A 72,089-nucleotide genomic window follows, 5' to 3' on the forward strand; every position below is an offset into this window, starting at 1 on the left:
TCTTTAGGATTCGCGTCAATTAGGGTGTCGGTTCCCTAATTCTTAGATTACCAGACTTAATAAAAAGGGGCATATTCGATTTTGATAATTCAACCATAGAATGTAGTTTCACGTACTTGTGTCTATTTTGTAAATCATTTATAAAACCTGCATGTATTCTCATCCCAAAAATATTAGATTTTAAAAGTGGGACTATAACTCACTTTTACAGATTTTTACTTCGTCGAGAAGTAAGACTTGGCCACTGGTTGATTCATGAACCTATAACAATATATACATATATATCAAAGTATGTTCAACATATATTTACAACACTTTTAATATATTTTGATGTTTTAAGTTTATTAAGTCAGCTGTCCTCGTTAGTAACCTACAACTAGTTGTCCACAGTTAGATGTACAGAAATAAATCGATAAATATTATCTTGAATCAATCCACGACCCAGTGTATACGTATCTCAGTATTGATCACAACTCAAACTATATATATTTTGGAATCAACCTCAACCCTGTATAGCTAACTCCAACATTCACATATAGAGTGTCTATGGTTGTTCCGAAATATATATAGATGTGTCGACATGATAGGTCGAAACATTGTATACGTGTCTATGGTATCTCAAGATTACATAATATACAATACAATTTGATTAAGTTATGGTTAGAATAGATTTGTTACCAATTTTCACGTAGCTAAAATGAGAAAAATTATCCAATCTTGTTTTACCCATAACTTCTTCATTTTAAATCCGTTTTGAGTGAATCAAATTGCTATGGTTTCATATTGAACTCTATTTTATGAATCTAAACAGAAAAAGTATAGGTTTATAGTTGGAAAAATAAGTTACAAGTCGTTTTTGTAAAGGTAGTCATTTCAGTCGAAAGAACGACGTCTAGATGACCATTTTAGAAAACATACTTCCACTTTGAGTTTAACCATAATTTTTGTTTAACCATAATTTTTGGATATAGTTTCATGTTCATAATAAAAATCATTTTCTCAGAATAACAACTTTTAAATCAAAGTTTATCATAGTTTTTAATTAACTAACCCAAAACAGCCCGCGGTGTTACTACGACGGCGTAAATCCAGTTTTACGGTGTTTTTCGTGTTTCCAGGTTTTAAATCATTAAGTTAGAATATCATATAGATATAGAACATGTGTTTAGTTGATTTTAAAAGTCAAGTTATAAGGATTAACTTTTGTTTGCGAACAAGTTTAGAATTAACTAAACTATGTTCTAGTGATTACAAGTTTAAACCTTCGAATAAGATAGCTTTATATGTATGAATCGAATGATGTTATGAACATCATTACTACCTTAAGTTCCTTGGATAAACCTATTGGAAAAGAGAAAAATGGATCTAGCTTCAACGGATCCTTGGATGGCTCGAAGTTCTTGAAGCAGAATCATGACACGAAAACAAGTTCAAGTAAGATCATCACTTGAAATAAGATTGTTATAGTTATAGAAATTGAACCAAAGTTTGAATATGATTATTACCTTGTATTAGAATGATAACCTACTGTAAGAAACAAAGATTTCTTGAGGTTGGATGATCACCTTACAAGATTGGAAGTGAGCTAGCAAACTTGAAAGTATTCTTGATTTTATGTAACTAGAACTTATAGAATTTATTAAGAACACTTAGAACTTGAAGATAGAACTTGAGAGAGATTAATTAGATGAATAAAATTGAAGAATGAAAGTGTTTGTAGGTGTTTTTGGTCGTTGGTGTATGGATTAGATATAAAGGATATGTAATTTTGTTTTCATGTAAATAAGTCATGAATGATTACTCATATTTTTGTAATTTTATGAGATATTTCATGCTAGTTGCCAAATGATGGTTCCTGTAGTGACCCAAACTTTTCCATGTTTATATATATTAATTGAGATTGATATTTACATGATTAAATGTTTCCAACATGTTAAGCAATCAAACTTGTTAAGACTTGATTAATTGAAATAGGTTTCATATAGACAATTGACCACCCAAGTTGACCGGTGATTCACGAACGTTAAAACTTGTAAAAACTATATGATGACATATATATGGTTATATATATAGTTAACATGATATTATGATAAGTAAACATATCATTAAGTATATTAACAATGAACTACATATGTAAAAACAAGACTACTAACTTAATGGTTTTGAAACGAGACATATATGTAACGATTATCGTTGTAACGACATTTAATGTATATATATATCATATTAAGAGATATTCGTACATCATAATATCATGATAATATAATAATTTAAAATCTCTTTTGATACTATAAACATTGGGTTAACAACATTTAACAAGATCGTTAACCTAAAGGTTTCAAAACAACATTTACATGTAACGACTAACGATGACTTAACGACTCAGTTAAAATGTATATACATGTAGTGTTTTAATATGTATTCATACACTTTTGAAAGACTTCATGACACTTATCAAAATACTTCTACTTAACAAAAATGCTTACAATTACATCCTCGTTCAGTTTCATCAACAATTCTACTCGTATGCACCCGTATTCGTACTCGTACAATACACAGCTTTTAGATGTATGTACTATTGGTATATACACTCCAATGATCAGCTCTTAGCAGCCCATGTGAGTCACCTAACACATGTGGGAACCATCATTTGGCAACTAGCATGAAATATCTCATAAAATTACAAAAATATGAGTAATCATTCATGACTTATTTACATGAAAACAAAATTACATATCCTTTATATCTAATCCATACACCAACGACCAAAAACACCTACAAACACTTTCATTCTTCAATTTTCTTCATCTAATTGATCTCTCTCAAGTTCTATCTTCAAGTTCTAAGTGTTCTTCATAAATTCCAAAAGTTCTAGTTTCATAAAATCAAGAATACTTTCAAGTTTGCTAGCTCACTTCCAATCTTGTAAGGTGATCATCCAACCTCAAGAAATCTTTGTTTCTTACAGTAGGTTATCATTCTAATACAAGGTAATAATCATATTCAAACTTTGGTTCAATTTCTATAACTATAACAATCTTATTTCAAGTGATGATCTTACTTGAACTTGTTTTCGTGTCATGATTCTGCTTCAAGAACTTCGAGCCATCCAAGGATCCATTGAAGCTAGATCCATTTTTCTCTTTTCCAGTAGGTTTATCCAAGGAACTTAAGGTAGTAATGATGTTCATAACATCATTCGATTCATACATATAAAGCTATCTTATTCGAAGGTTTAAACTTGTAATCACTAGAACATAGTTTAGTTAATTCTAAACTTGTTCGCAAACAAAAGTTAATCCTTCTAACTTGACTTTTAAAATCAACTAAACACATGTTCTATATCTATATGATATGCTAACTTAATGATTTAAAACCTGGAAACACGAAAAACACCGTAAAACCGGATTTACGCCGCCGTAGTAACACCGCGGGCTGTTTTGGGTTAGTTAATTAAAAACTATGATAAACTTTGATTTAAAATTTGTTATTCTGAGAAAATGATTTTTATTATGAACATGAAACTATATCCAAAAATTATGGTTAAACTCAAAGTGGAAGTATGTTTTCTAAAATGGTCATCTAGACGTCGTTCTTTCGACTGAAATGACTACCTTTACAAAAATGACTTGTAACTTATTTTTCCGACTATAAACCTATACTTTTTCTGTTAGAGTTCAATATGAAACCATAGCAATTTGATTCACTCAAAACGGATTTAAAATGAAGAAGTTATGGGTAAAACAAGATTGGATAATTTTTCTCATTTTAGCTACATGAAAATTGGTAACAAATCTATTCCAACCATAACTTAATCAACTTGTATTGTATATTATGTAATCTTGAGATACCATAGACACGTATACAATGTTTCGACCTATCATGTCGACACATCTATATATATTTCGGAACAACCATAGACACTCTATATGTGAATGTTGGAGTTAGCTATACAGGGTTGAGGTTGATTCCAAAATATATATAGTTTGAGTTGTGATCAATACTGAGATACGTATACACTGGGTCATGGATTGATTCAAGATAATATTTATTGATTTATTTCTGTACATCTAACTGTGGACAACTAGTTGTAGGTTACTAACGAGGACAGCTGACTTAATAAACGTAAAACATCAAAATATATTAAAAGTGTTGTAAATATATTTTGAACATACTTTGATATATATGTATATATTGTTATAGGTTCGTGAATCAACCAGTGGCCAAGTCTTACTTCCCGACGAAGTAAAAAAATCTGTGAAAGTGAGTTATAGTCCCACTTTTAAAATCTAATATTTTTGGGATGAGAATACATGAAGGTTTTATAAATGATTTACAAAATAGACACAAGTAAGTGAAACTACATTCTATGGTTGAATTATCGAAATCGAATATGCCCCTTTTTATTAAGTCTGGTAATCTAAGAATTAGGGAACAGACACCCTAATTGACGCGAATCCTAAAGATAGATCTATTGGGCTTAACAAACCCCATCCAAAGTACCGGATGCTTTAGTACTTCGAAATTTATATCATATCCGAAGGGTGTCCCGGAATGATGGGGATATTCTTATATATGCATCTTGTTAATGTCGGTTACCAGGTGTTCACCATATGAATGATTTTTATCTCTATGTATGGGATGTGTATTGAAATATGAAATCTTGTGGTCTATTATTATGATTTGATATATATAGGTTAAACCTATAACTCACCAACATTTTTGTTGATGTTTTAAGGATGTTTATTCTCAGGTGATTATTAAGAGCTTCCGCTGTCGCATACTTAAATAAGGACGAGATTTGGAGTCCATGCTTGTATGATATTGTGTAAAAACTGCATTCAAGAAACTTATTTTGTTGTAACATATTTGTATTGTAAACCATTATGTAATGGTCGTGTGTAAACAGGATATTTTAGATTATCATTATTTGATAATCTACGTAAAGCTTTTTAAAACCTTTATCTATGAAATAAAGGTTATGGTTTGTTTTAAAAATGAATGCAGACTTTGAAAAACGTCTCATATAGAGGTCAAAACCTCGCCACGAAATCAATTAATATGGAACGTTTTTAATCAATAAGAACGGGACATTTCAGTTGGTATCCGAGCGTTGGTCTTAGAGAACCAGAATTTTGCATTAGTGTGTCTTATCGAGTTTGTTAGGATGCATTAGTGAGTCTGGACTTCGACCGTGTTTACTTGAAAAATGATTGCTTAACAAATTTTGTTGGAAACTATATATTTTTAACATGTGAATATTATGTGATATATTAATCTCTTAACGCGTTTGATATTATGTGATAGATGTCTACCTCTAGAACAAGTCCCATTGACTCACCTAATAATAATGAAGAGTCAAATATAAATTGGAATGATTCGTGGACTGATTCACAAGTTCCCGAAGAGGAACCGGAAGAAGAGTCGGAACCGGAAGAAGAATCGGAACCGGAAGAAGAATCGGAACCGGATGAAGAAATAGAACCGGTGGGGGAAATATTAAAATGGTTAAGTAAAAGAAAATCCTCAACCAACCGACCAAGGTTAATTATGGTCAATGATGTTTCCGCCAAGGAAGCAAAATATTGGGAGGATTACCAATTCTCCGATGAATCGGATTCCGACGAGAATTCCGATGATGTTATAGAAATTACCCCAACTGAATTTAAAAAGGCAAAAGAAAATAATAAGGGAAAGGGCATAAAAATAGAGAAATCTAATTCCAACCCCGATGAACTTTATATGTATCGTCAACCCCCGAAGTCCTTAAGTTGTAACAATGACCCGGGAACCTCCAAACCACCAGGTTTTTCTAAACCAATGTGGAAAATTACGGCTCGTATTAGGGGAACATCATATATCCCTAGAAACTTGGCAAAACGAACCAAAACCGAAGAAGAAGAAACAAGCGAGTCGGAATAAGATAGTTGTATTCGTGTGGTGTAATATATGTAATATAGTGTGCTTATGCTTTATGATATATGTAAAAATTGCTTGTATTAATAAGTATTTTTTTTTTTTATGAATCTAACTCTTGTCTATTTTACAGTATAAAAACACAAAATGGATAGACAACCCAATATTTTAAGAGACCTACCCGGAGACATGATTGATGAAATCTTGTCTAGAGTCGGTCAGAATTCTTCGGCACAACTACTTAAGGCGAGATCAGTTTGTAAGACATTCGAAGAACGTTCCAAGAATGCCTTGGTTTATAAAAGGCTTTCGTTCGAAAGATGGGGGATATCACATTGGGAAATCCATAAGTTACGATGTGTTTACTTTGACGCATATATTGCGGGGAACCCAAATGCTATTTTACGCAATGGGTTAAGAAATTATTTTGACTCAATATATCCGAATATTGGACTTCGTGATTTAGAAAAAGCGGCTAACATGCAACATAAAGAAGCATGTTATGCTTACGGATTAGTAATGTTCGCTTCTCACCAAAGTGAGAACAAGAACATCGGGCTACAACTATTAAACAAAACGTTCCCAAAAGTGACGGAGTCGGTAATTGGGGTAAGAAATGAGGTTTTTAGATTGTTACGGGACTGTTGGACATTACGTAACCCTCGTCCCTTTGACGACGTTACAACACGCTGTCTTATCAACGGCCATAACGGTTATGTTCCACAAGACCAAGGATGGGAAGTAGTCCTAGTAAAACCAGAATGCATGACTTGTTTCTGGACGTATGAATTATGTGTCTTTATTGCCTTTGCTGAACGACTTGTGTACTAGCTAGAATTATCTTCACAACTATCTTGTATCAAAGTTATTGTGTGCTATATTTCATGCTTTATGTAAAATAAGCGGTATTGTAAGTTTGTAAAATATTGTATAAAAGTTTGAACGCGAAATATTATTATAATCAGTTTTTCATATAGAATTGTAGTAGTTGAATTGTATATTAGCTACTAAGTATGAACTTAACGGGTAGGTACTACCCGAATTTAAACTTATAAAACGCTAATATGAAGAAAAAGCTTTTATAAATGAGTTCATATTATGCTACGAAATACTATTAACTACTCTTAATATTATGTATGATTAACTTGTTCCATTTAACTATTTTGAAGGAAATGGCACCGACTACTCGACACATCGTGAATATGAATGAAGAGGAATTCCGTACTTTTCTAGCTTCAAACATAGCCGCAGTACAGGCTGCGCTACATACCAACAATAACCTTGGATCTAGCAGTACAGGAAATCGTGTAGGATGCACCTACAAAGAATTCACTGCCTGCAAACCTTTGGAATTTGATGGAACCGAAGGACCGATCGGATTGAAACGGTGGACCGAGAAGGTCGAATCGGTGTTTGCCATAAGTAAGTGTACTGAAGAGGACAAAGTAAAGTACGCTACGCATACCTTCACAGGTTCTGCGTTAACATGGTGGAATACCTATCTAGAGCAAGTGGGACAAGACGATGCGTACGCACTACCGTGGTCAGCATTCAAGCACTTGATGAACGAGAAGTACCGTCCCAGAACCGAGGTAAATAAGCTCAAGACAGAACTTAGAGGGTTACGAACCCAAGGATTTGATATTACCACGTACGAAAGACGATTCACAGAATTGTGCCTATTGTGTCCGGGAGCATTCGAAGATGAGGAAGAGAAGATCGACGCGTTTGTGAAAGGATTACCGGAAAGAATCCAAGAAGATATAAGTTCACACGAGCCCGCCTCCATACAACAGGCATGTAGAATGGCTCACAAACTCGTGAACCAGATTGAAGAAAGAATTAAAGAACAGACTGCTGAAGAGGCCAATGTGAAGCAAGTCAAAAGAAAGTGGGAGGAAAACGGTGATAAGAATCACCAATACAACAACAACAGCAATTACAACAACAATCGCAACAATTATCCCAACAATCGCAACATCAATCGCAACTACAACAAACGGCCCAACAACAACAACAACAACAACAACAACAACAACAACAACAACAACAACAACAACAACAACAACAACAACAACAACAGCAACTACAACAATCATCCCAACAACAATAATAACCGCAACAACAACAACAATCAGAAGCAGCTATGCCAAAGGTGTGAAAAGAATCACTCGGGGTTCTGCACCAAATTTTGCAACAAGTGTAAAAGAAATGGTCATAGCGCGGCGAAGTGTGAGGTCTACGGACTAGGGGTTAATAGAACGAAAGGAACAAATGGTGTCGGAACGAGTAATGGTGGAGCAAGTAGTGTCGAAGCAAGTTATGCCAATGTAGTTTGTTATAAATGTGGAAAACTGGGCCACATTATTAGAAATTGCCCGAACCAGGAGAACAAGAATGGACAAGGCCGCGGAAGAGTTTTCAATATTAATGCGGCAGAGGCACAGGAAGACCCGGAGCTTGTTACGGGTACGTTTCTTATTGACAATAAATCTGCTTACGTTTTATTTGATTCGGGTGCGGATAGAAGCTATATGAGTAGAGATTTTTGTGCTAAATTAAGTTGTCCATTGACGCCTGTGGATAGTAAATTTTTACTCGAATTAGCAAATGGTAAATTAATTTCAGCAGATAATATATGTCGGAATCGAGAAATTAAACTGGTTAGCGAAACATTTAAGATTGATTTGATACCAGTAGAGTTAGGGAGTTTTGATGTGATAATCGGTATGGACTGGTTGAAAGAAGTGAAAGCAGAGATCGTTTGTTACAAAAATGCAATTCGCATTATACGAGAAAAAGGAAAACCCTTAATGGTGTACGGAGAAAAGGGCAACACGAAGCTACATCTTATTAGTAATTTGAAGGCACAAAAACTAATAAGAAAAGGTTGCTATGCTGTTCTAGCACACGTCGAGAAAGTACAAACTGAAGAAAAGAGCATCAATGATGTTCCCGTCGCAAAAGAATTTCCCGATGTATTTCCGAAAGAATTACCGGGATTACCCCCACATCGATCAGTTGAATTTCAAATAGATCTTGTACCAGGAGCTGCACCAATAGCTCGTGCTCCTTACAGACTCGCACCCAGCGAGATGAAAGAACTACAAAGCCAATTACAAGAACTTTTAGAGCATGGTTTCATTCGACCAAGCACGTCACCGTGGGGAGCTCCTGTTTTGTTTGTCAAGAAGAAAGATGGTACATTCAGGTTGTGTATCGACTACCGAGAGTTGAACAAACTTACCATCAAGAACCGCTACCCACTACAGAGAATCGATGACTTATTTGATCAACTACAAGGCTCGTCTGTTTATTCAAAGATTGACTTACGTTCCGGGTATCATCAAATGCGGGTGAAAGAAGATGATATTCCAAAGACTGCTTTCAGAACACGTTACGGTCATTACGAGTTTATGGTCATGCCGTTTGGTTTAACTAATGCACCAGCTGTGTTCATGGACCTTATGAACCGAGTGTGTGGACCATACCTTGACAAGTTTGTCATTGTTTTCATTGATGACATACTTATTTACTCAAAGAATGACCAAGAACACGGTGAACATTTGAGAAAGGTGTTAGAAGTATTGAGGAAGGAAGAATTGTACGCTAAGTTTTCAAAGTGTGCATTTTGGTTGGAAGAAGTTCAATTCCTCGGTCACATAGTGAACAAAGAAGGTATTAAGGTGGATCCGGCAAAAATAGAAACTGTTGAAAAGTGGGAAACCCCGAAAACTCCGAAACACATACGCCAGTTTTTAGGACTAGCTGGTTACTATAGAAGGTTCATCCAAGACTTTTCCAGAATAGCAAAACCCTTGACTGCATTAACGCATAAAGGGAAGAAATTTGAATGGAATGATGAACAAGAGAAAGCGTTTCAGTTATTGAAGAAAAAGTACGGCACCTATATTGTCATTGCCTGAAGGGAATGATGATTTTGTGATTTATTTTGATGCATCAAAGCAAGGTCTCGGTTGCGTATTAATGCAATGAACGAAGGTGATTGCTTATGCGTCTAGACAATTGAAGATTCACGAACAAAATTATACGACGCATGATTTGGAATTAGGCGCGGTTGTTTTTGCATTAAAGACTTGGAGGCACTACTTATATGGGGTCAAAAGTATTATATATACCGACCACAAAAGTCTTCAACACATATTTAATCAGAAACAACTGAATATGAGGCAGCGTAGGTGGATTGAATTATTGAATGATTACGACTTTGAGATTCGTTACCACCCGGGGAAGGCAAATGTGGTAGCCGATGCCTTGAGCAGGAAGGACAGAGAACCCATTCGAGTAAAATCTATGAATATAATGATTCATAATAACATTACTACTCAAATAAAGGAGGCGCAACAAGGAGTTTTAAAAGAGGGAAATTTAAAGGATGAAATACCCAAAGGATCGGAGAAGCATCTTAATATTCGGGAAGACGGAACCCGGTATAGGGCTGAAAGGATTTGGGTACCAAAATTTGGAGATATGAGAGAAATGGTACTTAGAGAAGCTCATAAAACCAGATACTCAATACATCCTGGAACGGGGAAGATGTACAAGGATCTCAAGAAACATTTTTGGTGGCCGGGTATGAAAGCCGATGTTGCTAAATACGTAGGAGAATGTTTGACGTGTTCTAAGGTCAAAGCTGAGCATCAGAAACCATCAGGTCTACTTCAACAACCCGAAATCCCAGAATGGAAATGGGAAAACATTACCATGGATTTCATCACTAAATTGCCAAGGACTGCAAGTGGTTTTGATACTATTTGGGTAATAGTTGATCGTCTCACCAAATCAGCACACTTCCTGCCAATAAGAGAAGATGACAAGATGGAGAAGTTAGCACGACTGTATTTGAAGGAAGTCGTCTCCAGACATGGAATACCAATCTCTATTATCTCTGATAGGGATGGCAGATTTATTTCAAGATTCTGGCAGACATTACAGCAAGCATTAGGAACTCGTCTAGACATGAGTACTGCCTATCATCCACAAACTGATGGGCAGAGCGAAAGGACGATACAAACGCTTGAAGACATGCTACGAGCATGTGTTATTGATTTTGGAAACAGTTGGGATCGACATCTACCGTTAGCAGAATTTTCCTACAACAACAGCTACCATTCAAGCATTGAGATGGCGCCGTTTGAAGCACTTTATGGTAGAAAGTGCAGGTCTCCGATTTGTTGGAGTGAAGTGGGGGATAGACAGATTACGGGTCCGGAGATTATACAAGAAACTACCGAGAAGATCATCCAAATTCAACAACGGTTGAAAACCGCACAAAGTCGACAAAAGAGCTACGCTTGAAATGTCCCGTTCTTATTGATTAAAAACGTTCCATATTAATTGATTTCGTTGCGAGGTTTTGACCTCTATATGAGACGTTTTTCAAAGACTGCATTCATTTTTAAACAAACCATAACCTTTATTTCATCAATAAAGGTTTAAAAAGCTTTACGTAGATTATCAAATAATGATAATCTAAAATATCCTGTTTACACACGACCATTACATAATGGTTTACAATACAAATATGTTACAACAAAATAAGTTTCTTGAATGCAGTTTTTACACAATATCATACAAGCATGGACTCCAAATCTTGTCCTTATTTAAGTATGCGACAGCGGAAGCTCTTAATAATCACCTGAGAATAAACATGCTTAAAACGTCAACAAAAATGTTGGTGAGTTATAGGTTTAACCTATATATATCAAATCATAATAATAGACCACAAGATTTCATATTTCAATACACATCCCATACATAGAGATAAAAATCATTCATATGGTGAACACCTGGTAACCGACATTAACAAGATGCATATATAAGAATATCCCCATCATTCCGGGACACCCTTCGGATATGATATAAATTTCGAAGTACTAAAGCATCCGGTACTTTGGATGGGGTTTGTTAGGCCCAATAGATCTATCTTTAGGATTCGCGTCAATTAGGGTGTCTGTTCCCTAATTCTTAGATTACCAGACTTAATAAAAAGGGGCATATTCGATTTCGATAATTCAACCATAGAATGGAGTTTCACGTACTTGTGTCTATTTTGTAAATCATTTATAAAACCTGCATGTATTCTCATCCCAAAAATATTAGATTTTAAAAGTGGGACTATAACTCACTTTCACAGATTTTTACTTCGTCGGGAAGTAAGACTTGGCCACTGGTTGATTCACGAACCTATAACAATATATACATATATATCAAAGTATGTTCAAAATATATTTACAACACTTTTAATATATTTTGATGTTTTAAGTTTATTAAGTCAGCTGTCCTCGTTAGTAACCTACAACTAGTTGTCCACAGTTAGATGTACAGTAATAAATCGATAAATATTATCTTGAATCAATCCACGACCCAGTGTATACGTATCTCAGTATTGATCACAACTCAAACTAAATATATTTTGGAATCAACCTCAACCCTGTATAGCTAACTCCAACATTCACATATAGAGTGTCTATGGTTGTTCCGAAATATATATAGATGTGTCGACATGATAGGTCGAAACATTGTATACGTGTCTATGGTATCTCAAGATTACATAATATACAATACAAGTTGATTAAGTTATTGTTGGAATAGATTTGTTACCAATTTTCACGTAGCTAAAATGAGAAAAATTATCCAATCTTGTTTTACCCATAACTTCTTCATTTTAAATCCGTTTTGAGTGAATCAAATTGCTATGGTTTCATATTGAACTCTATTTTATGAATCTAAACAGAAAAAGTATAGGTTTATAGTCGGAATAATAAGTTACAAGTCGTTTTTGTAAAGGTAGTCATTTCAGTCGAAAGAACGACGTCTAGATGACCATTTTAGAAAACATACTTCCACTTTGAGTTTAACCATAATTTTTGGATATAGTTTCATGTTCATAATAAAAATAATTTTCTCAGAATAACAACTTTTAAATCAAAGTTTATCATAGTTTTTAATTAACTAACCCAAAACAGCCCGCGGTGTTACTACGACGGCGTAAATCCGGTTTTACGGTGTTTTTCGTGTTTCCAGGTTTTAAATCATTAAGTTAGCATATCATATAGATATAGAACATGTGTTTAGTTGATTTTAAAAGTCAAGTTAGAAGGATTAACTTTTGTTTGCGAACAAGTTTAGAATTAACTAAACTATGTTCTAGTGATTACAAGTTTAAACCTTCGAATAAGATAGCTTTATATGTATGAATCGAATGATGTTATGAACATCATTACTACCTTAAGTTCCTTGGATAAACCTACTGGAAAAGAGAAAAATGGATCTAGCTTCAATGGATCCTTGGATGGCTCGAAGTTCTTGAAGCAGAATCATGACACGAAAACAAGTTCAAGTAAAATCATCACTTAAAATAAGATTGTTATAGTTATAGAAATTGAACCAAAGTTTGAATATGATTATTACCTTGTATTAGAATGATAACCTACTGTAAGAAACAAAGATTTCTTGAGGTTGGATGATCACCTTACAAGATTGGAAGTGAGCTAGCAAACTTGAAAGTATTCTTGATTTTATGAAACTAGAACTTTTGGAATTTATGAAGAACACTTAGAACTTGAAGATAGAACTTGAGAGAGATCAATTAGATGAAGAAAATTGAAGAATGAAAGTGTTTGTAGGTGTTTTTGGTCGTTGGTGTATGGATTAGATATAAAGGATATGTTATTTTGTTTTCATGTAAATAAGTCATGAATGATTACTCATATTTTTGTAATTTTATGAGATATTTCATGCTAGTTGCCAAATGATGGTTCCTACATGTGTTAGGTGACTCACATGGGCTGCTAAGAGCTGATCATTGGAGTGTATATACCAATAGTACATACATCTAAAAGCTGTGTATTGTACGAGTACGAATACGGGTGCATACGAGTAGAATTGTTGATGAAACTGAACGAGGATGTAATTGTAAGCATTTTTGTTAAGTAGAAGTATTTTGATAAGTGTATTGAAGTCTTTCAAAAGTGTATAAATACATATTAAAACACTACATGTATATACATTTTAACTGAGTCGTTAAGTCATCGTTAGTCGTTACATGTAAGTGTTGTTTTGAAACTTTTAGGTTAACGATCTTGTTAAATGTTGTTAAACCAATGTTTATAATATCAAATGAGATTTTAAATTATTATATTATCATGATATTATCATGTATGAATATCTCTTAATATGATATATATACATTAAATGTCTTTACAACGATAATCGTTACATATATGTCTCGTTTAAAAATCATTAAGTTAGTAGTCTTGTTTTTACATATGTAGTTCATTGTTAAAAACAAGACTACTAACTTAATGGTTTTGAAACGAGACATATATGTAACGATTATCATTGTAACGACATTTAATGTATATATATCATATTAAGAGATATTCGTACATCATAATATCATGATAATATAATAATTTAAAATCTCTTTTGATACTATAAACATTGGGTTAACAACATTTAACAAGATCGTTAACCTAAAGGTTTCAAAACAACATTTACATGTAACGACTAACGATGACTTAACGACTCAGTTAAAATGTATATACATGTAGTGTTTTAATATGTATTCATACACTTTTGAAAGACTTCAAGACACTTATCAAAATACTTCTACTTAACAAAAATGCTTACAATTACATCCTCGTTCAGTTTCATCAACAATTCTACTCGTATGCACCCGTATTCGTACTCGTACAATACACAGCTTTTAGATGTATGTACCATTGGTATATACACTCCAATGATCAGCTCTTAGCAGCCCATGTGAGTCACCTAACACATGTGGGAACCAACATTTGGCAACTAGCATGAAATATCTCATAAAATTACAAAAATATGAGTAATCATTCATGACTTATTTACATGAAAACAAAATTACATATCCTTTATATCTAATCCATACACCAACGACCAAAAACACCTACAAACACTTTCATTCTTCAATTTTCTTCATCTAATTGATCTCTCTCAAGTTCTATCTTCAAGTTCTAAGTGTTCTTCATAAATTCCAAAAGTTCTAGTTTCATAAAATCAAGAATACTTTCAAGTTTGCTAGCTCACTTCCAATCTTGTAAGGTGATCATCCAACCTCAAGAAATCTTTGTTTCTTACAGTAGGTTATCATTCTAATACAAGGTAATAATCATATTCAAACTTTGGTTCAATTTCTATAACTATAACAATCTTATTTCAAGTGATGATCTTACTTGAACTTGTTTTCGTGTCATGATTCTGCTTCAAGAACTTCGAGCCATCCACGGATCCATTGAAGCTAGATCCATTTTTCTATTTTCCAGTAGGTTTATCCAAGGAACTTAAGGTAGTAATGATGTTCATAACATCATTCAATTCATACATATAAAGCTATCTTATTCGAAGGTTTAAACTTGTAATCACTAGAACATAGTTTAGTTAATTCTAAACTTGTTCGCAAACAAAAGTTAATCCTTCTAACTTGACTTTTAAAATCAACTAAACACATGTTCTATATCTATATGATATGCTAACTTAATGATTTAAAACCTGGAAACACGAAAAACACCGTAAAACCGGATTTACGCCGCCGTAGTAACACCGCGGGCTGTTTTGGGTTAGTTAATTAAAAACTATGATAAACTTTGATTTAAAATTTGTTATTCTGAGAAAATGATTTTTATTATGAACATGAAACTATATCCAAAAATTATGGTTAAACTCAAAGTGGAAGTATGTTTTCTAAAATGGTCATCTAGACGTCGTTCTTTCGACTGAAATGACTACCTTTACAAAAACGACTTGTAACTTATTTTTCTGACTATAAACCTATACTTTTTCTGTTTAGATTCATAAAATAGAGTTCAATATGAAACCATAGCAATTTGATTCACTCAAAACGGATTTAAAATGAAGAAGTTATGGGTAAAACAAGATTGGATAATTTTTCTCATTTTAGCTACGTGAAAATTGGTAACAAATCTATTCCAACCATAACTTAATCAACTTGTATTGTATATTATGTAATCTTGAGATACCATAGACACGTATACAATGTTTCGACCTATCATGTCGACACATCTATATATATTTCGGAACAACCATAGACACTCTATATGTGAATGTTGGAGTTAGCTATACAGGGTTGAGGTTGATTCCAAAATATATATAGTTTGAGTTGTGATCAATACTGAGATACGTATACACTGGGTCGTGGATTGATTCAAGATAATATTTATCGATTTATTTCTGTACATCTAACTGTGGACAACTAGTTGTAGGTTACTAACGAGGACAGCTGACTTAATAAACGTAAAACATCAAAATATATTAAAAGTGTTGTAAATATATTTTGAACATACTTTGATATATATGTATATATTGTTATAGGTTCGTGAATCAACCAGTGGCCAAGTCTTACTTCCCGACGAAGTAAAAAAATCTGTGAAAGTGAGTTATAGTCCCACTTTTAAAATCTAATATTTTTGGGATGAGAATACATGCAGGTTTTATAAATGATTTACAAAATAGACACAAGTACGTGAAACTACATTCTATGGTTGAATTATCGAAATCGAATATGCCCCTTTTTATTAAGTCTGGTAATCTAAGAATTAGGGAACAGACACCCTAATTGACGCGAATCCTAAAGATAGATCTATTGGGCTTAACAAACCCCATCCAAAGTACCGGATGCTTTAGTACTTCGAAATTTATATCATATCCGAAGGGTGTCCCGGAATGATGGGGATATTCTTATATATGCATCTTGTTAATGTCGGTTACCAGGTGTTCACCATATGAATGATTTTTATCTCTATGTATGGGATGTGTATTGAAATATGAAATCTTGTGGTCTATTATTATGATTTGGTATATATAGGTTAAACCTATAACTCACTAACATTTTTGTTGATGTTTTAAGCATGTTTATTCTCAGGTGATTATTAAGAGCTTCCGCTGTCGCATACTTAAATAAGGACGAGATTTGGAGTCCATGCTTGTATGATATTGTGTAAAAACTGCATTCAAGAAACTTATTTTGTTGTAACATATTTGTATTGTAAACCATTATGTAATGGTCGTGTGTAAACAGGATATTTTAGATTATCATTATTTGATAATCTACGTAAAGCTTTTTAAAACCTTTATCTATGAAATAAAGGTTATGGTTTGTTTTAAAAATGAATGCAGTCTTTGAAAAACGTCTCATATAGAGGTCAAAACCTCGCAACGAAATCAATTAATATGGAACATTTTTAATCAATAAGAACGGGACATTTCAGTTCCCACATGTGTTAGGTGACTCACATGGGCTGCTAAGAGCTAATCATTGGAGTGTATATACCAATAGTACATACATCTAAAAGCTGTGTATTGTACGAGTACGAATACGGGTGCATACTAGTAGAATTGTTAATGTAACTGAACGAGGATGTAATTGTAAGCATTTTTGTTAAGTAGAAGTATTTTGATAAGTGTATTGAAGTCTTTCAAAAGTGTATAAATACATATTAAAACACTACATGTATATACATTTTAACTGAGTCGTTAAGTCATCGTTAGTCGTTACATGTAAGTGTTGTTTTGAAACCTTTAGGTTAACGATCTTGTTAAATGTTGTTAACCCAATGTTTATAATATCAAATGAGATTTTAAATTATTATATTATCATGATATTATCATGTATGAATATCTCTTAATATGATATATATACATTAAATGTCTTTACAACAATAATCGTTACATATATGACTCGTTTAAAAATCATTAAGTTAGTAGTCTTGTTTTTACATATGTAGTTCATTGTTAATATACTTAATGATATGTTTACTTATCATAGTATCATGTTAACTATATATATATCCATATATATGTCATCATATAGTTTTTACAAGTTTTAACGTTCGTGAATCACCGGTCAACTTGGGTGGTCAATTGTCTATATGAAACATATTTCAATTCATCAAGTCTTAACAAGTTTGATTGCTTAACATGTTGGAAACATTTAATCATGTAAATATCAATCTAAATTAATATATATAAACATGGAAAAGTTCGGGTCACTACAGTACCTACCCGTTAAATAAATTTCGTCCCGAAATTTTAAGCTGTTGAAGGTGTTGACGAATCTTCTGGAAATAGATGCGGGTATTTCTTCTTCATCTGATCTTCACGCTCCCAGGTGAACTCGGGTCCTCTACTAGCATTCCATCGAACCTTAACAATTGGTATCTTGTTTTGCTTAAGTCTTTTAACCTCACGATCCATTATTTCGACGGGTTCTTCGATGAATTGAAGTTTTTCGTTGATTTGGATTTCATCTAACGGAATAGTGAGATCTTCTTTAGCAAAACATTTCTTCAAATTCGAGACGTGGAAAGTGTTATGTACAGCCACGAGTTGTTGAGGTAACTCAAGTCGGTAAGCTACTGGTCCGACACGATCAATAATCTTGAATGGTCCAATATACCTTGGATTTAATTTCCCTCGTTTACCAAATCGAACAACGCCTTTCCAAGGTGAAACTTTAAGCATGACCATCTCTCCAATTTCAAATTCTATATCTTTTCTTTTAATGTCAGCGTAGCTCTTTTGTCGACTTTGGGCGGTTTTCAACCGTTGTTGAATTTGGATGATCTTCTCGGTAGTTTCTTGTATAATCTCTGGACCTGTAATCTGTCTATCCCCCACTTCACTCCAACAAATCGGAGACCTGCACTTTCTACCATAAAGTGCTTCAAACGGCGCCATCTCAATGCTTGAATGGTAGCTGTTGTTGTAGGAAAATTCTGCTAACGGTAGATGTCGATCTCAACTGTTTCCGAAATCAATAACACATGCTCGTAGCATGTCTTCAAGCGTTTGTATCGTCCTTTCGCTTTGCCCATCAGTTTGTGGATGATAGGCAGTACTCATGTCTAGACGAGTTCCCAATGCTTGCTGTAATGTCTGCCAGAATCTTGAAATAAATCTGCCATCCCTATCAGAGATAATAGAGATTGGTATTCCATGTCTGGAGATGACTTCCTTCAAATACAGTCGTGCTATCTTCTCCATCTTGTCATCTTCTCTTATTGGCAGGAAGTGTGCTGATTTGGTGAGACGATCAACTATTACCCAAATAGTATCAAAACCACTTGCAGTCCTTGGCAATTTAGTGATGAAATCCATGGAAATGTTTTCCCATTTCCATTCCGGAATTTTGGGTTGTTGAAGTAGACCTGATGGTTTCTGATGCTCAGCTTTGACCTTAGAACACGTCAAACATTCTCCTACATATTTAGCAACATCGGCTTTTATACCCTGCCACCAAAAATGTTTTTTGAGATCCTTGTACATCTTCCCCGTTCCAGGATGTATTGAGTATCTGGTTTTATGAGCTTCTCTAAGTACCATTTCTCTCATATCTCCAAATTTTGGTACCCAAATCCTTTCAGCCCTATACCGGGTTCCGTCTTCCCGAATATTAAGATGCTTCTCCGATCCTTTGGGTATTTCATCCTTTAAATTTCCCTCTTTTAAAACTCCTTGTTGCGCCTCCTTTATTTGAGTAGTAAGGTTATTATGAATCATTATATTCATAGATTTTTCTCGAATGGGTTCTCTGTCCTTCCTGCTCAAGTCGTCGGCTACCACATTTGCCTTCCCCGGGTGGTAACGAATCTCAAAGTCGTAATCATTCAACAATTCAATCCACCTACACTGCCTCATATTCAGTTGTTTCTGATTAAATATGTGTTGAAGACTTTTGTGGTCGGTATATATAATACTTTTGACCCCATATAAGTAGTGTCTCCAAGTCTTTAATGCAAAAACAACCGCGCCTAATTCCAAATCATGCGTCGTATAATTTTGCTCGTGAATCTTCAATTGTCTAGACGCATAAGCAATCACCTTCGTCCGTTGCATTAATACACAACCGAGACCTTGCTTTGATGCGTCACAATAAATCACAAAATCATCATTCCCTTCAGGCAATGACAATATAGGTGCCGTAGTTAGCTTTTTCTTCAATAATTGAAACGCCTTCTCTTGTTCATCCTTCCATTCAAATTTCTTCCCTTTATGCGTTAATGCAGTCAAGGGTTTTGCTATTTTGGAGAAATCTTGGATGAATCTTCTGTAGTAACCAGCCAATCCTAAAAACTGGCGTATGTGTTTCGGAGTTTTCGGAGTTTCCCACTTTTCAACAGTTTCTATCTTTGCCGGATCCACCTTAATACCTTCTTTGTTCACTATGTGACCGAGGAATTAAACTTCTTCCAACCAAAATGCACACTTTGAAAACTTAGCGTATACTTCTTCCTTCCTCAATACTTCTAACACCTTTCTCAAATGTTCACCGTGTTCTTGGTCATTCTTTGAGTAAATAAGTATGTCATCAATGAAAACAATGACAAACTTGTCAAGGTATGGTCCACACACTCGGTTCATAAGGTCCATGAACACAGCTGGTGCATTAGTTAAACCAAACGGCATGACCATAAACTCGTAATGACCGTAACATGTTCTGAAAGCAGTCTTTGGAATATCATCTTCTTTCACCCGCATTTGATGATACCCGGAACGTAAGTCAATCTTTAAATAAACAGACGAGCCTTGTAGTTGATCAAATAAGTCGTCGATTCTCTGTAGTGGGTAACGGTTCTTGATGGTAAGTTTGTTCAACTCTCGGTAGTCGATACACAACCTGAATGTACCATCTTTCTTCTTGACAAACAAAACAGGAGCTCCCCACGGTGATGTGCTTGGTCGAATGAAACCACGCTCTAAAAGTTCTTGTAATTGGCTTTGCATTTCTTTCATCTCGCTGGGTGCGAGTCTGTAAGGAGCACGAACTATTGGTGCAGCTCCTGGTACAAGATCTATTTGAAATTCAACGGATTGATGTGGGGGTAATCCCGGTAATTCTTTCAGAAATACATCGGGAAATTCTTTTGCAATGGGAACATCATTGATGCTCTTTTCTTCAGTTTGTACTTTCTCGACGTGTGCTATAGCAACATAGCAACCTTTTCTTATTAGTTTTTGTGCCTTCAAATTACTAATAAGATGTAGCTTCGTGTTGCCCTTTTCTCCGTACACCATTAAGGGTTTTCCTTTTTCACGTATAATGCGAATTGCATTTTTGTAACAAACGATCTCTGCTTTCACTTCTTTCAACCAGTCCATACCAATTATCACATCAAAACTCCCTAACTCTACTGGTATCAAATCAATCTTAAATGTTTCGCTAAGCAGTTTAATTTCTCGATTCCGACATATATTATCTGCTGAAATTAATTTACCATTTGCTAATTCGAGTAAAAATTTACTATCCAAAGGCATCAATGGACAACTTAATTTAGCACAAAAATCTCTACTCATATAGCTTCTATCCGCATCCGAATCAAATAAAACGTAAGCAGATTTATTGTCAATAAGAAACGTACCCGTAACAAGCTTCGGGTCTTCCTGTGCCTCTGCCGCATTAATATTGAAAACTCTTCCGCGGCCTTGTCCATTCGTGTTCTCCTGGTTCGGGCAATTTCTAATAATGTGACCCGGTTTTCCACATTTATAACAAACTACATTGGCATAACTTGCTCCGACACTACTTGCTCCGCCATTACCCGTTCCGACACCATTTGTTCCTTTCGTTCTATTAACCCCTGGTCCGTAAACCTCACACTTCGCCGCGCTATGACCATTTCTTTTACACTTGTTGCAAAATTTGGTGCAGAACCCCGAGTGATACTTTTCACACCTTTGGCATAGCTGCTTCTGATTGTTGTTGTTGTTGCGGTTATTATTGTTGTTGAGATGATTGTTGTAGATGCTGTTGTTATTGTTGTTGTTGTTGTTGTTATTGTTGGGCCGTTTGTTGTAGTTGCGATTGATGTTGCGATTGTTGGGATAATTATTGCGATTATTGTTGTAATTGCTGTTGTTGTTGTATTGGTGATTCTTATCACCGTTTTATTCCCACTTTCTTTTGACTTGCTTCACATTGGCCTCTTCAGCAGTCTGTTCTTTAATTCTTTCTTCAATCTGGTTCACTAGTTTGTGAGCCATTCGACATGCCTGTTGTATGGAGGCGGGCTCGTGTGAACTTATATCTTCTTGGATTCTTTCCGGTAATCCTTTCACAAACGCGTCGATCTTCTCTTCCTCATCTTCGAATGCTCCCAGACATAATAGGCACAATTCTGTGAATCGTCTTTCGTACGTGGTAATATCAAATCCTTGGGTTCGTAACCCTCTAAGTTCTGTCTTGAGTTTATTGACCTCGGTTCTGGGACGGTACTTCTCGTTCATCAAGTGCTTGAATGCTGACCACGGTAGTGCGTACGCATCGTCTTGTCCCACTTGCTCTAGATAGGTATTCCACCATGTTAACGCAGAACCTGTGAAGGTATACGTAGCGTACTTCACTTTGTCCTCTTCAGTAAACTTACTTATGGCAAACACCGATTCGACCTTCCCGGTACACCGTTTCAATCCGATCGGTCCTTCGGTTCCATCAAATTCCAAAGGTTTGCAGGCAGTGAATTCTTTGTAGGTGCATCCTACACGATTTCCTATACTGCTAGATCCAAGGTTATTGTTGGTATGTAGCGCAGCCTGTACTGCGGCTATTTTTGAAGCTAGAAAAGTACGGAATTCCTCTTCATTCATATTCACGGTGTGTCGAGTAGTCGGTGCCATTTCCTTCAAAATAGTCAAATGGAACAAGTTAATCATACAGAATATTAAGAGTAGTTAATAGTATTTCGTAGCATAATATGAACTCATTTATAAAAGCTTTTTCTTCATATTAGCATTTTATAAGTTTAAATTCGGGTAGTACCTACCCGTTAAGTTCATACTTAGTAGCTAATATACAATTCAACTACTACAATTCTATATGAAAAACTGATTATGATAATATTTCGCGTTCAAACTTTTACACAATATTTTACAAACTTACAATACCGCTTATTTTACATATAACATGAAATATAGCACACAATAAATTTGATACAAGATGGTTGTGAAGATAATTCTAGCTAGTACACAAGTCGTTCAGCAAAGGCAATAAAGACACGTAATTCATACGTCCAGAAACAAGTCATGCATTCTGGTTTTACTAGGATTATTTCCCATCCTTGGTCTTGTGGAACATAACCGTTATGGCCTTTGATAAGACAGCATGTTGCAACGTCGTCAAAGGGACGAGGGTTACGTAATGTCCAACAGTCCCGTAACAATCTAAAAACCTCATTTCTTACCCCAATTACCGACTCCGTCACTTGTGGGAACATTTTGTTTAATAGTTGTAGCCCGATGTTCTTGTTATCACTTTGGTAAGAAGCGAACATTACTAATCCGTAAGCATAACATGCTTCTTTATGTTGCATGTTAGCCGCTTTTTCTAAATCACGAAGTCCAATATTCGGATATATTGAGTCAAAATAATTTCTTAACCCATTGCGTAAAATAGCATTTGGGTTCCCCGTAATATATGCGTCAAAGTAAACACATCGTAACTTATGGATTTCCCAATGTGATATCCCCCATCTTTCGAACGGAAGCCTTTTATAAACCAAGGCATTCTTGGAACGTTCTTTGAATGTCTTACAAACTGATCTCGCCTTAAATAGTTGTGCCGAAGAATTCTGACCGACTCTAGACAAGATTTCATCAATCATGTCTCCGGGTAGGTCTCTTAAAATATTGGGTTGTCTATCCATTTTTTGTTTTTATACTGTAAAATAGACAAGAGTTAGATTCATAAAAAAATACTTATTAATACAAGCAATTTTTACATATATCATAAAGCATAAGCACACTATATTACATATATTACACCACACGAATACAACTATCTTATTCCGACTCGCTTGTTTTTTCTTCTTCGGTTTTGGTTCGTTTTGCCAAGTTTCTAGGGATATATGATGTTCCCCTAATACGAACCGTCGTTTTCCACATTGGTTTAGAAAAACCTGGTGGTTTAGAGGTTCCCGGGTCATTGTTACAACTTAAGGACTTCGGAGGTTGACGATACATATAAAGTTCATCGGGGTTGGAATTAGATTTCTCTATTTTTATGCCCTTTCCCTTATTATTTTCTTTTTCCTTTTTAAATTCAGTTGGGGTAATTTCTATAACATCATCGGAATTCTCGTCGGAATCCGATTCATCAGAGAATTGGTAATCCTCCCAATATTTTGCTTCCTTGGCGGAAACACCATTGACCATAATTAACCTTGGTCGGTTGGTTGAGAATTTTCTTTTACTTAACCGTTTTATTATTTCCCCCACTGGTTCTATTTCTTCATCCGGTTCCGATTCTTCTTCCGGTTCTGATTCTTCTTCCGGTTCCGACTCTTCTTCCGGTTCCTCTTCAGGAACTTGTGAATCAGTCCACGAATCATTCCAATTTACATTTGACTCTTCATTATTATTAGGTGAGTCAATGGGACTTGTTCTAGATGTAGACATCTATCACATAATATCAAACGCGTTAAGAGATTAATATATCACATAATATTCACATGTTAAAAATATATAGTTTCCAACAAAATTTGTTAAGAAATCATTTTTCAAGTAAACACGGTCGAAGTCCAGACTCACTAATGCATCCTAACAAACTGGATAAGACACACTAATGCAAAATTCTGGTTCTCTAAGACCAACGCTCTGATACCAATTGAAATGTCCCGTTCTTATTGATTAAAAACGTTCCATATTAATTGATTTCGTTGCGAGGTTTTGACCTCTATATGAGACGTTTTTCAAAGACTGCATTCATTTTAAAACAAACCATAACCTTTATTTCATCAATAAAGGTTTAAAAAGCTTTACGTAGATTATCAAATAATGATAATCTAAAATATCCTGTTTACACATGACCATTACATAATGGTTTACAATACAAATATGTTACAACAAAATAAGTTTCTAGAATGCAGTTTTTATACAATATCATACAAGCATGGACTCCAAATCTCGTCCTTATTTAAGTATGCGACAGCGGAAGCTCTTAATAATCACCTGAGAATAAACATGCTTAAAACGTCAACAAAAATATTGGTGAGTTATAGGTTTAACCTATATATATCAAATCATAATAATAGACCACAATATTTCATATTTCAATACACATCCCATACATAGAGATAAAAATCATTCATATGGTGAACACCTAGTAACCGACATTAACAAGATGCATATATAAGAATATCCCCATCATTCCGGGACACCCTTCGGATATGATATAAATTCCGAAGTACTAAAGCATCCGGTACTTTGGATGGGGTTTGTTAGGCCCAATAGATCTATCTTTAGGATTCGCGTCAATTAGGGTGTCGGTTCCCTAATTCTTAGATTACCAGACTTAATAAAAAGGGGCATATTCGATTTTGATAATTCAACCATAGAATGTAGTTTCACGTACTTGTGTCTATTTTGTAAATCATTTATAAAACCTGCATGTATTCTCATCCCAAAAATATTAGATTTTAAAAGTGGGACTATAACTCACTTTTACAGATTTTTACTTCGTCGGGAAGTAAGACTTGGCCACTGGTTGATTCACGAACCTATAACAATATATACATATATATCAAAGTATGTTCAACATATATTTACAACACTTTTAATATATTTTGATGTTTTAAGTTTATTAAGTCAGCTGTCCTCGTTAGTAACCTACAACTAGTTGTCCACAGTTAGATGTACAGAAATAAATCGATAAATATTATCTTAAATCAATCCACGACCCAGTGTATACGTATCTCAGTATTGATCACAACTCAAACTATATATATTTTGGAATCAACCTTAACCCTGTATAGCTAACTCCAACATTCACATATAGAGTGTCTATGGTTGTTCCGAAATATATATAGATGTGTCGACATGATAGGTCGAAACATTGTATACGTGTCTATGGTATCTCAAGATTACATAATATACAATACAAGTTGATTAAGTTATGGTTAGAATAGATTTGTTACCAATTTTCACGTAGCTAAAATGAGAAAAATTATCCAATCTTGTTTTACCCATAACTTCTTCATTTTAAAACCGTTTTGAGTGAATCAAATTGCTATGGTTTCATATTGAACTCTATTTTATGAATCTAAACAGAAAAAGTATAGGTTTATAGTTGGAAAAATAAGTTACAAGTCGTTTTTGTAAAGGTAGTCATTTCAGTCGAAAGAACGACGTCTAGATGACCATTTTAGAAAACATACTTCCACTTTGAGTTTAACCATAATTTTTGTTTAACCATTATTTTTGGATATAGTTTCATGTTCATAATAAAAATCATTTTCTCAGAATAACAACTTTTAAATCAAAGTTTATCATAGTTTTTAATTAACTAACCCAAAACAGCCCGCGGTGTTACTACGACGGCGTAAATCCAGTTTTACGGTGTTTTTCGTGTTTCCAGGTTTTAAATCATTAAGTTAGCATATCATATAGATATAGAACATGTGTTTAGTTGATTTTAAAAGTCAAGTTAGAAGGATTAACTTTTTTTTGCGAACAAGTTTAGAATTAACTAAACTATGTTCTAGTGATTACAAGTTTAAACCTTCGAATAAGATAGCTTTATATGTATGAATCGAATGATGTTATGAACATCATTACTACCTTAAGTTCCTTGGATAAACCTACTGGAAAAGAGAAAAATGGATCTAGCTTCAACGGATCCTTGGATGGCTCGAAGTTCTTGAAGCAGAATCATGACACGAAAACAAGTTCAAGTAAGATCATCACTTGAAATAAGATTGTTACAGTTATAGAAATTGAACCAAAGTTTGAATATGATTATTACCTTGTATTAGAATGATAACCTAATGTAAGAAACAAAGATTTCTTGAGGTTGGATGATCACCTTACAAGATTGGAAGTGAGCTAGCAAACTTGAAAGTATTCTTGATTTTATGAAACTAGAACTTGTAGAATTTATGAAGAACACTTAGAACTTGAAGATAGAACTTGAGAGAGATTAATTAGATGAAGAAAATTGAAGAATGAAAGTGTTTGTAGGTGTTTTTGGTCGTTGGTGTATGGATTATATATAAAGGATATGTAATTTTGTTTTCATGTAAATAAGTCATGAATGATTACTCATATTTTTGTAATTTTATGAGATATTTCATGCTAGTTGCCAAATGATGGTTCCCACATGTGTTAGGTGACTCACATGGGCTGCTAAGAGCTGATCATTGGAGTGTATATACCAATAGTACATACATCTAAAAGCTGTGTATTGTACGAGTACGAATACGGGTGCATACGAGTAGAATTGTTGATGTAACTGAACGAGGATGTAATTGTAAGCATTTTTGTTAAATAGAAGTATTTTGATAAGTGTATTGAAGTCTTTCAAAAGTGTATAAATACATATTAAAACACTACATGTATATACATTTTAACTGAGTCGTTAAGTCATCGTTAGTCGTTACATGTAAGTGTTGTTTTGAAACCTTTAGGTTAACGATCTTGTTAAATGTTGTTAACCCAATGTTTATAATATCAAATGAGATTTTAAATTATTATATTATCATGATATTATCATGTATGAATATCTCTTAATATGATATATATACATTAAATGTCTTTACAACGATAATCGTTACATATATGTCTCGTTTAAAAATCATTAAGTTAGTAGTCTTGTTTTTACATATGTAGTTCATTGTTAATATACTTAATGATATGTTTACTTATCATAGTATCATGTTAACTATATATATATCCATATATATGTCATCATATAGTTTTTACAAGTTTTAACGTTCGTGAATCACCGGTCAACTTGGGTGGTCAATTGTCTATATGAAACATATTTCAATTCATTAAGTCTTAACAAGTTTGATTGCTTAACATGTTGGAAACATTTAATCATGTAAATATCAATCTCAATTAATATATATAAACATGGAAAAGTTCGGGTCACTACATGTAGCCCGATGTTCTTTTTCTCACTTTGGTGAGAAGCGAACATTACTAACCCGTAAGCATAGCATGCTTTTTTATGTTGCATGTTAGCCGCTTTTTCTAAATCATGAAGTCCTATATTCGGATACATTGAGTCAAAATAATTTCTTAACCCGTTGCGTAAAATAGCATTTGGGTTCCCCGCAATATATGCGTCAAAGTAAACACATCGTAACTTATGGGTTTCCCAATGTGATATCCCCCATCTTTCAAACGAAAGTCTCTTATAAACCAAGACATTCTTGGAACGTTCTTCGAATATCTTACAAACTGATCTCGCCTTAAATAGTTGTGCCGAGGAATTCTGACCGACTCTAGACAAGATTTCATCAATCATGTCTCCGGGTAGGTCTCTTAAAATATTGGGTTGTCTTTCCATTTTGTGTTTTTAAACTGTAAAATAGACAAGAGTTAGATTCATAAAAAAATACTTATTAATACAAGCAATTTTTACATATATCATAAAGCATAAGCACACTATATTTGTGACGATCGCTCCAAATCCATATGGACGAACACGTCATTCATTGATTTCATTGCGAGGTATTTGACCTCTATGTGATACGTTTTGTAACATTGCATTCGTTTGAAAAGGTATTTCATAAATGAATATATAAATTCCAGGTTTTTTTACATCTGATAATTCCTACGTATAGACAATCACCATTTAAATGGTTTACAATAATACATCTGTTGATAATACAGTCAAAATAAAATACATGGTAATGGTTTGATGAATGCAAGTTTCTTGTATATAGCATGTATGACTCCAAGCACATAATTTGTATCACGTATGAGCAAACAGCGGAAGACTTCTAGAAACCTGAGAATAAACATGCTTCAAGTGTCAACACAAAGGTTGGTGAGTTCATAGTTTTAATATTACACATAATCCGTATATCAATGTGGATTACAAAAGTTCAGTTGTTTTATTCAAAACGTTTATCATTATGTTTTAAATAAAAGGTGGATCACAAGATTTCAGTTGTTTCATCCGAAACGTTTATCAATCGGTTCTACAAAGTTGAGAACCCTGGTAACTAAACTTTAACGTTTATAATAAGTACCCCTCGTTTAACATGCAACCAACATGTACAATACACGCAATCCAACGTGTACTAACTTCAAATAGCATACGTCTATTTTATAGTTCAGGCTAGAGTTTCTTTCTATACCTGGAACAGACGGGGATGTCAAGCCCTATGGATCCATATACTACTACTCGCGCCCACCAGTTCTTATAACTGGCAGTTACTAGTTACCAAAGCTAAGGGATTTTCGGTTCAAACTCGGTGTAGAATTTAGTATGTACTTGTATCCATTGCGTTTAAAATAAAGTGCATGTATTCTCAGCCCAAAAATATAGATTGCAAAAGCAATTAAAAAGGGAGCAATGAAACTCACGCATATAAATCTAGTATTTTCAGTATTTATAAACAGTCGCATGTATTCTCAGCCCAAAAATATATTGAGTAAAAGGGATCATATGAAACTCACGCATATAAATCTAGTATTTTTAGTATTTATAAACAGTCGCATGTATTCTCAGCCCAAAAATATATTGAGTAAAAGGGATCTTATGAAACTCACTGTTTAATATTGATATACAATATTGCAGGAAAGCACGTAGACGCATCGGAGATGATACACACGAGGTTTGATTCCCAAAAATACCCCCGAACATTACCCATAATTTCCTTGGCAATAACCCATATTTTCCTTAGCTCTAGCTCGCTCGGAAACTCGTTTTGAAAATTACTTGGACATCACTCCGTCGTAATATTTTTTGTACATTATTATTTTTGTATCGCAAAAATAATAACACTAATAATAAAAATAAAAATAATAAGATTAATAATAATCTTATTAATAATAATAATAATAATAATAATAATAATAATAATAATAATAATAATAATAAATAATAAATAATATTACGGAGTATATATATATTTGTGTATGTGTGTGATTTAAATCGAGCGAAAACACTGAAATTTATAGATGTGGCCTGAAATTTGGAGTCATGCGACTCGCATGGAAATCGCCTTCTGGCCATGCGACTCGCATGAGGACCAGGGACAGCTCACATTGTTTTGGCTCCTAGCTTGTCGACATAATATAAAATAAATATAAATATAATATATATAATTTAAATTAATTAATTATATATTATATTAAATTCACGTGCATAGTTGACTTGTAATTTTTGTTTCGATAAGTCGTACGTTGTCACTCGACTTATGTCCCGGTTCCGGTTTTTCGAACGCCCTTTCGTACGCTGAGAAAACTTGTACTTTACGTTTCGTGAATCGTACCTTTGTCAAAATATAGTCTTAAATCATCCATAAAATATACCACTGTAGCAAAGTTACTGTAGCAAAGTCAATTTCACTGTAGCAAATAGTGATTTTCAAAAACACTGTAGCATTTTGAGTAATGTGGCAATTTGAAAACACTGTAACAAATTAGTGTTTAACTGGTTCATCTTAAACGCTTTAGTTAACTTATCTAAATATCAATTGAATCAATAAACAAATGTTACTATCGTTTATTATATATATGTATATATCTTTTTAATATACATAAATCAGTTTTTAAATACACATTGGAAGTTATTTATAAATAAATTTTAATAATAAATATTTCAACTTATCATATACATTCAAATAGATATTTAAACCAATAAGTTTAATGTACGGTATCAAACAATTAATACATTGTTACCTTTTCATGTTATAGTATATATGTATCTATTTACATATAATTGTTCGCGAATCGTCGAAAACAACCGAAGGGTATTTAAATATATAAAAGTAATTCAAAAATTTTGAGATTCAGTTTTACAGACTTTGCTTATCGTGTCGAAAATGTTAATCATACAAAGATTAAGTTTAAATTTGGTCAGAAATTTCCGGGTCATCACAATATTACATATATTACACCATACGAATACAACTATCTTATTCCGACTCGCTCGTTTCTTCTTCTTCGGTTTTGGTTCGTTTTGCCAAGTTTCTAGGGATATATGATGTTCCCTTAAAATACTACGGTTTAGAAAAACCTGGTGGTTTAGAGGCTCCCGGGTCATTGTTACAACTTAAGGACTTCGGGGGTTGACGATACATATAAAGTTCATCGGGGTTGGAATTAGATTTCTCTATTTTTATGCCCTTTCCCTTATTATTTTCTTTTGCTTTTTTTAAATTCAGTTGGGGTAATTTCTATAACATCATCGGAATTCTCGTCGGAATCCGATTCATCGGAGAATTGGTAATCCTCCCAATATTTTGCTTCCTTGGCGGAAACACCATTGACCATAATTAACCTTGGTCGGTTGGCTGAGGATTTTCTTTTACTTAACCGTTTTATTATTTCCCCCACCGGTTCTATTTCCTCCTCCGGTTCCTCCTCTTCCGGTTCTGATTTTTCTTCCGGTTCTGATTCTTCTCCCGGTTCCTCTTCGGGAACTTGTGAATCAGTCCAATATATATTCGACTCTTCGTTATTATTAGGTGAGTCAATGGGATTTGTGCTAGAGGTAGACATCTATCACACAATATCAAACATGTTAAGAGATTAATATATCACATAATATATACATGTTAATAATATATAGTTTCCAACAAAAATGTTAAGCAATCATTTTTAAAGAAAACACGGTCGAAGTCCAGACTCACTAATGCATCCTAACAAACTCGATAAGACACACTAATGCAAATTTTCTGGTTCTCTAAGACCAACGCTCTAATACCAACTGAAATGTCCCGTTCTTATTGATTAAAAACGTTCCATATTAATTGATTTCGTTGCGAGGTTTTGACCTCTATATGAGACGTTTTTCAAAGACTGCATTCATTTTTAAAACAAACCATAACCATTATTTCATAAATAAAGGTTTAAAAAGCTTTACGTAGATTATCAAATAATGATAATCTAAAATATCCTGTTTACACACGACCATTACATAATGGTTTACAATACAAATATGTTACATCGAAATCAGTTTCTTGAATGCAATTTTTACACAATATCATACAAACATGGACTCCAAATCTTGTCCTTATTTTAGTATGCAACAGCGGAAGCTCTTAGTATTCACCTGAGAATAAACATGCTTTAAACGTCAACAAAAATGTTGGTAAGTTATAGGTTTAACCTATATACATCAAATCGTAACAATAGACCACAAGATTTCATATTTCAATACACATCCCATACATAGAGATAAAAATCATTCATATGATGAACACCTGGTAACCGACATTAACAAGATGCATATATAAGAATATCTCCATCATTCCGGGACACCCTTCGGATATGATATAAATTTCGAAGTACTAAAGCATCCGGTACTTTGGATGGGGTTTGTTAGGCCCAATAGATCTAACTTTAGGATTCGCGTCAATTAGGGTGTCTGTTCCCTAATTCTTAGATTACCAGACTTAATAAAATGGGGCATATTCGATTTCGATAATTCAACCATAGAATGTAGTTTCACGTACTTGTGTCTATTTTATAAATCATTTATAAAACCTGCATGTATTCTCATCCCAAAAATATTAAATTTTAAAAGTGGGACTATAACTCACTTTCACAGATTTTTACTTCGTCGGGAAGTAAGACTTGGCCACTGGTTGATTCACGAACCTATAACAATATATACATATATATCAAAGTATGTTCAAAATATATTTACAACACTTTTAATATATTTTAATGTTTTAAGTTTATTAAGTCAGCTGTCCTCGTTAGTAACCTACAACTAGTTGTCCACAGTTAGATGTACAGAAATAAATCGATAAATATTATCTTGAATCAATCCACGACCCAGTGTATACGTATCTCAGTATTGATCACAACTCAAACTATATATATTTTGGAATCAACCTCAACCCTGTATAGCTAACTCCAACATTCACATATAGAGTGTCTATGGTTGTTCCGAAATATATATAGATGTGTCGACATGATAGGTCGAAACATTGTATACGTGTCTATGGTATCTCAAGATTACATAATATACAATACAAGTTGATTAAGTTATGGTTAGAATAGATTTGTTACCAATTTTCGCGTAGCTAAAATGAGAAAAATTATCCAATCTTGTTTTACCCATAACTTCTTCATTTTAAATATGTTTTAAGTGAATCAAATTGCTATGGTTTCATATTGAACTCTATTTTATGAATCTAAACAGAAAAAGTATAGGTTTATAGTCAGAAAAATAAGTTACAAGTCATTTTTGTAAAGGTAGTCATTTCAGTCGAAAGAACGACGTCTAGATGACCATTTTAGAAAACATACTTCCACTTTGAGTTTAACCATAATTTTTGGATATAGTTTCATGTTCATAATAAAAATCATTTTCTCAGAATAACAACTTTTAAATCAAAGTTTATCATAGTTTTTAATTAACTAACCCAAAACAGCCCGCGGTGTTACTACGACGGCGTAAATCCGGTTTTACGGTGTTTTTCGTGTTTCCAGGTTTTAAATCATTAAGTTAGCATATCATATAGATATAGAACATGTGTTTAGTTGATTTTAAAAGTCAAGTTAGAAGGATTAACTTTTTTTTGCGAACAAGTTTAGAATTAACTAAACTATGTTCTAGTGATTACAAGTTTAAACCTTCGAATAAGATAGCTTTATATGTATGAATCGAATGATGTTATGAACATCATTACTACCTCAAGTTCCTTGGATAAACCTACTAGAAATAAGAAAAATAGATCTAGCTTCAAAGGATCCTTGAATGGCTTGAAAGTTCTTGAAGCAAAATCATGACACGAAAACAAGTTCAAGTAAGATTTCCACTCGAAATAAGATTGTTATAGTTATAGAAATTGAATTAAAGTTTGAATATGATTATTACCTTGTATTAGAAAGATAACCTACTGTAAGTAACAAAGGTTTCTTGATCTTGGATGATTACTTGGAATGGATTTAGAAAACTTGGAAGTAAACTTGCAATCTTGGAAGTATTCTTGATTTTATGAAACTAGAACTTTTGGAATTTATGAAGAACACTTAGAACTTGAAGATATAACTTGAGAGAGATCAATTAGATGAAGAAAATTGAAGAATGAAAGTGTTTGTAGGTGTTTTTGGTCGTTGGTGTATGGATTAGATATAAAGAATATGTAATTTTGTTTTCATGTAAATAAGTCATGAATGATTACTCATATTTTTGTAATTTTATGAGATATTCATGCTAGTTGCCAAATGATGGTTCCCACATGTGTTAGGTGACTCACATGGGCTGCTAAGAGCTGATCATTGGAGTGTATATACCAATAGTACATATATCTAAAAGCTGTGTATTGTACGAGTACGAATACGGGTGCATACGAGTAGAATTGTTGATGAAACTGAACGAGGATGTAATTGTAAGCATTTTTGTTAAGTAGAAGTATTTTGATAAGTGTCTTGAAGTTTTTCAAAATGTATGAATACATATTAAAACACTACATGTATATACATTTTAACTGAGTCTTTAAGTCATCGTTAGTCGTTACATGTAAATGTTGTTTTGAAACCTTTAGGTTAACGATCTTGTTGAATGTTATTAACCCATTGTTTATTATAACAAATGAGATGTTAAATTGTTATATTATCATGATATTATGATATATAATATATCTTAGTATGATGTATATACAGTTAAATGTCGTTACAACGATAATCGTTACATATATGTCTCGTTTCGAAATCATTAAGTTAGTAGTCTTATTTTTACATATGTATTTCATTGTTAATACACTTTATAATATATTTACTTATCATTTAACATAATTAACCAAGTGTATCAATATCTTAATATGATTTATATGTACCTAGTAAGACGTTGTTATAACGATAATCGTTATATATATCGTTTTCGAGTTTCTTAAATTAATAGTCTCATTTTTATGTATGTAACTCATTGTTAAAATACCTAATGAGATACATACTTATAATAAAATCATGTTAACTATATATATAACCATATATATGTCATCGTATAGTTTTTACAAGTTTTAACGTTCGTGAATCACCGGTCAACTTGGGTGGTCAATTGTCTATATGAAACCTATTTCAATTAATCAAGTCTTAACAAGTTTGATTGCTTAACATGTTGGAAACACTTAATCATGTAAATAACAATTTCATTTAATATATATATAAACATGGAAAAGTTCGGGTCACTACATATTGCTATCTGCATCGATATACACGGTTTGAAATTTCTGGGTGGTTGTTGGGTTTATATCTTTCCTTATACTTTGATGTCCCTGCTTCTGTTTTCTATAATCATTGTCATCCACAGTTAATACTTTCTCTTAATTGCTGCGATTTTTACCCCAATTTCTATTTCGGGGCTTTGTCTCTTCGTTTCTTCTTCCCGTCCTCGAGTCAAGCGAGCAATGATCTGAAATTCATAGGTGTGGAATTTGAAGTGAACATGGCTAATGCTCTTAGAAAGAAATAGTAATGGCACGATTTTGATTTGTCAAATTACCAGGTTATTCTGGAAAAGATAGAACTATCAAGATGATATGTTCCTAATATGTTTGGAGATTGGATAGAATGTAAGAGCCGTGTAGCATGGCACATGATGATGGTACTGTGAATCATCACATTCCATTAGAAACTCAACATGACTTACTGTAATATAATGACGTTGATCAAGTGTCATTATATTATACTAATCCATGCATCAGTTCCCAACACTACTTCAAAACATTCCTATTTTAAACTCGAAGGTTTCAGAATTTAGAAACTAACACAGTTTCTTTTATGTTGTAACGCAGATATTACGGAGAGATAAATTATTTCAGATAAGGATAATTGTGAAAATATCTCCAGAAATATGGAGGATATTTATAATAGAACATACGAGAATATCTTAGGATTTCTAATATCGATGGATGATGAAGAAGATTTATCTGTGAAGGTTTAGAATGAGAAATAAGATGTTTGCTAACGATTTCAGCAGGCACGGAATCATTTGGATTCTTTGAAGGCAAGTTCAGTCCTTGTGATTTATCCACAGCCTCTTTCATACTTTGCTCAATCAGTTTTCCAGTTCCCAACCTTCTCTTTTTCTGAGTTTTACCAACACACTGTACTTTATCGTCAAACTTTTGACTGTTAAAGTCATTTACAGTTTTTGCTGCTTCATCAGCTTTTCAAGAACTAGTCCGCAGTTCAGGGTGTTTTTCAGAAACTTCACATTCAAAGTATGAAATTCTTAGGGATAGACGTTATAGGTATAACGGGAGAAGTTCTGCGAGATTTTCAAAATACTGATTGCGGGTTCCGCCAAAGAGATAACGAGCTGCTGGTATATCTGCTAATGATGTCGTGGAATATAAAAGGTTCTCCGGTAACGATGGCGAAAAGACAACGTATATATATCGAAGTTATAATAAGACTGGTCTTACTGAGAAGTCGAAGTTAACTTGCTGAAGCTGTGACAAAATTGGCTACTTTGAAAAGGAATTGTAAGGTTGTTTTTGCTAATAAATGATAAAGAATTCGATGCGGTAAGTGTTAAACCACGACTTTGGGTTCTAGATTTTTTTTTTTCCAGGTGTATAACTATATGCATAAATCTTTTCTTCCGTAGATGAAGTGTGACTGGTTCATCCTCCCGATCGAGGTGTTTTCAAAAATTCATGAAAGATTTGAACGCGGATTGTAATTGTCGGGGTACAAATGAGGTTTAAGATGAAATCAAGTGGCAACTTGAAGAATTGTTTAGTTTCATATGTTATAATCATTATTTTAATTCATTTTAATTGTCCAAAGTTAGCAGTCTAATAGTCCAATAGTCCAATATATTCATATATAATTTAATATATAATATTCGAATTAATTAATACGTATCGTGACCCGTGTACCGGTCTCAGTATTGATCACAACTCAAACCATATATATATTTTGGAATCAACTCAAACCCTGTATAGCCAACTCCAACATTCACATATAGAGTATCTATGGCTGTTCCAAAATATATATATATATGGGTCGATATGATAGGTCGAAACCTTGTATACGTGTCCCGTTATTTAAAGTGCGTAAAATAAATAAATATATATCATGACCCGTGTACAACGTATTGTCTCAGAATTAATCCGACGTATTGTGTACATGTGTCCCGATTTAAAGTGCATAAAAGTAAATAACAGAAATTAAATGACGATAAATAAAATTGCGAGAATGTAAATTGCGATAATTAAAATGTAGCCAGTTAGCTAGGAACAGTTAGCGTGGGATCTTAACAAAATTCATCATAGTTAATTTGTTTGTTTCTAACACTTTTTATTTTGTCCAATGTTTTCTTCGTTATGCCACTTGTTGGGTTCTGATAGGTCAAAATCCAAATATGTAATTTGAATGGAAATGGTTATTCTGCGGTGAACGGATTCATATATCTGTGGATGTAAGTAAGATAGGAAATGACTGTTGAATCAGATTCGAAAAATGTACAGTGTAACTTATTAATGTGAAATTTAAATATTCCTCGGGTGTTACCTACCCGTTAAAATATTTTCATCATTAATAGTTTGTACGAAAGAATTTTTTTTTTAATTACCATCTTTATGAAAATATACTTGCATATATATTTTCTTCGAATGTAATTATGAATTTTAATGAGTCAATAGGATATTAAACTCATTTGATTTATCGTTATTACTAGATTACATGATCTCTAAAACATTAGAGATTACATAATCGTCATGTCGAACGAAGATAGAGGAGGTAGAACGATATGTAAAGCGAAGATAATCGATGTAGAACAATATGTAGAACAAAGATCCTACTCGAAGTACAGATGGGGTTATTGAGGCGTGTGAGGTTGATATCCGAGGTACAGATTGTGATGTTGAGGTTTACGATACAGTTGTGGTTAGGGGTGATAAGGGTACTGTTGGCGTTGATGATGGTGGTGCTGATTATGTTGCTGGTGCTGCTGCTGGTGTTTATAACCTTTGCACCATATCCTCCAAAGCCGTCACGCGAGCGCGAAGTTCGTTAATTTCTGCTAGTACACCGGGATGATTGGCGGTTGGAGTGAGCGAATGAACAAGATTCGTGATATGGGATATTATATAATCGTGACGAGATACTCTAGAAAAGAGAGAGAAAATGGTGTTTCAAATAGGTTCGCCGGTAAGTGCTTCAGGTTCATCGCCAAAAGGGCAATTTGATGAATGGAAGGGATCTTCGATGTGAAATGATCTTCAGATATCGGATGATATTCTAACTATATAGAATATCTATATATATATATATATATATATATATATATATATATATATATATATATATATATATATATATATATATATATATATATATATATATATATATATATATATATATATAATCCTAAAGATTTCGTAGACTACAGAGGAATTTACGGCATATGTCAGGCAAGTCTACAGATGCGCTAAGATATGAATTTTGTCTATACACTATCAATGCAGTAAATGTAGTAAGACGTGTCTAGACTTATGAATGATAATCAGGCAATTTCCTAAGGATGATAAGCAGATGATTTCCGACTAGAAATGATAAGCAAAACCTTTGACATGCAGACACGATCGAAGTCCAGACTCACTAATGTATCCTAACAACTACCAGTTAGACACACTAATGCAAGATCCGGTTCGCTAAGACCACCGCTCTGATACCAACTGAAACGACCCATCCTAATCCTCCTGGACAAAATCATCAACATTTGGTCCCATTGTGATGATCGACTCCAGGTAATGTCCTTAACATGAGCAAATGCACAGCGGAAGACTTACTTCATACCTGAGAATAACATGCTTTAAAACGTCAACATAAAGTTGGTGAGATATATAGGTTTGATGCTAGCAGCGTTATAAATATAGACCAAAAGATTTCATATACATAAACATTTTAATAAAAATATTCTAAGTTGTTGAGCACTTGATAACCATACTTAACATTTAATCAACGTCGCATATTCCCTTTATTATGAAATCTTACTACACCGTACCAAGTGTAGTCACCGAAATGAAGTACTGTGCAACCGTTGAATACTGGTCGTCCAGTCCGATTGGGGTTGTCAGGCCCGATAGATCTATCAACAGGATTCGCGTTTACAATACCGCATATAAATAGTAGTTACCAAGTTACAGGGAAGTATGCCAGTGGTACAACTCAACGTAGAATATATATTTATAATCACTTGTGTCCATAATGTAAATCATAAAATGCATGTATTCTCATCTCGAAATATTTAGAGTTTAAAAGTGGGACTATATACTCACCATACTGTATTTTGTAGTAAAAATACATATAACACCATTGATCAATTATAAGGTTGGCCTCGGATTCACGAACCTATATCATTTGTATATCTATTAAAACACATAATTGAAATAGAACAAATTTATGTATATATATATATATATATATATATCTTTATTGGTGATGTCAATTTTTATATTAATAACTTATGTGTTTGATAAATATATTCATTTTATGTATTTTATATATATATATATATATATATATATATATATATATATATATATATATATATATATATATATATATATATAAATATAGTTATGTTATATGTATTAAATATGGTTTTATATATAACTAATTGTTACTAGATAAAATAATAATAATATTAAGATAATAATAATAATGATAATAATATTAAAAATGATATTTTTAATAATATTAATAATACCTTATAATAATAATGAAAATGATAATAATACTACTAATACTATTACTAATACTAATACTTATGATAATAATAATAATGATATTAACAATTCATTTAAATCATAAATAAGTTTTAGGGTTAATCATTTTTATAATAATAATAATAATAACTATAATAATATTAATAATAAAAATAATGGATGATAATTAAACTACCTTATAAGCTTATATCAAAAAGAATGATTTTCCAAAAAAAAACAGTCCATGTCCGGGCTCGAACTCCCGACCTCTCGTTACACTCAAACACCTCGAACCAGCTGGGCTGTTGCCCTTATTCTGATTTTATATGAAACTTAAAGTTTATAAACTGTGTTTATTCAGTTCCAATTTCTTTCTTCTTTCTCAATCCAATGGATCAGAAACCAAAACATTCCTAGTTACTAGATACCAGTTTAAATTAAATTGTATATTTTGAAACAAAAACATTGAAAACAAGTTTGAATTAAAGTAACAGAAAGGATAAACCCAAAAAAAAAAAATCAATACAGCGTTATTTTTAGTACCATATGAACTCAAAATTTAAATTCAACATTAGAGGCCTTTACAGACCACGATTTCTTCATGAAAGAGGTTTTAAATCATCGTTAGAAACTTTCTGAGTAGTTAATTTGATCTGAAATCACAACACAAAAATGAATTTCGCGAAGAATACTTTGTTGACTTTTAGAAATCGAAACTTTGACTCAAAAATTAGAATTAGTTTTGACGAATTGGAACCTGAAAATTTTAGGAAGCGATCACGACATGATTTAGAACACTTCTGTATTTTTAGATTTTCAAAATTGGTTCGATTTCGAGTTATTGCTGTGAACGTCATATGAACAGAGTAAAAGATGCTGTATCGACATTTACTTTTTTAATTCGATTGGAAAGGACGTTAGAAAATTTTCTGTGAATTGTATTTGATAAATTCAACTCGTCTGCTATCCCTTTAATACTAGAAGTTATCAATTTTGTAACATTAGGGCCGACATGTAGAATCAATTCGTACACGAAAGAAAAAAAAATAAAGAATGAAGGCGATTGCTTAACCGAAATTGGATTTATCCTCTTGGTTATATTCAGATTTCGTACTAGTTTCAGACAGGAGAATCAATCAACTACAGATTGATGTTGAATTGAAACTGAAATACGTGATATATTTATATTTTTATTTTATATAAACTGTATTTATACATATATACTGTATATATTCGTATTTGTATGTACACAAATTCTATATACAGATTTTTAATGCATCTATACAATTAAATCAGTATATATAAATATATAGATATCTCTATTTTTATATATCTATATAAATAATCCTATTAATTTTATATTTGTAATTATAATAGTAATAAATAATATTTAGTTAAATAATAATATTATTGATAATAATAATAAAAATGATAATAATATTATGATAATATTAATAATAACAATAATAATCTTTAATATTAATGATATCAAAATAATACTATTATAAATAAAATCATGGTAAAGTAAAGATAATATCTAATAATAATACAAATAATAGTTAAGGTATCTCAAGTTATATTTATTTATGTATATATCTGTATCCGTACCATTATATATCGAATATATGTATTTATATTCATATACTTATTATATAAAGAAACATAATAATATTAATTATATAAACATTAATATTTAATATTAATTTTATTAATAATAAAGAAACTATTAATGATAATAATAATAATAATAGAATTAATAATGAATATAATATTAATAACAATACTTGTACATCTCTATTTTCATATATCCTTATATATTTTAACATACACCTAATAGTAAATATGTACAGAAATCATGTGTTATATAACAACTTAATTATTATTATTATATCGTTTATTATTTTACAATTAATTGTTCGTGAATCGTCAGGCATGGTCAAAGGGTAACTGATTATCCGAATATAAATTTCAAACTTTCTAGACTCAACATTACAGATTTTGCTTATCGTGTCCGAAACATATAAAGATTAAGGTTTAAATTTGGTTAGAAATTTCCGGGTCATTACAATTTAACAAGATCGTTAACCTAAAGGTTTCAAAACAACACTTACATGTAACGACTAACGATGACTTAACGACTCAGTTAAAATGTATATACATGTAGTGTTTTAATATGTATTCATACACTTTTGAAAGACTTCAAGACACTTATCAAAATACTTATACTTAACAAAAATGCTTACAATTACATCCTCATTCAGTTTCATCAACAATTCTACTCGTATGCACCCGTATTCGTACTCGTACAATACACAGCTTTTAGATGTATGTACTATTGGTATATACACTCCAATGATCAGCTCTTAGCAGCCCATGTGAGTCACCTAACACATGTGGGAACCATCATTTGGCAACTAGCATGAAATATCTCATAAAATTATAAAAATATGAGTAATCATTCATGACTTATTTACATGAAAACAAAATTACATATCCTTTATATCTAATCCATACACCAACGACCAAAAACACCTACAAACACTTTCATTCTTCAATTTTCTTCATCTAATTGATCTCTCTCAAGTTCTATCAAGATAAGTGTTCTTCATAAATTCCAAAAGTTCTAGTTTCATAAAATCAAGAATACTTCCAAGATTGCAAGTTTACTTCCAAGTTTTCTAAATCCATTCCAAGTAATCATCCAAGATTAAGAAACCTTTGTTACTTACTGTAGGTTATCTTTCTAATACAAGGTAATAATCATATTCAAACTTTAATTCAATTTCTATAACTATAACAATCTTATTTCGAGTGGAAATCTTACTTGAAATTGTTTTCGTGTCATGATTCTGCTTCAAGAACTTTCAAGCCATCCAAGGATCCTTTGAAGCTAGATCCATTTTTCTCATTTCCAGTAGGTTTATCCAAGGAACTTGAGGTAGTAATGATGTTCATAACATCATTCGATTCATACATAAAAAGCTGTCTTATTCAACGTTATAAACTTGTAATCACTAGAACATAGTTTAGTTAATTCTAAACTTGTTCGCAAATAAAGTTAATCCTTCTAACTAGACTTTTAAAATCAACTAAACACATGTTATATATCTATATGATATGCTAACTTAATGATTTAAAACCCAGAAACACGATAAACACCATAAAACGGGGGCTGTTTTGGTTGGGATAATTAAAAGCTAAGAAGAACTTTGATTTAAAAGCTATACTTCTGGAAAAATAATTTTTCTTATGAACATGAAACTATATCCAAAAATCATGGTTAAACTCAAAGTGAAAGTATGTTTTTCAAAATGGTCATCAAGATGTCGTTCTTTCGACGGAAATGACTACCTCTTTCAAAAATGACTTGTAACTTGTATTTCTGACTATAAACTTATACTTTTTCTGTTTAGATTCATAAAGTGAAGTTCAATACGAAACCGTGGCCACTGGAATCACTCAAAACGGATTAGAAACGAAGAAATGACGAGTAAAACAAGATTGATAAAAACTACTCATTTTACCTACGTGAAAGTTAGTAATAAATCTATTCCAACCATAACCTAATCAACTTATATTGTATATTATGTAATCTTGAGATACCATAGACACGTATACAATATTTCGACATATCATGTCGACCCATCTGTATATATATATATTGCGGAACAACCATAGACACTCTATATGTGAATGTTGGAGTTAGCTATACAGGGTTGAGGTTGATTCCAAAATATATATATAGTTTGAGTTGTGATCAATACTGAGATACGTATACACTGGGTCGTGGATTGATTCAAGATAATATTTATCTATTTATTTCTGTACATCTAACTGTGGACAACTAGTTGTAGGTTACTAACGAGGACAGCTGACTTAATAAACTTAAAACATCAAAATGTATTAAAACTTTTGTAAATATATTTTGAACATACTTTGATATATATGTATATATTGTTATAGGTTTGTGAATCAACCAGTGGCCAAGTCTTACTTCCCGACGAAGTAAAAATCTGTGAAAGTGAGTTATAGTCCCACTTTTAAAATCTAATATTTTTGGGATGAGAATACATGCAGGTTTTATAAATGATTTACAAAATAGACACAAGTACGTGAAACTACATTCTATGGTTGAATTATCGAAATCGAATATGCCCCTTTTTATTAAGTCTGGTAATCTAAGAATTAGGGAATAGACACCCTAATTGACGCAAATCCTAAAGATAGATCTATTGGGCCTAACAAACCTCATCCAAAGTACCAGATGCTTTAGTACTTCGAAATTTATATCATATCCGAAGGGTGTCTCGGAATGATGGGGATATTCTTATATATGCATCTTGTTAATGTCGGTTACCAGGTGTTCACCATATGAATGATTATTATCTCTATGTATGGGATGTGTATTGAAATATGTAATCTTGTGGTCTATTGTTACGATTTGATATATATAGGTTAAACCTATAACTCACCAACATTTTTGTTGACGTTTAAAGCATGTTTATTCTCAGGTGAATACTAAGAGCTTCCGCTGTTGCATACTAAAATAAGGACAAGATTTGGAGTCCATGTTTGTATGATATTGTGTAAAAACTGCATTCAAGAAACTGATTTCGATGTAACATATTTGTATTGTAAACCATTATGTAATGGTCGTGTGTAAACAGGATATTTTAGATTATCATTATTTGATAATCTAGATAAAGCTTTTTAAACCTTTATTTATGAAATAAAGGTTATGGTTTGTTTTAAAAATGAATGCAGTCTTTGAAAAATGTCTCATATAGAGGTCAAAACCTCGCAACGAAATCAATTAATATGGAACGTTTTTAATCAATAAGAACGGGACATTTCAGTTGGTATCCGAGCGTTGGTCTTAGAGAACCAGAATTTTGCATTAGTGTGTCTTATCGAGTTTGTTAGGATGCATTAGTGAGTCTGGACTTCGACCGTGTTTACTTGGGAAAAAAAAGATTGCTTAACAAATTTTGTTGGAAACTATATATTTTTAACATGTGAATATTATGTGATATATTAATCTCTTAACGTGTTTGATATTATGTGATAGATGTCTACCTCTAGAACTAGTCTCATTGACTCACCTAATAATAATGAAGAGTCAAATGTAAATTGGAATGATTCGTAGACTGATTCACAAGTTCCCGAAGAGGAACCGGAAGAAGAGTCAGAACCGGAAGAAGAATCGGAACCGGAAGAAGAATCGGAACCTGAAGAAGAACCAGTGGGGGAAATAATAAAACGGTTAAGTAGAAGAAAATCCTCAACCAACCGACCAAAGTTAATTATGGTCAACGGTGTTTCCGCCAAGGAAGCAAAATATTGGGAGGATTACCAGTTCTCCGATGAATCGGATCCCGACGAGGATTCCGATGATGTTATAGAAATTACCCCAACTGAATTTAAAAACGCAAAAGAGAAAAATAAGGGAAGTTCATAAAAATAGAGAAATCTGATTCTAACCCCGATGAACTTTATATGTATCGTCAACACCCGTATTTCTTAAGTTGTAACAATAACCCGGGAACCTCTAAACCACCAGGTTTTTCTAGACCAATGTGAAAAACGACGGCTCGTATTAGGGGAACATCATATATCCCTAAAAACTTAGCAAAAAGAACCAAGTTCGAAAAAGAAGAAACGAGTTAGTCGGAATAAGATAGTTGTATTTGTGCGGTGTAATATATGTAATATAGTGTGCTTATGCTTTACGATATATGTAAAACTTGCTTGTGTTAATAAGTATCTTTTATGAATCCAACTCTTGTCTATTTTACAGTATAAAAACTTAAAATGGATAGACAACCCAATATTTTAGAAGACTTACCCGGAGACATGATTGATGAAATCTTGTCTAGAGTCGGTCAGAATTCCTCGGCACAACTATTTATGGCAAAATCAGTTTGTAAGACATTCGAAGAACGTTCCAAGAATGCCTTGGTTTATAAAAGGCTTTCGTTTGAAAGATGGGGGATATCACATTGGGAAACCCATAAGTTACGATGTGTTTACTTTGACGCATATATTGCGGGGAACCCAAATGCTATTTTACGCAACGGGTTAAGAAATTATTTTGACTCAATGTATCCGAATATAGGACTTCATGATTTAGAAAAAGCAGCTAACATGCAACATAAAGAAGCATGTTATGCTTATGGGTTAGTAATGTTCGCTTCTCACCAACGTGAGAAAAAGAACATCGGGCTACAACTATTAAACAAAACGTTCCCACAAGTGACGGAGTCGGTAATTGGGGTAAGAAATGAGGTTTTTAGGTTATTACGAGACTGTTGGTCATTACGTAACCTTCGCCCTTTTGACGACGTTACAACATGTTGTCATACTATCGGTCACAACGGTTACGTTCCGCAAGACCCAGGATGGGAAGTCGTATTAGTAAAACCAGAATGCATGACTTGTTTCTGGACGTATGAATTACGTGTCTTTGTTCCCTTTGCTGAACGCCTTATTTCTTAACTAGAATTATCTTCGCAACTACTTTGTATCAAAGTTTTATGTGCTATATTTCATGCTATATGTAAAATAGCGGTATTGTAAGTTTGAAAGTTATTGTATAAAGGTTTGAATATGATATATTTTTTTTATTTTTGTTGTGATTAGTTTTTCATATAGAATTGTAGTAGTTGAAATGGTATGTTAGCTACTAAGTATGAATATAACGGGTAGGTACTACTCGAATTAAAGAGTATAAAACGCTAATATGAAGAAAGATCTTTTATAAATAAGTTCATATTACGCTACGAAATACTATTGACTACTCTTGATATTCTATATGATTAACTCGTTTCATTTGACTATTTTGAAGGAAATGGCACCGACTACTCGACACACCTTGAATATAAGTGAAGAGGAATTTCGTGCCTTTCTTGCTTCAAACATAGCCGCAGTACAGGCTGCGCTACATACCAACAATAACCTTGGATCTAGCAGTACAGGAAATCGTGTAGGATGCACCTACAAAGAATTCACTACCTGCAAACCTTTGGAATTTGATGGAACCGAAGGACCGATCGGATTGAAACGGTGGACCGAGAAGGTCGAATCGGTGTTTGCCATAAGTAAGTGTACTGAAGAGGACAAAGTGAAGTACGCTACGCATACCTTCACAGGTTCTGTATTAACATGGTGGAATATGAAAGGACCCGTTCATATACATTATAAACGATTCACAATAGTTGATTACATTGCGAGGTATTTGACCTCTATATGATACATTTTACAAACATTGCATTCGTTTTTAAAAGACAATCTTTCTTTACATCGAAAATTGACAGGCATGCATACTGCAGTGACCCGAACTTTTCCATGTTTATATATTAATTGAGATTGATATTTACATGATTAAATGTTTCCAACATGTTAAGTAATCAAACTTGTTAAGACTTGATTAATTGAAATATGTTTCATATAGACAATTGACCACCCAAGTTGACCGGTGATTCACGAACGTTAAAACTTGTAAAAACTATATGATGACATATATATGGATATATATATAGTTAACATGATACTATGATAAGTAAATATATCATTAAGTATATTAACAATTAACTACATATGTAAAAACAAGACTACTAACTTAATGATTTTTAAACAAGACATATATGTAACGATTATCGTTGTAAAGACATTTAATGTATATATATATCATATTAAGAGATATTCATACATGATAATATCATGATAATATAATAATTTAAAATCTCATTTGATATTATAAACATTGGGTTAACAACATTTAACAAGATTGTTAACCTAAAGGTTTCAAAACAACACTTACATGTAACGACTAACGATGACTTAACGACTCAGTTAAAATGTATATACATGTAGTGTTTTAATATGTATTTATACACTTTTGAAAGACTTCAATACACTTATCAAAATACTTCTACTTAACAAAAATACTTACAATTACATCCTCGTTCAGTTTCATCAACAATTCTACTCGTATGCACCCGTATTCGTACTCGTACAATACACAGCTTTTAGATGTATGTACTATTGGTATATACACTCCAATGATCAGCTCTTAGCAGCCCATGTGAGTCACCTAACACATGTGGGAACCATCATTTGGCAACTAGCATGAAATATCTCATAAAATTACAAAAATATGAGTAATCATTCATGACTTATTTACATGAAAACAAAATTACATATCCATTATATCTAATCCATACACCAACGACCAGTAGGTTTATCCAAGGAACTTAAGGTAGTAATGATGTTCATAACATCATTCGATTCATACATATAAAGCTATCTTATTCGAAGGTTTAAACTTGTAATCACTAGAACATAGTTTAGTTAATTCTAAACTTGTTCGCAAATAAAAGTTAATCCTTTTAACTTGACTTTTAAAATCAACTAAACACATGTTCTATATCTATATGATATGCTAACTTAATGATTTAAAACCTGGAAACACGAAAAACACCGTAAAATCGGATTTACGCCGTTGTAGTAACACCGCGGGCTGTTTTGGGTTAGTTAATTAAAAACTATGATAAAATTTGATTTTAAAGTTGTTATTCTGAGAAAATGATTTTTATTATGAACATGAAACTATATCCAAAAATTATGGTTAAACTCAAAGTGGAAGTATGTTTTCTAAAATGGTCATCTAGACGTCGTTCTTTCGACTGAAATGACTACCTTTACAAAAATGACTTGTAACTTATTTTTCCGACTAGAAACCTATACTTTTTCTGTTTAGATTCATAAAATAGAGTTCAATATGAAACCATAGCAATTTGATTCACTCAAAACGGATTTAAAATGAAGAAGTTATGGGTAAAACAAGATTGGATAATTTTTCTCATTTTAGCTACGTGAAAATTGGTAACAAATCTATTCCAACCATAACTTAATCAACTTGTATTGTATATTATGTAATCTTGAGATACCTTAGACACGTATACAATGTTTCGACCTATCATGTCGACACATCTATATATATTTCGGAACAACCATAGACACTCTATATGTGAATGTTGGAGTTAGCTATACAGGGTTGAGGTTGATTCCAAAATATATATAGTTTGAGTTGTGATCAATACTGAGATACGTATACACTGGGTCGTGGATTGATTCAAGATAATATTTATCGATTTATTTCTGTACATCTAACTGTGGACAACTAGTTGTAGGTTACTAACGAGGACAGCTGACTTAATAAACTTAAAACATCAAAATATATTAAAAGTGTTGTAAATATATTTTGAACATACTTTGATATATATGTATATATTATTATAGGTTCGTGAATCAACCAGTGGCCAAGTCTTACTTCCCGACGAAGTAAAAATCTGTGAAAGTGAGTTATAGTCCCACTTTTAAAATCTAATATTTTTGGGATGAGAATACATGCAGGTTTTATAAATGATTTACAAAATAGACACAAGTACGTGAAACTACATTCTATGGTTGAATTATCGAAATCGAATATGCCCCTTTTTATTAAGTCTGGTAATCTAAGAATTAGGGAACAGACACCCTAATTGACGCGAATCCTAAAGATAGATCTATTGGGCCTAACAAACCCCATCCAAAGTACCGGATGCTTTAGTACTTCGAAATTTATATCATATCCGAAGGGTGTCCCGGAATGATGGAGATATTCTTATATATGCATCTTGTTAATGTCGGTTACCAGGTGTTCACCATATGAATGATTTTTATCTCTATGTATGGGATGTGTATTGAAATATGAAATCTTGTGGTCTATTATTATGATTTGATATATATAGGTTAAACCTATAACTCACCAACATTTTTGTTGACGTTTTAAGCATGTTTATTCTCAGGTGATTATTAAGAGCTTCCGCTGTCGCATACTTAAATAAGGACGAGATTTGGAGTCCATGCTTGTATGATATTGTGTAAAAACTGCATTCAAGAAACTTATTTTGTTATAACATATTTGTATTGTAAACCATTATGTAATGGTCGTGTGTAAACAGGATATTTTAGATTATCATTATTTGATAATCTACGTAAAGCTTTTTAAACCTTTATTGATGAAATAAAGGTTATGGTTTGTTTTAAAATGAATGCAGACTTTGAAAAACGTCTCATATAGAGGTCAAAACCTCGCAACGAAATCAATTAATATGGAACGTTTTTTAATCAATAAGAACGGGACATTTCAGTTGGTATCAGAGCGTTGGTCTTAGAGAACCAGAATTTTGCATTAATGTGTCTTATCGAGTTTGTTAGGATGCATTAGTGAGTCTGGACTTCGACCGTGTTTACTTGAAAAATGATTGCTTAACAAATTTTGTTGGAAACTATATATTTTTAACATGTGAATATTATGTGATATATTAATCTCTTAACGTGTTTGATATTATGTGATAGATGTCTACCTCTAGAACAAGTCCCATTGACTCACCTAATAATAATGAAGAGTCAAATGTAAATTGGAATGATTCGTGGACTGCTTCACAAGTTCCTGAAGAGGAACCGGAAGAAGAGTCGGAACCGGAAGAAGAATCAGAACCGGAAGAAGAATCGGAACCGGAAGAAGAAATAGAACCGGTGGGGGAAATAATAAAACGGTTAAGTAAAAGAGAATCCTCAACCAACCCACCAAGGTTAATTATGGTCAATGGTGTTTCCGCCAAGGAAGCAAAATATTGGGAGGATTACAAATTCTCCGATGAATCGGATTCCGACGAGAATTCCGATGATGTTATAGAAATTACCCCAACTGAATTTAAAAAGGCAAAAGAAAATAATAAGAGAAAGGGCATAAAAATAGAGAAATCTAATTCCAACCCCGATGAACTTTATATGTATCGTCAACCCCCGAAGTCCTTAAGTTGTAACAATGACCCGAGAACCTCTAAACCACCATGTTTTTCTAAACTGTTGTGGAAAACGACAGTTAGTATTAGGGGAACATCATATATCCCTAGAAACTTGGCAAAACGAACCAAAACCGAAGAAGAAGAAACGAGCGAGTCGGAATAAGATAGTTGTATTCATGTGGTGTAATATATGTAATATAGTGTGCTTATGCTTTATGATATATGTAAAAATTGCTTGTATTAATAAGTATTTTTTTATGAATCTAACTCTTGTCTATTTTACAGTTTAAAAACACAAAATGGATAGACAACCCAATATTTTAAGAGACCTACCCGGAGACATGATTGATGAAATCTTGTATAGAGTCGGTCAGAATTCCTCGGCACAACTATTTAAGGCGAGATCAGTTTGTAAGACATTCGAAGAACGTTCCAAGAATGCCTTGGTTTATAAAAGGCTTTCGTTCGGAAGATGGGGGATATCACATTGGGAAATCCATAAGTTACGATGTGTTTACTTTGACGCATATATTGCGGGGAACCCAAATGCTATTTTACGCAACGGGTTAAGAAATTATTTTGACTCAGTATATCCGAATATAGGACTTCGTGATTTAGAAAAAGCGGCTAACATGCAACATAAAGAAGCATGTTATGCTTACGGGTTAGTAATGTTAGCTTCTCACCAAAGTGAGAACAAGAACATCGGGCTACAACTATTAAACAAAACGTTCCCACAAGTAACGGAGTCGGTAATTGGGGTAAGAAATGAGGTTTTTAGGTTATTACGAGACTGTTGGTCATTACGTAACCCTCGTCCCTTTAACGACGTTACAATACGCTGTCTTATCAATGGCCATAACGGTTATGTTCCACAAGACCAAGGATGGGAAGTAGTCCTAGTAAAACCAGAATGCATGACTTGTTTCTGGACGTATGAATTACGTGTCTTTATTGCCTTTGCTGAACGACTTGTGTACTAGCTAGAATTATCTTCACAACTATCTTGTATCAAAGTTATTGTGTGCTATATTTCATGCTTTATGTAAAATAAGCGGTATTGTAAGTTTGTAAAATATTGTATAAAAGTTTGAACGTGAAATATTATTACAATCAGTTTTTCATATAGAATTGTAGTAGTTGAATTGTATATTAGCTACTAAGTATGAACTTAACGGGTAGGTACTACCCGAATTTAAACTTATAAAATGCTAATATGAAGAAAAAGCTTTTATAAATGAGTTCATATTATGCTACGAAATACTATTAACTACTCTTAATATTCTGTATGATTAACTTGTTCCATTTGACTATTTTGAAGGAAATGGCACCGACTACTCGACACACCGTGAATATGAATGAAGAGGAATTCCGTACTTTTCTAGCTTCAAACATAGCCGCAGTACAGGCTGCGCTACATACCAACAATAACCTTGGATCTAGCAGTACAGGAAATCGTGTAGGATGCACCTACAAAGAATTCACTGCCTGCAAACCTTTGGAATTTGATGGAACCGAAGGACCGATCGGATTGAAACGGTGGACCGAGGAGGTTGAATCGGTGTTTGCCATAAGTAAGTGTACTGAAGAGGACAAAGTGAAGTACGCTACGCATACCTTCACAGGTTCTGCGTTAACATGGTGGAATACCTATCTAGAGCAAGTGGGACAAGACGATGTGTACGCACTACCGTGGTCAGCATTCAAGCACTTGATGAACGAGAAGTACCGTCCCAGAACCGAGGTCAATAAGCTCAAGACAGAACTTAGAGGGTTACGAACCCAAGGATTTGATATTACCACGTACGAAAGACGATTCACAGAATTGTGCCTATTTTATCCGGGAGCATTCGAAGATGAGGAAGAGAAGATCGACGCATTTGTGAAAGGATTACCGGAAAGAATCCAAGAAGATATAAGTTCACACGAGCCCGCCTCCATACAACAGGCATGTAGAATGGCTCACAAACTAGTGAACCAGATTGAAGAAAGAATTAAAGAACAGACTGCTGAAGAGGCCAATGTGAAGCAAGTCAAAAGAAAGTGGGAGGAAAACGGTGATAAGAATCACCAATACAACAACAACAGCAATTATAACAATAATCGCAACAACTATCCTAACAATCGCAACTACAACAAACGGCCCAACAACAACAACAACAACAACAACCACAACAATCATCTTAACAACAATAATAACCGCAACAACAACAACAATCAGAAGCAGCTATGCCAAAGGTGTGAAAAGTATCACTCAGGTTTCTGCACCAAATTTTGCAACAAGTGTAAAAGAAATGATCATAGCGCGGTGAAGTGTGATGTCTACGGACCAGAGGTTAACAGAACGAAAGGAACAAATGGTGTCGGAATGAGTAATGGCGGAGCAAGTAGTGTCGGAGCAAGTTATGCCAATGTAGTTTGTTATAAATGTGGAAAACCGGGCCACATTATTAGAAATTGCCCGAACCAGGAGAACACGAATGGACAAGGCCGCGGAAGAGTTTTCAATATTAATGCGGCAGAGGCACAGGAAGACCCGGAGCTTGTTACGGGTACGTTTCTTATTGACAATAAATCTGCTTACGTTTTATTTGATTCGGGTGCGGATAGAAGCTATATGAGTAGAGATTTTTGTGCTAAATTAAGTTGTCCATTGACGCCTTTGGATAGTAAATTTTTACTCGAATTAGCAAATGGTAAATTAATTTCAGCAGATAATATATGTCGGAATCGAGAAATTAAACTGGTTAGCGAAACATTTAAGATTGATTTGATACCAGTAGAGTTAGGGAGTTTTGATGTGATAATCGGTATGGACTGGTTGAAAGAAGTGAAAGCAGAGATCGTTTGTTACAAAAATGCAATTCGCATTATACGAGAAAAAGGAAAACCCTTAATGGTGTACGGAGAAAAGGGAAACACGAAGCTACATCTTATTAGTAATTTGAAGGCACAAAAACTAATAAGAAAAGGTTGCTATGCTGTTCTAGCACACGTCGAGAAAGTACAAACTGAAGAAAAGAGCATCAATGATATTCCCATTGCCAAAAGAATTTCCCGATGTATTTCCGAAAGAATTACCGGGATTACCCCCACATCGATCCGTTGAATTTCAAATAGATCTTGTACCAGGAGCTGCACCAATAGCTCGTGCTCCTTACAGACTCGCACCCAGCGAGATGAAAGAACTACAAAGCCAATTACAAGAACTTTTAGAGCGTGGTTTCATTCGACCAAGCACATCACCGTGGGGAGCTCCTGTTTTGTTTGTCAAGAAGAAAGATGGTACATTCAGGTTGTGTATCGACTACCGAGAGTTGAACAAACTTACCATCAAGAACCGCTACCCACTACCGAGAATCGATGACTTATTTGATCAACTACAAGGCTCGTCTGTTTATTCAAAGATTGACTTACGTTCCGGGTATCATCAAATGCGGGTGAAAGAAGATGATATTCCAAAGACTGCTTTCAGAACACGTTACGGTCATTACGAGTTTATGGTCATGCCGTTTGGTTTAACTAATGCACCAGCTGTGTTCATGGACCTTATGAACCGAGTGTGTGGACCATACCTTGACAAGTTTGTCATTGTTTTCATTGATGACATATTTATTTACTCAAAGAATGACCAAACACACGGTGAACATTTGAGAAAGGTGTTAGAAGTATTGAGGAAGGAAGAATTGTACGCTAAGTTTTCAAAGTGTGCATTTTGGTTGGAAGAAGTTCAATTCCTCGGTCACATAGTGAACAAAGAAGGTATTAAGGTGGATCAGGCAAAGATAGAAACTGTTGAAAAGTGGGAAACCCCGAAAACTCCGAAACACATACACCAGTTTTTAGGACTAGCTGGTTACTACAGAAGGTTCATCCAAGACTTTTCCAGAATAGCAAAACCCTTGACTGCATTAACGCATAAAGGGAAGAAATTTGAATGGAATGATGAACAAGAGAAAGCGTTTCAGTTATTGAAGAAAAAGCTAACTACAGCACCTATATTGTCATTGCCTGAAGGGAATCATGATTTTGTGATTTATTGTGACGCATCAAAGCAAGGTCTCGGTTGTGTATTAATGCAACGAACGAAGGTGATTGCTTATGCGTCTAGACAATTGAAGATTCACGAACAAAATTATACGACGCATGATTTGGAATTAGGCGCGGTTGTTTTTGCATTAAAGACTTGGAGGCACTACTTATATGGGGTCAAAAGTATTATATATACCGACCACAAAAGTCTTCAACACATATTTAATCAGAAACAACTGAATATGAGGCAGCGTAGGTGGATTGAATTATTGAATGATTACGACTTTGAGATTCGTTACCACCCGGGGAAGGCAAATGTGGTAGCCAATGCCTTGAGCAGGAAGGACAGAGAACCCATTCGAGTAAAATCTATGAATATAATGATTCATAATAACCTTACTACTCAAATAAAGGAGGTGCAACAAGGAGTTTTAAAAGAGGGAAATTTAAAGGATGAAATACCCAAAGGATCGGAGAAGCATCTTAATATTCAGGAAGACGGAACCCGGTATAGGGCTGAAAGGATTTGGGTACCAAAATTTGGAGATATGAGAGAAATGGTACTTAGAGAAGCTCATAAAACCAGATACTCAATACATCCTGGAACGGGGAAGATGTACAAGGATCTCAAGAAACATTTCTGGTGGCCGGGTATGAAAGCCGATGTTGCTAAATACGTAGGAGAATGTTTGACGTGTTCTAAGGTCAAAGCTGAGCATCAAAAACCATCAGGTCTACTTCAACAACCCGAAATCCCGGAATGGAAATGGGAAAACATTACCATGGATTTCATCACTAAATTGCCAAGGACTGCAAGTGGTTTTGATACTATTTGGGTAATAGTTGATCGTCTCACCAAATCAGCACACTTCCTACCAATAAGAGAAGATGACAAGATGGAGAAGTTAGCACGACTGTATTTGAAGGAAGTCGTCTCCAGACATGGAATACCAATCTCTATTATCTCTGATAGGGATGGCCGATTTATTTCAAGATTCTGGCAGACATTATAGCAAGCATTAGGAACTCGTCTAGACATGAGTACTGCCTATCATCCACAAACTGATGGGCAGAGCGAAAGGACGATACAAACGCTTGAAGACATGCTACGAGCATGTGTTATTGATTTCGGAAACAGTTGGGATCGACATCTACCGTTAGCAGAATTTTCCTACAACAACAGCTACCATTCAAGCATTGAGATGGCGCCATTTGAAGCACTTTATGGTAGAAAGTGCAGGTCTCCGATTTGTTGGAGTGAAGTGGGGGATAGACAGATTACGGGTCCGGAGATTATACAAGAAACTACAGAGAAGATCATCCAAATTCAACAACGGTTGAAAACCGCCCAAAGTCGACAAAAGAGCTACGCTGACATTAAAAGAAAAGATATAGAATTTGAAATTGGAGAGATGGTCATGCTTAAAGTTGCACCTTGGAAAGGCGTTGTTCGATTTGGTAAACGAGGGAAATTAAATCCAAGGTATATTGGACCATTCAAGATTATTGATCGTGTCGGACCAGTAGCTTACCGACTTGAGTTACCTCAACAACTCGCGGCTGTACATAACACTTTCCACGTCTCGAATTTGAAGAAATGTTTTGCTAAATAAGATCTCACTATTCCATTAGATGAAATCCAAATCAACGAAAAACTTCAATTCATCGAAGAACCCATCGAAATAATGGATCGTGAGGTTAAAAGACTTAAGCAAAACAAGATACCAATTGTTAAGGTTCGATAGAATGCTCGTAGAGGACCCGAGTTCACCTGGGAGCGTGAAGATCAGATGAAGAAGAAATACCCGCATCTATTTCCAGAAGATTCGTCAACACCTTCAACAGCTTAAAATTTCGGGACGAAATTTATTTAACGGGTAGGTACTATAGTGACCCGAACTTTTCCATGTTTATATATATTAATTGAGATTGATATTTACATGATTAAATGTTTCCAACATGTTAAGTAATCAAACTTGTTAAGACTTGATTAATTGAAATATGTTTCATATAGACAATTGACCACCCAAGTTGATCGGTGATTCACGAACGTTAAAACTTGTAAAAACTATATGATGACATATATATGGATATATATATAGTTAACATGGTACTATGATAAGTAAATATATCATTAAGTATATTAACAATGAACTACATATGTAAAAACAAGACTACTAACTTAATGATTTTTAAACAAGACATATATGTAACGATTATCGTTGTAAAGACATTTAATGTATATATATCATATTAAGAGATATTCATACATGATAATATCATGATAATATAATAATTTAAAATCTCATTTGATATTATAAACATTGGGTTAACAACATTTAACAAGATCGTTAACCTAAAGGTTTCAAAACAACACTTACATGTAACGACTAACGATGACTTAACGACTCAGTTAAAATGTATATACATGTAGTGTTTTAATATGTATTTATACACTTTTGAAAGACTTCAATACACTTATCAAAATACTTCTACTTAACAAAAATACTTACAATTATATCCTCGTTCAGTTTCATCAACAATTCTACTCGTATGCACCCGTATTCGTACTCGTACAATACACAGCTTTTAGATGTATGTACTATTGGTATATACACTCCAATGATCAGCTCTTAGCAGCCCATGTGAGTCACCTAACACATGTGGGAACCATCATTTGGCAACTAGCATGAAATATCTCATAAAATTACAAAAATATGAGTAATCATTCATGACTTATTTACATGAAAACAAAATTACATATCCTTTATATCTAATCCATACACCAACGACCAAAAACACCTACAAACACTTTCATTCTTCAATTTTATTCATCTAATTGATCTCTCTCAAGTTCTATCTTCAAGTTCTAAGTGTTCTTCATAAATTCCAAAAGTTCTAGTTTCATAAAATCAAGAATACTTTCAAGTTTGCTAGCTCACTTCCAATCTTGTAAGGTGATCATCCAACCTCAAGAAATCTTTGTTTCTTACAGTAGGTTATCATTCTAATACAAGGTAATAATCATATTCAAACTTTGGTTCAATTTCTATAACTATAACAATCTTATTTCAAGTGATGATCTTACTTGAACTTGTTTTCGTGTCATGATTCTGCTTCAAGAACTTCGAGCCATCCAAGGATCCATTGAAGCTAGATCCACTTTTCTCTTTTCCAGTAGGTTTATCCATGGAACTTAAGGTAGTAATGATGTTCATAACATCATTCGATTCATACATATAAAGCTATCTTATTCGAAGGTTTAAACTTGTAATCACTAGAACATAGTTTAGTTAATTCTAAACTTGTTCGCAAATAAAAGTTAATCCTTCTAACTTGACTTTTAAAATCAACTAAACACATGTTCTATATCTATATGATATGCTAACTTAATGATTTAAAACCTGGAAACACGAAAAACACCGTAAAATCGGATTTACGCCGTCGTAGTAACACCGCGGGCTGTTTTGGGTTAGTTAATTAAAAACTATGATAAAATTTGATTTAAAAGTTGTTATTCTGAGAAAATGATTTTTATTATAAACATGAAACTATATCCAAAAATTATGGTTAAACTCAAAGTGGAAGTATGTTTTCTAAAATGGTCATCTAGACGTCGTTCTTTCGACTGAAATGACTACCTTTACAAAAACGACTTGTAACTTATTTTTCCGACTAGAAACCTATACTTTTTCTTTTTAGATTCATAAAATAGAGTTCAATATGAAACCATAGCAATTTGATTCACTCAAAACGGATTTAAAATGAAGAAGTTATGGGTAAAACAAGATTGGATAATTTTTCTCATTTTAGCTACGTGAAAATTGGTAACAAATCTATTCCAACCATAACTTAATCAACTTGTATTGTATATTATGTAATCTTGAGATACCATAGACACGTATACAATGTTTCGACCTATCATGTCGACACATCTATATATATTTCGGAACAACCATAGACACTCTATATGTGAATGTTGGAGTTAGCTATACAGGGTTGAGGTTGATTCCAAAATATATATAGTTTGAGTTGTGATCAATACTGAGATACGTATACACTGGGTCGTGGATTGATTCAAGATAATATTTATCGATTTATTTCTGTACATCTAACTGTGGACAACTAGTTGTAGGTTACTAACGAGGACAGCTGACTTAATAAACTTAAAACATCAAAATATATTAAAAGTGTTGTAAATATATTTTGAACATACTTTGATATATATGTATATATTATTATAGGTTCGTGAATCAACCAGTGGCCAAGTCTTACTTCCCGACGAAGTAAAAATATGTGAAAGTGAGTTATAGTCCCACTTTTAAAATCTAATATTTTTGGGATGAGAATACATGCAGGTTTTATAAATAATTTACAAAATAGACACAAGTACGTGAAACTACATTCTATGGTTGAATTATCGAAATCGAATATGCCCCTTTTTATTAAGTCTGGTAATCTAAGAATTAGGGAACAGACACCCTAATTGACGCGAATCCTAAAGATAGATCTATTGGGCCTAACAAACCCCATCCAAAGTACCGGATGCTTTAGTACTTCGAAATTTATATCATATCCGAAGGGTGTCCCGGAATGATGGGTATATTCTTATATATGCATCTTGTTATTGTCGGTTACCAGGTGTTCACCATATGAATGATTTTTATCTCTATGTATGGGATGTGTATTGAAATATGAAATCTTGTGGTCTATTATTATGATTTGATATATATAGGTTAAACCTATAACTCACCAACATTTTTGTTGACGTTTTAAGCATGTTTATTCTCAGGTGATTATTAAGAGCTTCCGCTGTCACATACTTAAATAAGGACAAGATTTGGAGTCCATGCTTGTATGATATTGTGTAAAAACTGCATTCAAGAAACTTATTTTGTTGTAACATATTTGTATTGTAAACCATTATGTAATGGTCGTGTGTAAACAGGATATTTTAGATTATCATTATTTGATAATCTACGTAAAGCTTTTTAAACCTTTATTGATGAAATAAAGGTTATGGTTTGTTTTAAAATGAATGCAGTCTTTGAAAAACGTCTCATATAGAGGTCAAAACCTCGCAACGAAATCAATTAATATGGAACGTTTTTTAATCAATAAGAACGGGACATTTCACATACCATTTCATAATATCCACTATCCAACTATAAATTGATTTAATAATAATCTTTGATGAACTCAATGACTCGAATGCAACGTTCTTCGAAATATGCTATGAAAGACTCCAAGTAATATCTTTAAAATGAGCAAATGCACAGCGGAAGATTTCTTTAACACCTGAGAATAAACATGCTTTAAAGTGTCAACCAAAAGGTTGGTGAGTTCATTAGTTTATCATAATCATTTATTTCCATCATTTTAATAGACCACAAGAATTTCATTTCCAGTTCTCATAAATATACGTCCCATGCATAGAGACAAAAATAATCATTCATATGGTGAACACCTGGTAACCGACATTAACAATATGCATATAAGAATATCCCCTATCATTCCGGGATCCTCCTTCGGACATGATATAAATTTCGAAGTACTAAAGCATCCGGTACTTTGGATGGGGTTTGTTAGGCCCGATAGATCTATCTTTAGAATTCGCGTCAATTAGGGTGTCTGTTCCCTAATTCTTAGATTACCAGACTTTAATAAAAAGGGGCATATTCGATTTCGATAATTCAACCATAGAATGTAGTTTCAATTACTTGTGTCTATTTCGTCAAACATTTATAAAAGCGCATGTATTCTCAGTCCCAAAAATATAAAGGGTAAAAAGGCAAATGAAACTCACCATACTGTATTTCGTAGTAAAAATACATATAACGTCATTGAACAAGTGCAAGGTTGGCCTCGGATTCACGAACCTATATTAATTATATATATTTATATGTTGGTCAATATTTGTATAGCAATTTAGGTCAGTTCATAGTGTAATCCTATCCTATAGCTCGAGTCTAACTCTACAGTATAGTAACATGTTATATTACTCATGCTCAATTAAGATTCTAGTAAAAGGTGACGTGTGAAACAACGTAACATAAATGGTTTCATAATCAAAAAATAGTATTTTAGGTTTTTTTTTTTTTTTTTTTTTTTTTTTTGAGAAAATCAACAAAAAAAGTTAACTGAAAAGTTAACAGGAAAAGTCAAAGTTCAAAGTAAAAAGTCAAAGGTTAAAGTCAAAAGTCAAAGGTCAAAGTAAAAATGAGGTCGCATGCAAATATATAATAACTTATACAAAAATGATTTTCGGTCAAACATGACTAAACGGGCCATTTCAGCTATTTTTAGAAAAATTATCGGAACTCCGATTGATAAACGGCCAAAGATAAAAGTTACACATTACCAAAAAAAATTAAGCATAAATATTACAGAAGTAAACTAAACCTAGACAACTCGTAGTTGCCAACGCGTTTTCGGCGTTTCAAAGTTAATTTTTCAGCTTTAATAAATTTACAAAAGTGACCGAGTAACCTACTTTGGAGATTTTTAGAAAATTCCTCAAAACTCGTATTGACAAACGGTCAAAGCCTGCAAATTATCGTTACCACAAAGATATAACATGATTTTTGGCAAGAGTAAACACATATCAGGCCGACCATGACAACTGATACAAAACTGACATTTTTAAATAAAAAAATTTCAGCGCTTTTTAGAATTTTAAAATGTGACCAAACTGTCAACTTTGATAATTTTTAGAAAAATTGTCGAGACTCAAATTGACAAACGGCTAGAGTTGTTTATTAGACCTTACAGCAAAGAATTCAGTGGTATTTTTTTTTATATATGAAACAACGCAGATCAGCGAGAATTTCAGTTCCCATTTCGACATTTCATCAAAATTTGCAAAACTTCTTTTGTCCATAACTTGACAACCGTTCAACGAAACGAGACGTGCTTTATATGAAAATTCATCTACTCGACGAGTAGAATCCAAATAATCACTTTTTATAACCCAGAAAATTAGTTCACTAATTATCATCAGCAATTTTAATTACAAAATTAATTATGCAATTTGTTTATTTCATAACTTTCTAACCATTACTTGGATTCAAGTGATTCTTAAACCAAAATTCAACTATTTTTCGCTAGCTTTCCAACGACATGCATATCTTATACCTTATCTCAATCGTATATGTAACTAATTCAGAAATCAACATAACCTATCTAATGGCAATATCAAAAGTACAAGCATGCATAATCCTATATACTCGAGCACTAGTCAGGGATACACTATTAGTATGTAAAAATTAAATTATGAGTACTCACATATATTGAGATTCAATATTGCAGGAAAGGTACGTAAACGTAACGGAGATGATAAACACTATATTGACCTCACGAGCATACCCATGAACCATACTCAATCACCTCCATAGCTATAACCCATAATTTCCTTAATCTTATCCCACTCGAAAAAACAACTTCGAAATCACTCGGACAGCACTCCGTCGTAATATTTTATGTATACTAATAATATCTTGAGATAATACGGAGTAAATATATATATGTAATCGATTGAGAGAGTTTAGAGAAAACTATTTTCAAGTTTCTATGAAATAATGAAACCTATTGAATTCTATTTATAATAGATTTTTGAATTATTAAAGTGAATTATTAAAGTATGAATTATTAAAGTGAATTATTAAAGTATGAATTATTAAAGTGAATTATTAAAGTATGAATTATTAAAGTGAATTATTAAAGTATGAATTATTAAAGTAAATTATTAAAGTATGAATTATTAAAGTTAAAGTAAAGTAAAATAAAGTAAAGGTAAAGTTTAAGTATAGTAAAAGTATAAAACTATGCACGTATAATACGCGTATAAATATATATAATATTAATTTAAATCGTTATATATATTTAATAAAATAAAATATAAATATCGTTATCTTTATCATACTAGTTAAGTAATGAGTTGTCAAAAGTGGTTCTAGATATTTATAAAAGTTATATACGTTTTAATAATAAAGTTCTTTTTAAACTGAAAACGTTTTTGTACGTTTGAAACTAAATAGATCAATCGAGTCTTTATGAGATTCAATCTTCCACTATCCTTTGTCTAGTTCTCAATGATTGACAATTTGTTCATATTTATAAATCACTTTACCATTTTCCGAATATTGTTAAAATGAAAAGATTTCTCAAATCAACGTGGGCCTTTCAACAGAGACTTGTAATCATAATTCAATATATCTGATAATTCAATCATTTGATCTTATCTTCTAATTTCAATGATAAACATTTTGAAACAGATACAATCATATAAAGTATTTAATCTAATATTTTGTTTACGTTTCAAGTTATAATATATATACACATATACATATATAATCATATTCGTTTAATGGTTCATGAATCGTTGGAACTTGGTCGAGGTTGAATGAATGTATGAACATAGTTTAAAATTCTTGAAATTTAACTTAACAAATATTGCTTATCGTGTCGGAAACATATAAAGATTAAAGTTTAAATTTGGTTGGAAATTTCCGGGTTGTCACAGAATACCTATCTAGAGCAAGTGGGACAAGATGATGCTTACGCACTACCGTGGTCAGCATTCAAGCACTTGATGAACGAGAAGTACCGTCCCAGAACCGAGGTCAATAAGCTCAAGACAGAACTTAGAGGGTTACGAAACCAAGGATTTGATATTACCACGTACGAAAGACGATTCACAGAATTGTGCTTATTGTGTCCGGGAGCGTTCGAAGATGAGGAAGAGAAGATCGACGCGTTTGTGAAAGGATTATCGGAAAGAATCCAAGAAGATATAAGTTCACACGAGCCCGCCTCCATACAACAGGCATGTAGAATGGCTCACAAACTAGTGAACCAGATTGAAGAAAGAATTAAAGAACAGACTGCTGAAGAAGCCAATGTGAAGCAAGTCAAAAGAAAGTGGGAGGAAAACGGTGATAAGAATCACCAATACAACAACAACAGCAATTACAACAATAATCGCAACAACTATCCCAACAATCGCAACATCAATCGCAACTACAACCAACGGCCCAACAACAACAACAACAACAACAACAACAACAACAACAACAACAGCAACTACAACAATCATCCCAACAACAATAATAACCGCAAAAATAACAACAATCAGAAGCAGCTATGCCAAAGGTGTGAAAAGTATCACTCGGGGTTCTGCACCAAATTTTGCAACAAGTGTAAAAGAAATGGTCATAGCGCGGCGAAGTGTGAGGTCTACGGACCAGGGGTTAACAGAACGAAAGGAACAAATGGTGTCGGAACAAGTAATGGCGGAGCAAGTAGTGTCGGAGCAAGTTATGCCAATGTAGTTTGTTATAAATGTGGAAAAATGGGCCACATTATTAGAAATTGCCCGAACCAGGAGAACACGAATGGACAAGTCCGCGGAAGAGTTTTCAATATTAATGCGGCAGAGGCACAGGAAGACCCGGAGCTTGTTACGGGTACGTTTATTATTGACAATAAATCTGCTTACGTTTTATTTGATTCGGGTGCGGATAGAAGCTATATGAGTAGAGATTTTTGGGCTAAATTAAGTTGCCCATTGACGCCTTTGGATAGTAAATTTTTACTCGAATTAGCAAATGGTAAATTAATTTCAGCAGATAATATATGTCGGAATCGAGAAATTAAACTGGTTAGCGAAACATTTAAGATTGACTTGATACCAGTAGAGTTAGGGAGTTTTGATGTGATAATCGGTATGGACTGGTTGAAAGAAGTGAAAGCAGAGATCGTTTGTTACAAAAATGCAATTCGCATAATACGAGAAAAAGGAAAACCCTTAATGGTGTACGGAGAAAATGGCAACACGAAGCTACATCTTATTAGTAATTTGAAGGCACAAAAACTAATAAGAAAAGGTTGCTATGCTGTTCTAGCACACGTCGAGAAAGTACAAACTGAAGAAAAGAGCATCAATGATGTTCCCGTCGCAAAAGAATTTTCCGATGTATTTCCGAAAGAATTACCGGGATTACCCCCACATCGATCCGTTGAATTTCAAATAGATCTTATACCAGGAGCTACACCAATAGCTCGTGCTCTTTACAGACTCGCACCTAACGAGATGAAAGAACTGCAAAGTCAATTACAAGAACTTTTAGAACGTGGTTTCATTCGACCAAGCACATCACCGTGGGGAGATCTTGTTTTGTTTGTCAAGAAGAAAGATGGTACATTCAGGTTGTGTATCTACTATCGAGAGTTGAACAAACTTACCATCAAGAACCGCTACCCACTACCGAGAATTGACAACTTATTTGATCAACTACAAGGCTCGTCTGTTTATTCAAAGATTGACTTACATTCCGGGTATCATCAAATGCGGGTGAAAGAAGATGATATTCCAAAGACTACTTTTAGGACGCGTTATGGTCATTACGAGTTTATGGTTATGCAGTTTGGATTGACTAACGCACCAGCTGTGTTCATGGACCTTATGAACCGAGTGTGTGGACCATACCTTGACAAGTTTGTCATTGTTTTCATTGATGACATACTTATTTACTCAAAGAATGACCAAGAACACGGTGAACATTTGAGGAAGGTGTTAGAAGTATTGAGGAAGGAAGAATTGTACGCTAAGTTTTCAAAGTGTGCATTTTGGTTGGAAGAAGTTCAATTCCTCTGTCACATAGTGAACAAAGAAGGTATTAAGGTGGATCCGGCAAAGATAGAAACTGTTGAAAAGTGGGAAACCCCGAAAACTCCGAAACACATACGCCAGTTTTTAGGACTAGCTGGTTACTACAGAAGGTTCATCCAAGACTTTTTCAGAATAGCAAAACCCTTGACTGCATTAACGCATAAAGGGAAGAAATTTGAATGGAAGGATGAACAAGAGAAAGCGTTCCAGTTATTGAAGAAAAAGCTAACTACGGCACCTATATTGTCATTGCCTGAAGGGAATGATGATTTTGTAATTTATTGTGACGCATCAAAGCAAGGTCTCGGTTGTGTATTAATGCAACGAACAAAGGTGATTGCTTATGCGTCTAGACAATTGATGATTCACGAACAAAATTATACGACGCATGATTTGGAATTAGGCGAGGTTGTTTTTGCATTAAAGACTTGGAGGCACTACTTATATGGGGTCAAAAGTATTATATATACCGACCACAAAAGTCTTCAACACATATTTAATCAGAAACAACTGAATATGAGGCAGCGTAGGTGGATTGAATTGTTGAATGATTACGACTTTGAGATTCGTTACCACCCGGGGAAGGCAAATGTGGTAGCCGACGCCTTGAGCAGGAAGGACAGAGAACCCATTCGAGTAAAATCTATGAATATAATGATTCACAATAACCTTACAACTCAAATAAAGGAGGCGTAACAAGGAGTTTTAAAAGAGGGAAATTTAAAGGATGAAATACCCAAAGGATCGGAGAAGCATCTTAATATTCGGGAAGACGGAACCCGGTATAGGGCTGAAAGGATTTGGGTACCAAAATTTGGAGATATGAGAGAAATGGTACTTAGAGAAGCTCATAAAACCAGATACTCAATACATCCTGGAACGGGGAAGATGTACAAGGATCTCAAGAAACATTTTTGGTGGCCGGGTATGAAAGCCGATGTTGCTAAATACATAGGAGAATGTTTGACGTGTTCTAAGGTCAAAGCTGAGCATCAGAAACCATCAGGTCTACTTCAACAACCCGAAATCCCAGAATGGAAATGGGAAAACATTACCATGGATTTCATCACTAAATTGCCAAGGACTGCAAGTGGTTTTGATACTATTTGGGTAATAGTTGATCGTCTCACCAAATCAGCACACTTTCTGCCAATAAGAGAAGATGACAAGATGGAGAAGTTAGCACGACTGTATTTGAAGGAAGTCGTCTCCAGACATGGAATACCAATCTCTATTATCTCTGATAGGGATGGCAGATTTATTTCAAGATTCTAGCAGACATTACAGCAAGCATTAGGAACTCGTCTAGACATGAGTACTGCCTATCATCCACAAACTGATGGGCAGAGCGAAAGGACGATACAAACGCTTGAAGACATGCTACGAGCATGTGTTATTGATTTCAAAAACAGTTGGGATCGACATCTACCATTAGCAGAATTTTCCTACAACAACAGCTACCATTCAAGCATTGAGATGGCGCCATTTGAAGCACTTTATGGTAGAAAGTGCAGGTCTCCAATTTGGTGGAGTGAAGTGGGGGATAGACAGATTACGGGTCCGGAGATAATACAAGAAACTACCGAGAAGATCATCCAAATTCAACAACGGTTGAAAACCGCCCAAAGTCGACAAAAGAGCTACGCCGACATTAAAAGAAAAGATATAGAATTTGAAATTAGAGAGATTGTCATGCTTAAGGTTGCACCTTGGAAAGGCGTTGTTCGATTTGGTAAACGAGGTAAATTAAATCCAAGGTATATTGGACCATTCACGATTATTGATCGTGTCGGACCAGTAGCTTACCGACTTGAGTTACCTCAACAACTCGCGGCTGTACATAACACTTTCCACCTCTCGAATTTGAAGAAATGTTTTGCTAAAGAAGATCTCACTATTCCATTAGACCAAATCGAAATCAACGAAAAACTTCAATTCATCGAAGAACCCGTCGAAATAATGGATCGTGAGGTTAAAAGACTTAAACAAAACAAGATACCAATTGTTAAGGTTCAATGGAATTCTCGTAGAGGACCCGAGTTCACTTGGGAATGAGAAGATCAGATGAAGAAGAAATACCCGCACTTATTTCCAGAAGATACGTCAACACCTCCAACTGCTTAAAATTTCGGGACGAAATTTATTTAACGGGTAGGTACTATAGTGACCCGAACTTTTCCATGTTTATATATATTAAATGAAATTGTTATTTACATGATTAAGTGTTTCCAACATGTTAAGCAATCAAACTTGTTAAGACTTGATTTATTGAAATAGGTTTCATATAGATAATTGACCACCCAAGTTGACCGGTGATTCACGAACGTTAAAACTTGTAAAAACTATATGATGACATATATATGGATATATATATATATATATATATATATATATATATATATATATATATATATATATATATATATATATATATATATAGTTAACATGATATTTGATCATATACATAGCATTGTATATGTATATTTTATTTTCTAAAAGCTAAGGACAGAACTACGCGGATTATAAGGCACAGTTATGCAATGTTCGCTGAAAATAAATACTGCGGTTATGTATTCGCTGAAATACCAAACTGCGGTTTGATCCGCTGGCTTTCCGCGGAGAGCCGAGCATCTCGCAGACCGCGGATATCACGGATACTATAAATAGGGAGCTTGGCTCTCATTTATGGGTGGTTGATTCTCTGCCATTTGCCTAAGCCTTTGTAGATTTCACTTGTGACTTCGCCCAAGGACTTCTTACATTGAGTTAAGGTGAATCATGCTAATCAATAACGATGACCGGGTCGGGGTGATTGATCACTTGATAGTTAAAGTGAAAAACGATCATCGGGGCCCAAAATAATCATCGAACATCCCATCCTTCATTATAATCTTATTGCACTCAATCCGTAATTAAGCAACATCATTAATTAAGGATTGATCAATTGGCGCCATCCGTGGGACACGTTTTACGAATTAAACTGAAAATTTTTGTTTTACGCTGTTAAACAATTAATTAGGCGGTTTAATTTCAATCGTGTTTTTGTTGCGATGATTTGCAGGTGCGTGTTTTCAAATTGGCAGTAAATAATGAATAACATTGACGATAATAGTGATAACATGGCCACTATGCGAATGAATGTCCAAAAAAGAGGAAAGAAGCGAAAATCCACCAAAATGTATCATAAATGGCAATCAGCGCCAATTAGCTTTCCAAAAATGCAGAGCGACGATTTTTCTGAAATGCCGATAATAGTATCGTGTAAAATTGCGGACGCTAATATCACAGTGATGAAAGTTCATGTTGATAATGGTAGTAGCGTTGATATTATTTACGAACAATGTTTCGCTCAGTTGCCAGAGGATATTAAAGCAAATCTGCAAACGACTGCGGTTTCGCTAACAGGTTTTGCAGGAGAATTTTCGCTACCAATCGGTATCTTGTCGCTGAACATCGAGCTAGCCGATGTAAATGATAATGCTTTAGCGCGACAAGCACGGCTAGATTTCTATGTTATGCGAGCTTCTTCTCGCTATAACATGTTGCTAGGAAGGACCGCTATAAGCAAATTTGGAATTGTACCATCCACAATTCATGGCATGATTAAATTTCCAACATATAAAGGAATCGCCGCAATATGTTCAGCGAGCATAGGGCCTATTTGCGCGGCTGTCAATGTAAAAACCGCAGGTCAGAAACCTGAGGATACTGCGGATAAGGAGGATAGCATGGAAATAGTTAATCCTGCATATCCAGAACAGAAAATCAAAGTAGGTCGCAATCTTAGTGCGGATACTCGAAAGCAAATTGTGCAATTACTTGATGAATATATGGATGTTTTTGCCTGGTGCGAAAACGATATGACCGGTGTTCCGCGTCACATTGCGGAACACAAGCTAAATGTAAATCCAGCTCTAAAACCAGTAGTGCAAAAGCGAAGGGGTATAGCCCCAGATCGCGTCAAATGGTTGTGCGAAGAAGTCACAAAATTAGTCCGAGCTGGAATTTTGCGCAAAGTACAATATCAGTCATGGATCGCGAATCCAGTATTGGTGAAAAAACCAGATAATTCCTGGCGAATGTGTATTGACTACAAAGATCTGAATAAAGCGTGCACCAAAGATAATTATCCGCTGCCAGAAATTGATTTAAAGGTGGAATCTTTGCATGCATTTCCATATAAATGTTTTCTGGATGCGGCAAGAGGTTATCATCAAATCCCTATGGCGCAAGAGGACGCAGATAAAACCGCGTTTCACACAGGCAAAGGCATATATTGTTATATAATGATGCCTTTTGGACTAATCAATGCGGGTGCGACATATCAGCGCTTGATTGACACCGCGTTTGATAAGCAAATAGGACGTAATCTTGAGGCCTATGTCAATGATTTAGTCATCAAAAGTACAACGCAAGAGCGAATCGTTGAAGATATGCGCGAAACATTTGATAAACTGCGTGAGATAAACATGAAGCTCAATCCGCTGAAATGCAGTTTCGGCGAAACTGAAGGAAAGTTTTTAGGATATCTTGTTACGGAACAAGGTATTCAAGCTAATCCAAAAAAGATCGCGGCTATCGAAAATATGACCGCGCCAAAGACGGTTAAGGAAGTGCAAAGTTTAACAGGAAAATTGGCCGCCCTAACGCATTTTTTGTCTAAAGCTGCTGAGCGACAATTGCCATTTTTCAAAACTTTAAAAGGTTGCTTGAAGCAGAAGAATTTTGTTTGGACCGCTGAAGCAGATTCTGCGTTTCAAGAGATGAAAAACCTGTTGAAAACTTTTCCTACACTAACAGCGCCAATTCATGGTGAAATTCTCTATCTGTATATTTCAGTAGCAAATGAAGCGTTTGGCTCAGTCTTGATAGCGGAAAGGAACAAAATACAAAAGCCAGTGTATTTTGTTAGCAAAGCTCTTACAGGAAGCGAAATAAACTATGCGCCGATCGAAAAGTTTGTATATGCACTCATTTTAACAACGCAAAGGCTACGTAGATATTTTCAGAGGCATCCAGTGCATGTGCTAACCAATCTGCCAATCAGGCAAGTCTTAACAAAACCGGAGATTTCCGGTAGACTCGCATTATGGGCAGTGGAGTTGGGTGCCTATCAAATATCCTACTTTCCGCGAAGTGCGGAAAAAGGTCAAGTTATGGCAGATTATCTCGCAGAGCTGTCTAGAGAGTTGGAAGTAATTAATGAGCGAACCGCGCTAAAACCAGCAGTTAATGAAACTTAGGAGTTATATACTGATGGTGCTTCTTGTGCAGAAGGTGCAGGTGTGGGTTTAGTTTTGGTAAGTTCTAACGGCAAAGAGCACACTTACGCACTGCGGTTTAATTTTAATGTGACAAACAATGAGGCAGAATATGAAGCATTGCTTGCAGGCTTAAATATCGCGCAAAAAATGAATATTGTTAAGTTGCATGCATTTACAGATTCGCAACTAGTAGCGAATCAGTTTAGCGGATCTTTTGAAGCGCATGATCCTTCTATGCAGAAGTACTTGCAACTGCTAAAAGAAACTACTGCGCGGTTCGAATACTTTGAACTCGCGCAAGTGCCTAGAAGTCAAAACAAAAAGGCAGATGCTTTGAGCAAATTAGCCGCTCTAACATTTTCGCATTTTCAAAAACAAGTATGGGTTGAGGAATTGCCAAGTAAGTCAATTGATAGTGATTTAATGGTAGCATCTGTTACAGAGGCGCAGCCAAATTGGATGGAACCAATCCTGCAATATATTCGCAATGATATTTTGCCAGAGGATAGTCGCGAAGCTCCTTTAGTACGAGAGCGAACGCCGATGTACCTCATACAAGATGATGTCTTATATCGCAAATCGTACTGCAGACCAATGATGCGGTGCGTTGGACCAATTGAGGCGAAAATGCTTGTTGAAGAAGTGCATAATGGTACTTGTGCGCTACATTCAGGATACAAGACTATTGCTGCAAAAATTATGCGGATGGGATACTTTTGGCCGTCCCTATACCGCTATGTGGCAAAAATTGTTAAACGCTGTAAAAGTTGCCAAAGGCATGCTCCGCAGAATCGAATGCCGCGGCATGATATGATCCCTGTTAATTCACCATGGCCGTTTAGTAAATGGGCCATTGACATTGTGGGGCCATTTCCTGCAGGACCTGGCAATGTTAAATTCCTAATCGTTGCAATAGATTATTTTACTAAATGGGTTGAAGCGAAAGCGGTTCGCACAATCACTGGTGTGCAGGTGCGAAATTTTGTTTGGGAATACATTGTGTGCAGATTTGGTATTCCGCGAGAATTGGTTAGCGATAATGGCACACAAATAGCGAAAGATCCATTTAAGACGTGGTGCACTGACTTAAATATAATACAAAAGTTCACGTCAGTAGCGCACCCGCAAGCTAATGGTTTATGCGAGGTAACAAATCGCGATATTGTTAGCGGAATAAAAAAGAGTTTGTGCGAAAGGCGAACTGGTTGGGTAGATGAATTACCCAATGTCTTATGGGCACATCGTACAACTTTCAAAAAGAGTACTGGTGAAACACCATTTAGCCTGGTTTATGGCTCTGAGACAGTAATCCCCGCTGAAATTTTAGTACCAACGCATCGAATCGCTAACTTTGATGAAGAAGCAAATGATGCTGCGTTGTGCGAAAATCTCAATTTTATAGAAGAGCGGAGATTAATAGCTGCTATCAGAGAAGCGAATAATAAACAACAAATTGCTAAGTATTATAATAAAAGAGTGCGAGCTTTATCATTCGCTATAGGTGAATGGGTGTTGCGTAATAATGAGGCAAGCAGAGTAGAAAAGCTAGGCAAATTGGGTCCTAATTGGGAAGGCCCTTATCAAATTGTGGCAATTAATGCGGCAGGCTCATATAAGCTCGCGGACGTGGAAGGGCGAACTTTGCCTAATGCATGGCATGCTG

The sequence above is a fragment of the Rutidosis leptorrhynchoides genome, chromosome 11 (assembly GCF_046630445.1).
Source record: "Rutidosis leptorrhynchoides isolate AG116_Rl617_1_P2 chromosome 11, CSIRO_AGI_Rlap_v1, whole genome shotgun sequence".
Classification (NCBI taxonomy): Eukaryota; Viridiplantae; Streptophyta; class Magnoliopsida; order Asterales; family Asteraceae; genus Rutidosis; species Rutidosis leptorrhynchoides.